The sequence below is a fragment of the Parus major genome, chromosome 17 (assembly GCF_001522545.3).
Source record: "Parus major isolate Abel chromosome 17, Parus_major1.1, whole genome shotgun sequence".
NCBI classification, from domain to species: Eukaryota; Metazoa; Chordata; class Aves; order Passeriformes; family Paridae; genus Parus; species Parus major.
This window is the reverse complement of record NC_031785.1, coordinates 1,013,265-1,081,980: the sequence shown is the minus strand read 5'-3', so window position 1 is coordinate 1,081,980 and position 68,716 is coordinate 1,013,265. Positions and strand designations below refer to the sequence as shown.

The following is a 68,716-nucleotide window of genomic DNA, read 5'->3' as shown; positions in this document are numbered from 1 at the left end:
GCGGCGCTGAGGGGCGCGGCGCTGAGGGGCGCGGCGCTGAGGGGCGCGGCGCTGAGGGGCGCGGCGCTGAGGGGCGCGGCGCGGGCCTTGGAGACTGAGTGAGGCTGCAGCGGGGGTCGGGAGACCACCCGAAACCGATCTCAAACCGATCCAAAACCCACTGAAAACAGACCCCAAACCGGCCTCTGTATGTCACTAAAATTCATTTAGTGCTTTCTGAGTGAACTACGTCCAGCCTCCAGTTTAACTTTTCCTCCAGCGTCCCGACCCATTAAAGGAATGCTCAAATGTATCCACAGAGAGCAGAACTTCTGGTCACATCTGCAGAAAGGATGTGCTTTAAAGAGAGGCAGAGAGTGAGATTTTTCCAAAGTTCACACATAGTTTCTTTCTAGATATTACAAGTACTTGATATTAAAAGTCTTATTGATTAAAAAAAAATAAAGTGCCATTTGTTCCAAACATTAAATATTAATTACTTAACACCCTTTCTCTTGCAGGAAAATGAACCTTGTGTCCCCTGTGTCCAACCAGATCTGCATGTCTGCACTGTCCCTCCTAATTATTGAAAAATTGCTGTTCTCCATAAGGGTGTTCTTTGGATGAACAACAAAAATGGGGTTGGCAAATCTCTACTTTTTCCTCCAATGCTCAAAAATACTTGCCAATGGGAGAGAACAAAAACAGCCATGGGGAAGAAATCCAAACCCCAGCCTCTCTCCTGATTGTGCTAGTCTTGCAGAAAAAAGCCACCAGACCAGACAAGACCATCCTTAAAGTAAACACACAAAGAACTTGCGCTCTGCACACTCTTCTCCCCATCCTTCAGCCCTTGGGTAACTGAAATCCCATGTTCTTGTACACCAGTAAAGCTGGGAAGCTGTCTGACAGACAGAATATCCTGCTGCCAGCTGCGCTTTTTTCATTCTAACACAGTTGTTTTTCTCTTCACTTGATAAAGTTAAAATAAATAGTCTCTGGGGTGAATACCAGGCATCAAAATTGGATTGGCATATAAACTGTGGAGCAGTTGGTGGTGGGGAGTCTGGGGAAAAGGAAACAGCAGGTTTTAGCTAGAGGGGACAACAGCTTTATTTCCCTTTTGGTCCTTGACAACTAAGCAGATGTCCTACAATTATTGTTTTACCTTCTAGAAATATAGTGCCTTTTCCCATCCTCCCAGGTACGCACACGACTGACCCTTCTACAGATGTGCAGGTACATCTCCCTGCTTCAAAGCCATCTTGGTGCATCACTAGCTCCATCTATTGCTGGGTAATGGCTGGCTGAGAGTCAAACAAATCCTTGTTTCTCCCTCAGCTTTCTGGGATACCTATTTCCAGTCCCATTAATGAAGATACAACTGATGGTCTAAAGAATAAGATCCTCTCTGATCATCTGACATGGGCTTTTTCACACCTGTTCTATTCTAAACTTTGCATATGGGTTGATGTCCACTGTAGACACAGGTGTCTGTTGATGTCCTTGAGAGCCCTTTGGAGCAGATGTCCTTAAACCTTGACAGCAGTGATGGGTAATTGGAGGTGTCCCTGGGCACCCCCTCAGTCACTGGGCACTCACTGTGCAGGGCTGGAGGATGGCACCATTCTGAAGAGCTTGGGCAGTCCAAAAGTATGCAGGAGAATAAACGCTGGGGAAGAGAGTGCCAGGTTCAATTAATTATTAAGGTTCTGGTCCCATCTATAAAGAAGTGCTTGTTATACGTTTGGGAACACCTAGGGCTGCACACCTCAGAGCTCACCTTAACTTACAATAAACTGCTCTCAAGCCTGAAAAACATGAACTTTTGTATTTTTTTTAAAGAAGTCCTGAAATCTGTTTCTAGACTTAACAAAGCTGCAATCCAGGTTTATCATCCTACAAGACATCTGACAGGGAAATTAAATAGCATTCCAGACACATTTTTTAAAACTTACTTGGGATAGGACAAATGTTTAGTGTTATCTCAGCAGGTGGGCATTGGAGCTGAGGTCTGTCTTCACTGTGTGTGTGTAATGTATAAACTCCCAGGTATTTTGGTGTCTGCACTGACACCTGCCTGGTTTCCCAGTTTTGTGTTCAGTGCTTTCTCAAAGTGTGAATGACAAATGACATCTTAAATTCTTGGACCTTTTGAAGAGACATTGGGTAACTTGGAATGTTCAACAAAATCTTTAGTATGGTTTTCCTCTATGAAGCTTGCACCTGCTCTTGCAGTATGAGAGGCAAACACGCTGTTTCCGGGTAATGAGGAAATCACCAGGTAATTTTTTGCTCTCTAGAATAAGGGAGTTAGAAAAAGTCAAGTCTTACCAGGTGAGGCTGGACTCTGTACCACCCACCCAGCCCTGCACAGGACAGGTTTTTCATTCCAGCTGGTCAGAGGCAATGCAAACTATCCAGGAGCTGAAAGCACTGACCGCTCATCACGGCTGTGTCTGGTGCATATTCCAACATATTCCTGGCTGGTGTGTGTTCCTAACTCCCAAACTAGCCAGCAGCTCCCATAACGTCCCAAGGCGAACTTGTGTTAGGAGTGGAGCCAGGCAGGGAGATAATCGCTGAACTGGAGAATAAACGCACCATGTGTCTCTCCTGTTCCAAACCACTCTCATTTCAAACATCTCGCCTCAACAACGATCTGTTAACGAGCTGCAAGCCAAGAATCTGTCAGAAGAATTTAAATACAATTCTGACAAGATCCGAACTAGATAGACTCAAACTTTACTAACCTATGGTTAAACTAAAGCTAATTGAGTAAGTGTTTACTCAGGTTGGGACAGAAGGTGAGCTTACTGGGATCTTCTTCATTGTAACTGAAACTTCCAAAAGCAGTTTTAAATTCATTAGAGTTTAAATAAATATTTAAATTCATTAGAGGAAATAGAGTGTTGTCTTGAGTCCAAGAGGATGCCTTCATTACTTTGAAAACTGGAAGAAGAGGCTGAAGCTGGAGCAGAGTGGTGCAGGCAAGGGGATGATGTAGTGAAATGTGGAGGAAGTTCCAAGGAGCTTCTGAAAGAGCCATTTTCTGAATGGGAATGGCTTCTGGCAGAGGTGTGTGAGAACAGACTGTCTCTCTCCATGGGACAGGATGTCAGTAAAAGGGGTGTGAGGAGGGGGATTCCCAGTCCGGGTTGGGAATATACACTGGAGTTGACTGAACTCCAAAACTGTGGAGACACCCAGGGCTCAGCTGGACACAATGTGCTTCCTCTTTCTTGACATCTGTGTTCCTGTAAATTGAGAGGGAACTGCTAATGCCAGTTGTTTGTAGACCCTCCTGCCTTGTGACTGACGTGATTAAACCCAGTAAAGAGATGGTTTCTCTACTGCCAGGCTCCTGCAGAGAAGACTTGGGCCATCTGCTTAATGGTCTGTTGCGTTTCTGGCCGCTGGTGCTGTCGCAGTGGCTGGAGCGCTGCTGTTGTGCAACAGCCACGTATGGAAAGCTTTATCCTTTAATGTGAAAAATGGGAAAGACAGATGCAATCTGGGTCTAATATTGTTCTTGTATGTTTTCCTCTCATCTCTCAGGAGCTCTCTTATTGCTGCCTTTCCTCACTCTGAGTGCCAGAGCTCCTCTTTCTACTTGATAAAGTAGGCAGAGTCACTGTCCCCCAAATCCAGATCCCTGGCTGAGGGTGCTCCTCAGGACCTCCAGAGGATATAAACCATCTCCCCATGATGGTTGTGACCTCAGCCTGTGCATATTGACACCTCACAGTTTGCAGAGTTTTTGCTAGCTGTGGTTGCAGGTTCAAGTAGATGCACAGTGGATGTCTGGTTAAACCAGCAAAACCCCTTGATTAGAAAACTATGGAAAAAAGGTATGAGAAAGATTTTGTGTTTCAAAGAGGATCAGAACCAAATGTCCTGTCTTGCTGGTAGGAGGATGGGAGATTTAGAAGTAGTTAGTAGCTTAAAGAAAAAAAAACCACCAAAAAGATGAGTAATACAGGCAGCTCCTGTTTTTTCTATTAAGTTTCTGGGCTACACAGATTTGTTATAAATGATGGCACTAAATATCCAGCCATGCCCAAGCCCCTTGAAAGGCTCTGTAATATCAGCAGCTGATGTCCCACTGCGCAGGGACACAATTGGGTCTGTTCCTCCAGACAATACACCTGTCACTGGGAAACAGAAAGCTGGCAATTAGCAGGGAGGCTCTGCGTTGGGCTTTCATCCCAGACAATGAGAAGGGCCTGGAAGAGTGAGATTAAGGCTGGCGTGTCCACATGAGATTGCTGAAACAAACCTCCCTGAGATTTGGGGGCATTTAAGAAGCAAAAACAAAAAAATAAAACCCAGGTTAAATCTAACTCTACAAACAAGTTAGAAAGCAAAATAGCACTGAAACAGGATCCTTTGCATTAGAAATGTAAGTCTGGGGTTGCAGAGGAAACTTCCTTCTCAGCTGAGATGTCTTGTCAGTGTATCATAGAAAATTAAACCAAGTGGGGGTCTGCACTCAAGAGCTGCAGAGTTCTGGCAGCTCTGCATTGCTGTGCCAGGACCAGGACTAAGCAGCAGCCTCTACAGACAAGATTTCTTACCTAACTAATGCAAGTTCCATGCCTGGGGGCACCATACCTTGCACTCTGAATGTTTAAAGGTCTCCCAAATTACTGGCCCTACAAAGGCCCTGAAAGCAGCACAGCAGCAATGCACTGACACCAGTAGTGTCAGTGACTGCTTGTGGCCAGTTCAGAACCTGGAAGGGAGCAGCTGTTAGAAAGGAACTCACTTGGTCAGGAAGTCTCAAGCATTTTTTTCTCCTGGTGCAGGTGTTCTTCCAACACACAGGAATCAGGAAAGCTGGAGGAAAATTGGGATAATCTTTTCCTTGCTATCAGCTCCGTCTCCCCAGTGATGTAATTTAGGATTTCCACATGCCATAAAGCAGTGTCCAGTGATTAGGCCCATGCTGGGCTTTGAGCAGGGCTCAAAGCAGGGCCACAGCTCCCACTGCAGAGCCCTGCACATCCCTGCTCACCAGCAGCTGAGGTGTGATTGCTTTGCTGAGGGCAGGTCACCTGCTGCTGACAGGGGCACCGGGGATTGAGGGCTGCAGGGAGAACTGCAGGTGTTGGTACAGGCAGGCTCCTGAGACCTCTATGGGTCACTTGGGGAGGTATTGCTCTGCCTGTGACCTTGTGCCCTCTCCTCTCAGCTTCCTGGGGGACATATCCATCACCTATCAGGCTCTAGATGGGAAGCCTGTAGCATCAGGAAGTTTGTTCAACCCTGATGTGACAGACTTGAAAGGAGGAGGGGGAGAAGAAACTAAGAGAACTAGACAAATAATGGCATTGCCAAACATGCGGGTGTCCAGCCATAAAATCACATCAGTGCAGACCTCCAGCGTGCAGGGTGAGGAACTTGTTTGGATACCTGAAGAAATAGCTTGAGCACATGCCCCTGCTGAGCTGTGAATGGGAAATGGCACCTGCCATCCCAAGTCCAAACTGTGCTCTTGACAACTCCTGCATGGCCAGTCAGCGGTTGCTGTGCAGGTACAGACCAGTTTTCCTGGTATGGTGAGTGTGGAGGTCAGGTGGTGACACTGTGCCTTTGTCCAGAGGGGCTGGGACACTTGTCTTGATTTTTCCAGGCACTGCTGCTTCTGATAACTTGATCCATGTGAGAATGGTATCATGTGTTAAGAGCCTGCTTGGAGTGCCAGAGATGGGATGTCCTGTGCTGACGGCTCCCTGGGAGCAGGAACAGTGGGAAGCTGTGCCATGACCGGAGCACTGCAGTGCAGGGTTAATTGCTTCCTGAATGCTGATGAATCTTCTTTTGGGAGTGCTGGCATGGCGAACCCACAGCAGCACAAGCCAGCAGCAGCTTGTGAAACATTCAGATGTGTGAAAGGGTGAAATAATTGCGATATGGCAGTTGTGTGACACACTTTAACAGCGCCAGTACTGGGGAGGGAGGTAAGTCTGCATCTCTTCTACTGGTGGCTCCTGAGTCAGCCCTGGGGAAACCCTGCCTTCGGTCAAAACTGATTCTGATGAGAGTTTGGCTGACACTAAACTCAGTGAGGAGGAGTTAGGTTAGAGAGAGTGTCAGTTCTGAGCAGTAAACAGAGGGACAAAAAAAGACTGGAGGAGAATAACATGTCCAACTGGGCTAGGGGAATGCTGTTTTGAAGGATAGCTCTGCAAGGGACAGGCATGCACATGACTGAGTGATCTCTGACACGCTCCATGCTTTGTTCCATTTCTCAGTGCATCTTGCTCAGACACATGGCTTCTACTCCATTTGGCAAATATTTGATTTATAAAGATTAACATGTTGCTCGCCCATGTGCTGGGAAGCTCTTCCAAGGGTTGTGTGAAAGATGTGCCTTGAGGGTGGCAGCTCAGGGTTTACTCACTGCGAAGGAAACATTTCTTAAAATGCACCTGAGCTGATTTTTTAAATTGACTGAGTATAAACAGAACTGCAACCTATTCCAAACCAAGCTAACCCAGAGTGACAGCATCACCCAAATGGCACAACACAACTTGCCCTTTGCTCAGTTGCTTGTTAGAGAGATTTACCAGCATTAAAAGTGCTTTGGGATTTTGCCATCCAACCATCCCGAGGTCGTATGTCTGCTTGCCAAGGTCTTCATCTGCTGGATAGACACCTCTTAACTCTAAGAACTCTGTCATTTCCAGTTTATGTTAAAACGTATGAATGAAGGTGATTCCAGAAACTGCAGTTGGCCTAAGGAGACAGCTGACTGCCTTTGTGGGAATTAGTGCTGATACAATGAGGAGCTGCCAGCACTGATGGCAATGAATCTGCTCCATGGCAAGGAGCAAACAGTTGGCAGTGCCCATGTATGCATAGAAATCGTCTGGAGAGCCGGGAGGTCCAAAGGAACCACAGTTCCTGGGCTCTGCTCTTTGGGGTCTTTTCAGTGTGATTTTAGGTGAAAACACAGTGAGATGCCAACTGTTGGTTTCCACTTGCTGGCTGTGACCTTTCCTCTGAAAAGCCAGAGTGAGGCTCTCTTGCCAGGGTCTCTAGAGCCATCCTTGATGCCAGCCAAAGCATCAAGTTTTATTTGAAAGTTCAGTGTATACTTATGGAAATTATTTCATGTTTAAATCCAGGTAACTGGTGTAGGTGAGGTTGGAAACTTGGGTGGCATTCAGTGATCACAGGGAACTTCTCTTTACCTCTCTACATGTGCACAGGGGAAGGTTTATTTGTATATACAAAGAAGAATGAGGCTGAGGACTTGATCCCTTTTCTAATGCTACCAGAAAACTGTATTTTATGCTTTTACAAAAGGTGATTCATTCTGTCTAAGACACAGGAACAAAGACCACAGTTTTGCTGTCTGCCCAGAAACTCTAACTCTCATTAAACCTAAATCCAGCCCTAAATTTGAAATAATTTTGCAGTTTCCCTCTGAAGATCTTTGGCATAAAGTTGAGCTCTGCCCTGTGCCCTTTGCTCCCTCCATTACCGAGGGAAGCAGGATCCAGGTTTGGCAAAACCACGGTGAGCAGCAGAGCCTTGTGCAGCGCTGCCTTGTTGTTGGCAGGCCTTTGGCGCTCTGTGCCATGCTGCCCGGGACTGCCAGGCCATTTCCCAACTGGCAGCACTGACTAAACAGCCCAGAGCAGCTGCCTCCAAGCTCCATTCTTCTGTGGGAGATTTATTGTCGAGAGTAGAGGCGTTGGGATGGGAAAATTGCCTTCATTCCCAGGCAAAGATCCTGAAGAACAAAAGCCAGTTGCTGGTGAATCCATGGTGTGATTCAAGCATTTACTGTGATGGGAGGAGTGGGAACTGTGTGCCTGTTGCTGTAGCAAAAGTGAGTGGGCATCAACCAAAGGAGCAGCTCTGGCTGGCAAGGTGGGGAGTGCCACAGCCATGGGGGTGACCTGGACCCCCCAGCCTTGGCATTCTCCCCAGGGCAGCTTCAGACCCTGGTGTGAGGAAACACCAGAATGCTGAAGCTGCTGGGTGAGGACATTGAACCAGGAACCCACTGGACATCTCTAGACCTGTCCTTCTTCACCTGCACTCCTGGCATTTTTGGGCTCTTGCTACTGTGAGGATCCCTAGTCACTCCCCCAATCCCTGATTTCTTTGCCGTGATTATGTGGCAGATTTTCTGGGAAGTTTTATTGGACATTTCTATGGAGCAGTGACTGCCAGGGAAGAAGATCCCGGTGCTGCTCGCACAGCGGAGCAGGGAGGGTTGTGAGTGCTTTGATGTCAGGGCGGGAGTGTCAGCGATGGGCTGGGCTGGAGGGGCGTCCCGGGGTGCGATGTGGGGTGAGAACGTGAGCAGTGGGGTGTGGGGGCCCAGCAGCGCCCCGGGGACTCGGAGTCGCCGTCCCGCTGTGCACGGGGAACGCTCCCCGGTGCGGGGAACAGCGGGGATCGGCGGCACCCTCTGTGTGCGCCGGTGGCGGGGCTGCCGCGGAGCCCTGAGAGGATGCGAGTGCCAGCGGCGGAGTGAGGAGCGAGGCTGGGGTGCGAGGGGCGTGGGAGCTGTGCGGAGCCGGGTGCGGTGCCGGGGTCCCTCGGTGCGGGTCCGCAGCCGGGGTCCCTCGGGGCGGACCGGCCGCGGTTCCGCTCTCCGCCGCTCCGGACGCCGCAGCTGCGCTCCGGGCCCCGCCGGGCTGCCGCGCTTGTCCCGCCGTGGCCGTGCCGGAGCTCGGCCCTGCCCGGGCTCCTCAGGGCGGCCCCAGACCCGGGGTGCCCCGAGTCACTGGGCTCTCCCCACAGGGACACAGCTCTCCCAGCTGGGTCACCCGGCACTCCCCACTGGGTCACCGGGCTCTCCCCACTGCCCTGTGTTTTCTGCCCAAACCGCAGATTCGTCTGCACCATCTCCAGGGCTCTCTTTGGAGAAGTGAACACCTGAAGCTACAGATGCAGGCTGAGGAGAGGGAGATTAGCGGTGCTGCGGCTCCCTTCTCACCCATCAGATTTATACTTTTCCCTGGAGGGCCAAGAGCTGTGCTCGGTGTTTCCAAAGTCACTGCTGAACTTTGGAATACTGTGAACACAAAGCCCGGGCTGCAGAGCGGATCTCCGAAGTCCCTTAACAGCAAAGTGCTTAAATGTGCTTTTACAGCGCTCACGGGAGAGCACGCTGAGAGCACAGATCACTCTCAGCTGGGGATGCCAGCGCCCAGAGCTTTAGGGCTTGTTTGCATTGGCGTTGCCAGTTTCCATCTTGTGTCTTTATGTATCCTCATCTATGATTTTACTAGGTTTTTTAGTGCCTTGCACTCAGGATTTCCTCCCGCAGGGGCAGAGGTGGGGATATGGGAGATCACTGCCAAGCCCTGAAGCTGGCAGCTCCCCGGGATGGCTCCGTGATGCTGAGCTCTGTGTTTGGGCTCATGGAGGCTGGATTTAATGCTCTGCAGGGTCTCTTCTGGTGCTCTGCTCCTGCAGGTTTTAAAGGCAAGGAGAAAAGCTGCCAGTGATGCAACACTGTTTAATGATGCCATTTATGGTGGCTTTTTTATTTAGTTAGTGCAGACGAGGAGGCTCTGCGACCTTGCCTGTTCGTTAATATTGCACATCTTTATGTTTTATGCTTAATTATTTTGTATCCTGCAAACAAATGTTAAACTGAGACCTTAAGTTCTTCAAGAAGATCTGGGAATTCTTTGGGTAAGATACTATTCAGGACAGGTATTTCAGAGGGAGAAATTTTCTCCTTTTTGTTTCAAGACTCTGAGGAAAGCAGCATTGTCAGGGAGCTGGCTTTCTGCAGAATGCTCTGTCTCCGTGATGCATCTCCAGTAATATTTTATTTATTCTAGCAAAGGGTGAAAACCTCCTGGGTGGTCAGCATGTTTAGGAGAGACTTGAGACCTGATTCTTGGTTCTTCAGCTTTCTGGTGAGTATTACTGTTTGGGGTTTTTTTATCCTGGGTATTTGAGATAATATTAATATTTCTCTGAATGTTAGAAAACATCCTCTCCACCAGGTTGGTCTGTCCAGGAGTCTCCTTGCCTTTGCAGTCCTTGCCAAGAACCAGACTTCTAAAGGTTAGTGTTTTTATCATCATTCTCTGTGTTTTACAAGCAATATCCAGCACAGAGAAGCAAAGGGTGTCTGGTGGTGCAAACAAAGGTAAAGAAACTTTTTCTGTTATCCTGTTTTGTGCCTAAAATGCTGTTTGCAGAGCTGGTATTTGCCAGGCTGTTTGCTCAGCTGCTGCTTTGTGCCCCACTGCAACTGCAAACCAAACAAATTATTTTGTGCCTGCAAATTGCATCTGCAACCAGAAGCTGTGAGGAGCTGGGAAGTGGGGATAAAGCAAGAAAAGTTGTTTTTGCAAACTGCTTTGAACAAACTTTTCTGAGGGCCTTCCCTAGGCATAGCCGAGTGATCTTTTCCTTCGTGCTGAGCTTAGCATGGTTTGTGTGTCCCACAGGAGTGTCCCAGCTCCAGCCCTGGGCCAGGGACAGAGTCACAGGCATCCTTCAGCTCAGGGCCAATTTAGTCTGAGCTTGTCTGTCACACTGTGCCCATGACCAGCCCAAGGGCTGCATGGGGAGATGAGCTCCTGCCAGCGGCTCCTCCAAGATGCACAAGGCAGTGTTTTTAACAGTAGGCTGGAGAAGCTTTCTGTTTCCCCATTGCAATGTGTGTCTTTCTCCAGGTTTTGCTCCTGTCATAATTGAGACCCCAAGACACACGTATGAATATGTGGCCACTGCTCTGGACTGGTGGCAAGCTGACAGGTACTGTGAGCAGCGCTTTGCTCAGCTTCTCTTTGAACCCCAGGACACTGAGCAAGGCTCCTTCAGCAAACTGCTGCAGTCCCACCACATCACAGGTTCTGTCTGGCTGAAGGAAAAGGACAGTGTCCTGCACAAAACAAAGAGGAGACGTGAGTATAAATCTCCTCTTATGGGCTATTTAGAAATGTTTTCATTCTGAAAAATATGACTGGAGAAGTTGTCCCTTGTTTTTTTATTGTCACTTTATTATTGCCTACGCTTCTTCTTTTCTGCTGACTGAAATTTCTCCTTCTAGGTGGCCACACTGTACCAGTCTTGGTATTCAGAGACAAAACAGACACAAAATACGTGAAAGTGCTCTCTGATTTCCCAGCACTGCCTGCTGTCACGGCCTGTGCCCACCTCCAGTGGGACACCAGGACCCAGGAAATCGCTACCATCTTCTCCTATGCTGTGCCTGCTTTCATTAATGAGTTCCAGCTCCGTGGCTTTGTGGATGAGGAAGGCTTTGTTCGGTTTGCTCTCATAGTCCACGGGCACCATTCCCCTTACCTGCCTGTGTTCCGTGCTGATGGACAGTGGCATCACTTCTGCGTCACCTGGCAGCAGGAAAATGGGACCTGGGCCATCTATGCCGATGGGAAAAGGAGAGCATCTGCCAGTGGTTTGTGTTCTGCAGGGCCATCTGCCCCCCAGGCAATCTTTGGCCAGGGGACATTCATAATTGGGCAGGATCAAGATTCTCTGGGGGGCACCTTCAGTGCGAAGGAGTCCTTCAGTGGGAACATCACTGACTTGCACATCTGGCAGAAAGTCCTCAGCAGTGAGCAGGTTGAGAAAGTTCGCTCATGCTGGGTGACTGAGCAAGACCTTGTTTTTGGGTGGAGCTCAAATGCCCTGGAAGTGGAGAGCACCATTCAGGCAGTGACCACGCAGCTTCTTTGCCCAGGTAAGTCTCAGTGTCCTCGTGGCTGCTATCCTGGCTCTGAAGGCACAGCCCACAGCATTTGCTGTACCAGGGCTTGTGGATTGCTGCAGAAAAGGTGACTCCTGCTGGGGATGGTGTGTCCCTGGGAGACCCTTCTGTCTGTGTGTGTTTCCACAGGGCCTGTTGAGGAATGCAGAGTTTTGGAAGTTGGCAGCAGTGGATTCAGTTATGCATCTTGTTTGCAGACTTTGCCTTTCATCTGTCTCTACAGCAAGGGTACAGCATCTGTTAGTTATTTATGCATTGCTTCCACCACATACACTCCTGCAGGTCCCAGCTGGGGTGGTGGCCAGGGATGGGGAGGTCCCTGCTCTGAAGGGGTTGTATGCAAAACCCAGCAGGGCTGGCACTTTGCTCCAGCTGCCTGCACTCTGCCTGCACCCAGCTGGGCAGTGGTGGTAACACCTTCCATGGCTTCTGGGTACCCAGTACTCACAGTGCTGTGAGTGACTCCCACTCCAGGCATTTCTGGATTTGTTGGCCAGGGGAGCATGGGGAGAGGCAGAAAAGGAGTATGAAGCTGTCTCTCCAGATGGGATCTTGTGCTAAAAATAAAATACAGCTGTGAGGTCTCCTTGTTCTGCCTGTCCTGCAGACTTAGACACCTTCCGAGGACAGTTGCCCAGGCTTTGAACATGGCATGTGTTAACCATGCTGTTGGACACCACAGCAGTGGTTCTGGTTCTGGTTTGTCCCCAGATGCATACTGGCAACTGAAAAGAGCTCAGCTGGAGTCCAGTCACTCGCTCGCCAGCTGTGTGAACACACTTGCAGTGAGGACTGTGGTGAGTCCTGCAGCCCCAGCAACTGGCACCTGGATCAGGCAGGAGCTGCTGGGTGGATGTGCTGGCACCTGGTGCTGTTTGAAGTCACTTTGCCAGCAGTTGTGCCTGGGACCTTTCCTCAGCTGCTGTTGGAGATTGTGACCAACACAGCTGTAACTTCTGCTGTGATCAAACAGCAGTGTTTGATCAAAAGCAGTGTTGCTTCAAATTGACTCATGTCACTTAGGATGGGAGTCTGGACAAGAGATCCCTTCCCCCAGGACATTCCTGGTTGGCCAGACAGGTGTCCTGATGTGTGCAGGGCATTGCCAAGGCACAGCTGATGATCAGGGAGAGTCAGGGCTCTGCACTGAATTAAACCATCTTTTCCATGACAGATTCCTGACAGTGTCTTCACGAGTGATGTGCAAGACATGAACCTCTCTGTGGCTCTTGATGCTCTTGATATCTTGGCAACTGTTCTGAGAGAAGGAGAAGTGCCTGTTCTTGACCCATCTGACCTCCTTGCAGTGCTTCAATTACTAAAGCAAGTTTCACATGTGGAAATCCAGGAGGGAGATGAGCTGGAGATGTTGGAGCAGTTGGGCCAGTATTACATGGAAGTAACTGAGTTAATTTTGGAAGAGCAGAATACTGGGACATGGTCCTCAGTCAGCCAGGTAATGGTGTCACCAGTCTGACTAGTGTGTGCCTCATCTGTTCATCCTTGGCTGCTGTATGACCACAGCTGGTCACGCTGTCCTTGCATGGTAGCAAGGACATCACCTGTAGCCTTTGTGGACATACTCGAGCATGTGAAAATGCTGCAATCACAGGCATGGAGCCTCTCACCAGCTCAGATCAGGGCCAGCTGCTTTCCTGGTGCCTCATTTGTTGGAGGTGCAACCAGGTTCTTGTGCAAACAAGTGCAGTGCTAGCGGTGCCTCCCTTGCAACCCCCTCCGGTGGCTGACTCAGCTCTCTTCAAGTTCCCGACGTTGTCAGTCTGGATCGACAGTTTGCAGATTCCTGGTGCTGTGCAGTTTCCCTGCTCCCACATCCTGCTGTCTGGCAGGGCAATGCCCTTCCCTTTGTAGTGTGTTGTGCTTTCTGTGGATGGGCTGCCAAGGAGCTGTTTGTCATCAGCCCCCTCACTGCTCAAAATACCATCAGGCTTTGCATAAGGGATTTCCATCATTCCACCCTGTGAGGTTTTCTCCATGCTCACGTATCTTCTTTGTGCCTGCTGCAGGTCTGCACTCTCCACCTGTCTCTGGAAAATATGCAACAGTGTCTGGCCTGACTGGTGCCCCAGGAACCAAGCCAGGGATATCCAGAGATTAAAAGATGCTGAGCAGTTCAGAGTTTGCCTCATTGTTCCCAGTTGCTCAGGTCTCAGTGGCCACAGTCACTCACAGCTTCTCAACAGTGGCACAAACCCAGTGCTGGCCCAGTGAAACTGGTGCAGCTGATAATCTTCTGAGGGAGAAGGGTGGGAGCTGTGCTCTACAGGGGTGGCACTTGTGCATCCAGCACAGCAGGACCTACAGCAGTGGGGCCACTCTTCTGCTGCCCTTCAGCTGCAGAGTCTATTTCTGGGTGAAACCTTTTCCAGAAAGAGCAGATGGTTGTTCTACAGCTCTGTGAAAACCAGGAGTCAAGTCTAAAGGTCTTTCTTTCCAGAAGCTCATTTAGTTATTTATTTCCATGCTGTTTTAATGGCTTTTTATGCAGAACAGCAAGTTTCCCTCACTGCCAGACTCGTCTCCTTGCTGAAGGAGCTGGGAACATGCTTCAGTAAAGAAATCACTGAATCACTGACTTCTCCTTTTTTTCTGCCAAGGACCAAACGTTTAAGGAAACTCTTGTGAGCTGTGGGGAGGGAGGGCTGATGGTGCAGGTGCTGATTTCCATTGCTCTCTCTGTGTTTGCAGGTTATCAGGGGGCCCATGGCTGTCGTTGAGCTCTGTGACAGAATGGTGTCACTCTTGGTCCCACTGCTGACCCCAGAGAGGACAAAGATCACGATCCAACATGGGAATATTGGTGAGTGGCACTGAGGGGTATCTCACCAATACCCAGATCAGTCACCCTGTCTGGTTCCCAGTCCAAATCTGCTCCTGGCTCCTCTCCTCCTCTGGCTCACTTCTTGCCAGCCCTGCAGACTGCTCTCCATTTCTTCTGTGCACAGTGTCACAGTGTGAGGGCTCCTCTCACGCTGTGGATTGCAAGAGGATTGTAAGAAACCTTTGGGCATGGGGGAAACTGAGCCCAGAGGCCCACGGTTTGCACAGAAAGGGACCTGTCTGCTGCTGCTGTGGGTCTTGGCTGGTCTTGGCTGGGATTATAGTGTCCTTGTGGTACTTAGCTGTAGCAGTGGCTCTGGAGAAAGGCTAAACCCTGGTTCAGCACCTGATTTTACCCGTGCACAGGGGTGGAGGTGAGGGAACTGGAGCTGAGTGAACAGGAGCTGAGTGGTGAGGCATACGTGGTCCAGAGCCCTGAGAAAGACAGGCACGACTTCATCGAAGTTCCTGTGGAAGAAATGCAAAGGCTGAAATCCAGAGGTTTGTTGTGACACCTGAGCTTCACCTGGTACTTCTGCATCACCTTCCTTAGTGGCACAAACTGTTTGCCTTGCCCGTGTGAGGTCTGGAGAAGTGAGGGGAGGGGATGCCCTTGCCGAAAGGGAGATGGGCCATGGGGGACAGGTTCTGTACAGCCCCTCTGGAGACACAGCTTGGAGCTGAGGGTGTTCTGGACCCCCAGTATCACCCCCCAGATGAGGGCAGTGGTGTCCAGCACTGCCCTGCGTTCTGTACCCATCCCTCCAGGTCTCCACAGAGTCACAGTGAAGAACATGTGGTTTGGCTACGGCTCCCTGCAGCGCTGCCTGTCCAGCAGCGGCACCGGTGCTGTGTCCCAGGACAAGGCTGCCTCTGATGGGGGACAGAAGTGAGTGAAACAGAACCCCCCGCACCCCAGGGCCGCCCTCAGCGCCACAGAAGAGCTCGCTTTCAAATCTGCATTGATTTTGGTGCCTCGATTTTGGGGTCACCTTCATCCCGATCCATCCCAGCCCTGGCACGGGGGCTGCCTGTGCCTCGTGGGGTGTCCTGCGTTCCTCTGCTTCCCGGGGGTTACCAGCTCGGCTGCGGTGCCAGAGCAGAGCCGCAGGGGCTGCTGCAGGCTCCCCTGTGGCTGGGCAGAGGGTGTCTCTGGAGAGAGAACACTAGGTGGGGATGGCCGCCCGCACATCCCGCACACGCTGCGCCCGCCTTGGGCTGCGCATCTGGAGCCCTTGGGATGCTCCGGTGCCCGGCCCCAGTGACGGGGCAGCGGTGAGGGTTTGCCAGGTGTCCCGAGGTCCGTCCTGCCCCGTGCCCAGGCCTTTGCTGCAGCTGCAGCAGCCACCCGGATCTCTCCGGCTGTCCCTGCACCGGGAGGTCCCGTTTTCTGAGCATGTCCTGCGCTTCCTGCGCCTGTGAGCAGCGTCCTTTCCCTGGCAGGTACCTGAGCACCACAGTGGGCACAGCTGTGATCTCATCCACTCTGCTCGGTGACTACCAGGAGATCAGCACATCCGTGCGCTACCGCCTGCAGCACCGCGTCCAGGTACCCTGCAGAGGGGCTGTGTCCCCAGCCACCTCCTGCCAGCCGCACCACACTGCCTGGCCCGGCTGGCACAGCCACGGCTCAGCGCCCCAGAGCTCTGGGATGAGGGTTTTCCCCTGCCCAGGGCTCCTGCCTTGGCTCCTGTGGCCCTGGGGAGGTGTTTGTCCTGTGCTGACAGGCCCCGGTATAGCCGAGTGACCTGCACCTCCCGTGTCCAGCGTGTGCGTGGCTGTGTGACCTCTGCTCTCCCCTCTCTGCCTCCAGGACCTGCCCAATACTCTGGTGGGGCCCATCTGTGCCTTCTGGAACTTCAGCCTCAGGTGCCTTGTTTCAGTTCGGGTCCCCAGATTTATGAGCTTTTTATTTCCACTGGAAAACCAAACATCTCAATATAAATGTAATGGTAAGAGTAGAGATCTGGAAATTTTTGCCTCCTTTGCATGCTGACATCCCCTGTCTCCTGGAGCAGAATGCTTTCCTGGAAAGATTTTCCTTTGGAGAAGTCACTCACAAGCAAGTGACCTTTATTGAGGTATATACAAATCAAATGGAAAGCCCTAGTTAATTATGATTGTTGCCTGGGGCAGAGTTAGTCCAAGATACATGCCCCAGAGACATGCAGGACCCCCAGCCTCATAAATCCTGCCTGGCACTGGGAGGTGTTTTTGCTGAATGTCACTGTGGTGAGAACACTGAGGCTGTGATATATTATGGATTGGTAATTAAGTCATTCAAGTGAAAAAAAATCTCTTTAGCGTCCCAGACTTGTAGCAGGCATGGATCAGGTTGGGGAAGATGGGAAGGGTGAGATTTTGGAAAGAGCTGGTTGTTGTCCAAAGGGTCCCAGCAGCCCTGTTCTGATCCTGACCTTCCTGTGGTACTGGGGAGGCTCAGGAGCAGTGGGGGCAGAGCTGCAGCCATGGTCCCTGCCCAGGGAATTCGGATGGGAGCACTGCTGGATGGCTGAGACAGGCTTGTCCTGAGGACCCAGAGCCCAGTGGCACCGTGCTGGGTTTGTGGCAGGCTGAGCTGGTGGGCAGAGTCAGACACAGCCAGCCCAGGGCTGCTCCCAGTGAAGGGGCTGTACAGGGAGCTCTTCCCAGAGCCCTGCAATAACTGGGTTCTGTTTGAAGCTGTGATGGCTGAACTCCACTCTTTAATGCACGCACTGACACCAGATCTATTTCCATTGCATGCCTGCTGGATGAAGCAAAGCTGCTGAGACAAAGGGCAAACCAAAGGGAAGCCCATGTGAAGACCTGTTTCTGATATCCTCATCTTACTCCTTCAAACTCTGCTCTTTCTGGGAGAATGAAATTCCCATCATGCCCTGGCTTTCTGTGGAAGTGAAAGGTAATTTCTGTGTGTTTTCTCTGTTTTTGCTGCATGTTAGCCCAGATGCTGGTGGGATGTGGTCCACAGCTGGCTGCTCTGTGGTGATGTCTCTCCCAGACTCCACTGCCTGTTTTTGCAACCACACCACAAATTTTGCTGTCCTGCTGCAGGTGTACGAGATGGAGGTAGGTGAGGAGCCTGTCTCAGCTGCTCTGGGGGACTGCCAGCTGGTGCAGTTAATTCATGAGGGGTTTGTGTCTTCTGTTGTTTCATGTCTGGAGCAGAGGACCACCAAGGAGGAGCTCACACTGCAGACTTTGACTTTTATTGGATGTGGAATTTCTTTCTTTGCCTTGATAGTCACCTTCATCTTGTTCTTGGTAGTTCGGTAAGAAAAGCCTGGACACTCATAGCCTCCTCTGTATTTTCTACTTGATATTTTACTTCAGAGCCTTTCTCAAAGTGTCCATTGTCAGCGTGGGGTGCTGCAGGTGTGTGGGGAGAGGTGGGAGCTGCCCTGTGGTTGTGGCAGAGGGGAGTGGCTGTTGTTGGCTGGAGAGGGGCTCAGTCCTGGTTGTTTCTGTGGAGATGCTCATTGATCTGTGCACACACCTGGGTGTCTGTGTGCAAGATTTTTATCAATTGCTAACGATGTTTACTATAAAAGCTGCTCTTCTAGAATTAATTTTTATAAAGTAAATGGAGCAAGGACTATTTCTTTGATTGCCAACCCTTCTGTTGGCAAGCACAGAGATCTGCCTTGTGAGCATGGCAGTGGCTCCCTCCTCCTCCCCCTCACTGCCTGCTCCCTGGGGCCATGGCCAGGGGCTGAGAAGCCACATCCAAGAGTGTCCCCAGCACCAAGTGCTTACACAGCAGGGCTGTCCTCTGCCCCTTAGACTCTCATCTTTGCAGTGGGTGGCAGAGAGACCACAAGTTGCCCAGGCAGGCCTGCACAGCCTGAGAGGACAAGGAGAACCCTTTTGCCAAGCACCCTTTTGTCTGTCTGCAGCTCAGGGCTCCCTCTCTCCCTCCCCAGAGTCCCCAAGAGTGAAAGAACAACTGTGCACAAGAACCTGATCTTTGCCCTGGCTGCAGGAGAAGCTCTGCTCATGTTCAGTGAGTTGGCCAAGACCAACCAGGTGAGCTCACCAGGAATGTCCCATTCAGCCCATGTGACCAGGCTCCAGGGTCACTGCCAGAGCAACAGAACAGGAGTATAAACCTTTTTATTAATTACCTGTAACTGGCATCTAGGCTAGAATTGTCTCTCTGTTTGGAGATGCACATGCATACGTTGTGCAGTTGTGGTTTCTGTCTTCTCCAGGTGCTGTGTTTTATGGTCACTGCCTTCCTGCATCTCTTCTTCATGGCAGCCTTCTCATGGATGCTGGTAGAGGGGCTTCTCCTCTGGAGCAAAGTGGTAGCGGTCAACATGAGCGAAGACAGAAGAATGAAGTTCTACTGCGTGACAGGCTGGGGTATCTGCATGCTCCTCTGCCTTGAGTCCTCAGGAAAATAATATTTTTCTTTTCTACTGAAAGTTTTAATAGGAGAGATGCACAATTGTTTGATTTAATTTAATATGAGAACTGGGTGCCAGTGCCCTGCAGAGGTCTCTTGAATTATTTGTCAAATTGTTAGTCTTAGAGTATAAGTTAAGCAGCATTTCTGTTATATTTCTAAATACAGGAGTTCAGTAAAAAAAAGGGGAGGAGGAGAATTACAGTAAGTTCTTGTTCTTGGAGAGCATCACTATTGTCTGATAGTAATTAAATATAAATAAATGTGTTCCTCACTAAGCACCTCTTATTCTGAGAGAGCCCTTTAGGGACATGGAATTATTTGAATAAGGTGAGTTTTGTGTCAGAGAGGAGCCTCTTTAAGGATATGCTGCTCAAAGAGCACACACCTAGTTGGACACCGAGCAACCACTTCAAGTATTTTGAATTGGTTTATGTTTTTGATTGTCCATTTTGTTAAAAAAGCAATCTGAGGAATAAATTGCTTTGGTCAGGACTCAGGACTTGGAATGCTTTATACCTCAGAGAAAGATGCTGACAGCTTGTAAATCTGGCTGTGTTGAGCCAGGACAGATTTCAGCTGCAGAGAATTGATGTTGCTCGTGGGGTTTTGGAGGCTCAAGCTGAAGTCTGTCTGGTCTGGGGGGTTTTGAAGCAATTGTCTGGTACACAGTGCCATCTCTTCTTTTCCTGGGATTGAACCTGTGGGTTTTTCTGCAGGCCTTCCAGTCCTTATCGTGGGGGTGACCCTTGCAACTTCCTTTAACAAGTATGTGGCAGCCAACCATTGCTGGCTGAACGTGCAGACCAATGTCATCTGGGCCTTCGTGGGGCCTGTGCTCTTCATCCTGGCTGTAAGTGCCAAACCCTGCTGGGAAGGTGGGAGTCCTTTGGGTCTGGTCCTAGAAAAGCAATGCTGAGTCAGGGGTGCAGCTCATTGTGCCTGCTGCTTTTATAGGAAAATGTTGTTTTACTTCATATAGACTTCTATGACACAAATAAATCTCTTTAATCAAAAAAGCTTTTTGATAGGAAAAAGTGCTTTTAAGAAAATTTTGCTGGCCAGTTCTTGGTTGGCTGTTCAGTTAGGAATGTGGTGTGTGACATTGCCTTAGCTAAAGGTCTGATGTTAATACAGAAATGTCTCCATCCTCAAAATACTATTATACACAACACAGCAGCAGAAAAAGGTCCAATGTTTTTGGGGTCCAGAACAGACCTTTAACAGGGAAGATGTTCTGTAGGAGAAGTTTTGGGAGAAGTGTCCTAGGTTTCCTACATGTGTAGATGGCCCTGTGGAGTCTTTTGATTTCATTGCTTTCTTGCTGGTGATAATTGTCCCCAAGTTCTGACACTAGTTTCCAGCAGAAAAGTCTCACCCACAGGAGCTGAGACTCCAGAATGTCACTGAGTCCAAGAGCTCTGCCCTGGCAGGTGAACACGTTCGTGCTGCTCCGGGTGGTGATGGTGACTGTGGCCAGTGCTCGCAGGAGGTCGAAGATGCTGACACCCAACAGCAGCCTGGAGAACCAGATTGGAGCACAGATCTGGTGAGCAGGGGAGGGCCTGGCTCTCCCAGCTGTGGCTGCTCTGGCTCTGAAATATTTGAGATAGTATTTGATATGTGGAAGAAATCCTTCCCAGTGGAGCTGGTGAGATACTGGCACAGGTTGACCAGAGAAGCTTGGGCAAGTGAAAGACAGTGAGCTGTGAGAGTCAGAGCAGTAGGGGCAGGCAGGATTCTCTCCCCCAGGGTAATCATGTCTCACCCAAAGACAGTTTCTAATCCCAGCTGAGAAGCCCAGCCAGCACCTTCATCTTAGGGACCCAGTGCTGGTCTCCATCTGCGCTCACACTCCTAAATCTCATCCCTTTGGGATGGGAGACCCTTGGCAGTGCCTGCAGAAACCCAGGCTTGGGACTTGGTGGGTTGAAAGTAAGGCTGGTGGGGGCTACACACACAGGGAAAGAGGGAGTGGGGACTTCTGTAATCAGTCAATACTGAGAGACCTCTAAAAAACTGCTGCCTGAGTCATTACTTTATCATGCTCTTTGAATTTTTATTGTTGTTAGCCGGCGCCGGATACCCCTGCTAGACACGCATTGTTCCCCTGTAGCATAAATAAATTTTCCCAAATTTACAGAAGCACAAAGATAGGGCATTGCTGGAGGGCAGGGTGACATCCATGTGCAAATAAAACAAATAGAGAAACCCTCCTTGTAGCAGAAATTGGGGGGGAAATAGCTGTTTTCTCTTGGCTGATGACGTCAAAGAGCTCCCTTCTTGCTAACTTGCAATGATAAATGAAGAGCAGAGCTGGCACACTGGGGTCTGGGAGGTGAAATATTTGGTTTTTCCTGTCCTAACTTATTTTGTTTGCAGAGGAATTTGTTCCACAGCTACTGCATTGGTAATGTTTCATCTCTGAAATGTGCCTGGGTAACCCTGAGCTCTTCCTCCCACCAGGGCCACGGCCAAACCCGTCCTGGTGCTGCTGCCCGTGCTGGGGCTCACCTGGGTCTGCGGGGTCCTCGTCCACCTCGGCATCGTTTGGGCCTATGTCTTCACTGTGCTGAACTCCCTTCAGGTGAGTCCTGCACCACGAGGGCCCCCAGGTCACAGCCAGGCAGGCACCTGCAGTGCTTCAGGGCACTCTGCCTGTCCTTGTAGCCAGGGACACTTCAGCTCTGAAGCCAACCCAGCTTTCCCAAGCCACTGGGCTGTTTTGTCTGAGGAAACTCATTTCATCCTTACAAGATACAAAATATAACTCCGGGGACCTTGTAGATCTAATGGCCCTCAGCACCAGTTTCTGGCAGTGTCCTAGTGGTGCTACAGGTTTCCAGTTCAAATCTTGTTTCTTGTGTTAGTTTTTCTCACATCAGTGTGGTTTCAAAATGGCAGTTACAAACTCATTAGAGTTTTTATTTGCTCATATAACGGGTAATTAAGATGGTACCTGTGCAGTCAAATGGGGCAGACATCCCTCCTGCTGTTTGCATCTGGGAAATGAGCCTCTTTCCTGCAGGACAGGGCTGGCCCAGGGTGCCACTGTCCCTGTTAGAGCAGGGCTGCTGGTGGAGAGCGTGTCAAAGGTCACATCCAGCCACAGCATGCTTGACTGCTGCTTGGATGGTGTGTTCCAGGATGGGTGTTTTCCATCTGGCTCCTGTTCAGCCATTCTGAGAGGCTGTGACCTCTCAGAATCTCTGTGATCAGTACAGGCAGAGCCACCTTCCCCTTGTCTGGAGTTCAGCTTTACGGAGGGAGGCTGGGGAAGAACCAAGAATCAAGAACTGAAAACCTTTACCTCTGAAATCTGTGTCGTCTGCAGCCGTGCAGCTGCTCCCCAGGGATGCTCCCAGTGCCCAGTACCAGCTGTTCTGGGATCTGGTGAGATGCAGGAGTGTTTGGTGTGCCAGCTTTGCTGGGCTGGTGATCAGAGCCTTGCTTGGGACAACTGGAAATTTGGGGGCTGTTTCTAGCTCTGACTTGCAAGACCTTGTGTGGATCGTATCATCTCCTTCAGACTCTTCATTCCTCTTCATTGCCTGGCTACATTTTTAAGGCTTTTTTCTTGTCTTGGTGTCTTCCAGGGCCATGGCTGTGACTGCAGTTATTGCAGTCCTGTTGTCAATAAGTTAGAGTTAACAGGGAATTCTGGAGGGCAGAAAGTAACGTCAGTACCTGGTGCATAAAGCAACACCTAATGTTTGCTTCTGAGCTTACTGTTTTCATCAAAAGACTTTGAAGCTTTAACCAGCCTGTATATGGTCAAGAGAGCAAAGCAAATTGTGTAAGTGCCAGCAGCCAGGAGTGCTCAGTTCTGCACCAAGCTGGGACTGTTCCCAGGACCTCGGGATATCTGGAACTCAGGGACACATGGTGACAAAAACTCCTGGAACATGTGCTTGCCACCTGCGATTCAAAGCATCAACAGAGGCCTTGCAAACCTTGAGAGCAGGCAGCTGTAGATGGAGCTAGAGAAGCACTGAACACCCCTGAACACCCCTGAACACCACGGCTCCCAGCGCTGCCCCAGGGGGAGCGTGGAGCTCTCAGCAGACAGGTGGGAGCTGGCTGAGGGACACGGCGTGGGTCACACCAGCCCTGGGGCTGAGGCTGTGCCTGCCCACAGGTGCCCAAGGGGACTCCTTGGACAGTCACAGCTCTTGGCACTGCCTATTCAGGGTCCCTTGCCCAGTGCTTGAGGACAAATCCTACTCCAGGGGATCCAATTGGATCAAGGGAGCAATTGGGCACTGCCCTCCAAACCACTGGGTTAGGGAGTTTTCCACCCCCATCTCCCATTTTCTTTTGTTTCAGTAGAAGTTGGCTCCTGCTGTAGCTCGTGCTTACGGAGCAGCTGGGTTTGTGGTGCTTCCCTCTGGCACACTTGGCTGTTTGCAGCTCTCCAAGGGTGAATCCAGGCATTATCACCACGTGCACAAGATGGGTGGCTGCTCAGGGATGGTCTGTGGCTGGCGCTGCTCCAGCAGCCGGGTGCTGCTCACGCACATCCGCCGGCGCTCCGAGGGGAGGTTCCAAGGCCAGACAAGGGCTGCCTCTCCACATCTCCGCTCTTAAGGATAGCAGGAGCATGGCAGGAGGCCTGTCTTAATGATAATTAAGCAGCACCAGTTCTCTATGTCTCCTCATGTCACGCTCAGGCTGTGCTCGGGCACAGAGCTGTGTGGACAGACATGACTGTGTTGTACTCATTTGCCTCTGTCCCTTCATTACCAAGTTCAGGACAATCTGCTGATTGCCCCAGAGGAGAAATAAATGCTGGTGAGAAGCTGCAGAGTTGAGAGAAAGCCATCCTGTTTCAGCCCCTTTGCTGACTGTCCTGTGGATCACTTGGAATTTCCTTCGAGGCCAGAATATTTCTTCCTGTGTGGGTCCTGTGCAGTTGTTCTGTCGCTGGGGTTGTTTTTGATTTGGCTGCTTTCTGTTTGCCTGCAGAAGCCCAAGCCTGTCTTCAGGGCTGCTCTGTGTGTTGGTACCAAACACAACTCCCTCTCCAGCCAGGCAGAGCAGGAGCCCAGACAGTGACTGAACAGTGAGGGGGAGCCTGTGGTGCTGTGGGGCAGGAGCAGGGGTGGGAGCAGGGGTGGGAGCACAGGCAGGGGGGCTCCCCCAGAGCTGCATCTCCGCTCCTGCCCACTGCTGCAGCTGGGCCTCCTCTCCTTCCTTGCCCTCCTCCCAGCTGACCTCTCCGCTCTCTCCTCCCCACGCTCATCCAGAATGATTCTTTCAAGGAAGACCTGCCTTGGAAGCCTGGCCAGAAATCTGGTCTGGGGGAGTGACCAGCATTGCTGGCTGAAGGACAGGTCACGGCACGGTGCCAGGGGGCTGCTACCATTGCGCCTGCCAAGAGCTCGCAGATGAGAGCAAGGCTCATTGAAGACAAGATGAATTGCATCTCTTGCTGCAGCTGATTTATCTAGCTGCGATAACAAAACACCCCACAGATATAACATAAATCTGGTGGGCCAGATAGGGCTCCTTTAAGGCCAAAATCGTCGGTTTGGAGCTGTAATTAGCCCCGGGCTGTGGCCCCCAGGCGATGCTCACTCTGGGCACTGTCCCTGGGCACATCCCTCACACAGCTGTGCCCCCGCCCCGTGCCCCCCGAGCTGCCACTGCTCACTGCTCCTGGGTGTGTGAGAGCAGCAGACTCTGAGCAGCCTGGTCTCAAGTGTGGAAGGTCCTTCCTGCCTGGCTGCCCCTGGCTGTGCTGTGCCCACCAGCTGTGCCAGTCTCACCCATTCCGGTGCTCCTCAAGCCCGTTTGCTCCCTGCAAAGGAGCACAGAGCAGCTGTACGTCTCTGACCCGTCCTCTGCTCTCTCCCCTCCAGGGCCTGTACATATTCCTGGTCTACGCAATCTATAACAGTGAGGTAAGAGATGCCCCTGGCTGGATTCAGTCACTCCTCACAGCAGCTGTGTTGGTATCTGGGGGGAGCTGGGTTCTGGCAACAGCCAGGTTCAACAGTCCCCCTGTGCTTCTGAAACCGTGGCTGCTTTTTCTCCATGACTTGCTGAAACATCTCCAGCTGTGCTAGAGCTGCTGTGGCCCTCTCTCATGTCCTTGCTCTGCTTCAGGTGAGGAATGCCATCCAGAGGATGAAGGACAAGAAGAAAGCCCTCTCGTTCACAGTAAGTTGGAAGGAATTCCTGCTGCCCCTTCATCCATCAGCCACCCACCAGCGGAGGGTCCCAGCTGCACTGTGGGTCTGCTTTGAGGAATGATGAAGGAAAGAAATCTTATTTTTTACTTTTGTGTCCCTTCTCTGCAGTCTTGCTGGACAACACAAACCCAAAAATTGCCTGCCCTTATGAGGCAGCAGCCTGCTCTGCCAGGGTGGGGAGGGAGCCAAAGCAGTGCCGATAAAATCGGTCTTTGAAGTTGGATCTGGACGTAGCAAAGACTCGTTGTAATTTTCACTGTGCTGTATCTCCTGCCTGTCATTACAGAACTGCTCTCATCCCATCAACTACCTATCCAGTCCGAGAAACACGACCTCCTGGGAGACAGGGAAGCCGAGTCCTGCAGCTGAGAGTGCCCTGCCAAGCCCTGTGCAGAAGGAACCTCCAGTGAAGAACATCACCAACAAAGGTAAGAGGATTGTTGCCGCTGCTAGCCCAGGCTGGGTGCTGACACCACAGCAAAATGTTATTCCCAAGACTTGAGTTTTAGTGCACCTGGCCCTCCATTAATTCCTTTGCACGCTGCCTGTGTGAGCACAGGGTCTGGTGCCTGTGAGTGTCAGAGGGGTCAGGTCCATGGCTGCAGCCTGGCTGGGTTTGGGCAGGGGGGGTCTCATCAACACATTGGGCAGCATTGCATTCTCCTGAGGAAAAAATCCATATTCATTTCTTAAACTTAATTTTCTGGTGGAAAGGCAAAAGTAACAGTAGAAAATAGGGATTTTGGCTTAGAAGAAACAAAGGTTTTGCATTCTCCAACCTGTGGTTGCAGTGATGCAGAAAACCTGGTTGGTCCCTTTGCTTCAGTGGGGGACACAAAGCACCAAGTTCTTAGAAAAGCATGAATGTAAGAACTCATGGTGCTGCTTCACCCTTTAGGAAACTTTGGAGCCAGAATTCCCATAGGAATTTCATCAATTATGTCACCTGAGAGACCGGTATGTAACATCTTCTGTTTCTCTTGCACCTTCACCTCAGGCAGAGCACAGCAGTTATGTAGAGACACCACCTGAGCCTGGGCAGGGGGGCAGCAGGGCAGGGCACCTTTCCAAGGGCAGGAGAGGAGCTGGTCCCGGTTGAATTCTGAGGCAAAGGCTCACCCTGAGCCCGTGGGGACCCAGCCCTGCGCCCATGCCAGGAGGGTGCTTGGAGCAGGGCCCTAAAGGAGCACGAGGTGCTGCTGAATTTGAGCCAGAAAACCCCAGACTGAGGTTGGTGTGGATCAAGCAGGAGACTTCCCCAAGGACAGCAAATTAAATCAGACAGTGGGGCAGGTGCTATGGGCAAGTCTCATCTCTCCCAGGAGGGCTGTGCTGCCTGCATCAGGATGGAGAGCTCAGCAAGGCACAGCCTAAAGCAGGAACAATTTAAATTTGACTACTTTGCTCCCACTTCCATCTCCTGCTATTGAAATGATCATCAGTCTTTGTGCACTTGACATACAAGTGCTGTAATTCCCTCAGATTAAAATCCAACACTACTTTCATGAGTCTCTCACTGAAGGATCTCTCTTTCCCTCTCTAATATTTATCCTTTGAAAACCTATGTCATGTAGACAGCTCTTATTTATCCAATAGATAATACTTCTATAGCTGGCATATGGTTCTGAAGCCACTTGGTAAAATCCATATTTCCATCTCTCATGATTTATGTTATGGTTAATGCTGCAGCACCAGGACTCACTCACAGGTGATGCTTTTCTCAACCAGCCAGGTGCTGGCTGTGTGAACCAGGGTCAGGGCTAAGCTCCTGGCACCAGATATGAGATGTGGGCCACAGAGATTAGCCCAAGGACCTGAGTTCCCCAAGGTAGGGGCATTAGGAGGCAGCAGATCCCCTAAATGCCAAGGCCGTGGCATTTCTGAGCAGGCAAAGACAGAAAGTGCTTCCCTCTGTGTGAGGGTCACTGAGGGCTTTGCTGTATCTTTGCTGCATAAACACTTAAAATGACAAAACACTGAGCGAATGAAGATACAAACACAGACAAGATGTTCTTTGTGTTTCAGCTTTTTTAAATGTTGTTTGGTGATCTTTGTTGTTGTTGGACTGGGAGTAGGAATTTCACATCTCTCAGAGCATTAACCACGCTTTAAGCACAGAGTGCAGACTGTGTGGGCTCTTCCCACCCCAGCACAGGGCTGCTCTCATCCTTTTCCTGTGATTTTCCTGTGGTCTTCAGCATGGTATCCAGCCTGGTGGGTCACCATGGGGCTGGAGGGGTCCCCAGAGTGGGCATTTGGAGCGGGGTGTCCCCTCCCCTCTGCTGAGAGCTGCAGCTGTGTCGGGGGATGCTCTGCAGGTGCCCGTCCCTCGGGGCTGGCACAAAGGATCTGCTTCCCAGGCTGTGCAGCAGCTCAGTGCTGGGACACTGGGTGCCTGGGGTCTGGGAAGCCCTGCCTGGCCCCAGGGAGTGTGTTGGGGGTGACCAGCAGCAAAGCCAGCAGACCCATACTCTCTGCTAACACCTTCTCCCCTCTTTCAGGCCATAGAGCTGACAGCCTTCAAATGCTCAGGTAACACCTGCCTACATCATGTTCTGTAGTTTTTGTTGCTGTTGGTGCTGGTTCCTGTGGCTGTGTGTTGGATGGATGCCCAGAGGGCAGCTACTTTCTGTTGGGGCTTCAGGAATTGTATTATTTCCAAACTGCCCTGATGGGTCCTGTCCTGGCCAGGCTGTGGGAAATCCATGTCTCCCTGAACAGATGAGAGAGAGGTGGGTGCTTTGGAACCCCAGCAGCTCTCAGGGCACCTGCCTGGTTTCTCCCCATGTCTCTTCACCTCTCTTGCTGCCTGTCCTTGTCAGCTGCAGCTCCTGGGGCCCCGCTGTGCCAGCAGAGCTGGGGCTCTCAGGCGTGGGCAGTGGCAGAGGGACCCTGCAGGTTCCTGGTGCTGAGCTCTCTGTCTGCCCCCAGCCCACTGAGGGGTGCAGCAGGGGTGCATCCCTTGCTGCTGGACAGGGATCCAGGGGGGCAGCAGCTCTTTCTGCCTCAGGCTATTTTAAACCAGCAGCTGTGGCAGTAAGCCCTGGTGGGTGCTGGGAGCGCCATGATCCCAAAGAAGGTGGGGAAGGTGGGGTGTTCAGACAGGGCTGGATTTATGAGCGTTAAAGCAGCCATTTAGCTGCTTCTGTTTCAGGTTGTAGAAAGGCCAATGTCACCATGGAGGTGGGTAGAATTAAAACCAGAAATCCCTCCTAAGCCCCAGATCTCTGCTGGATGGCAGCTCCCTGCTACCTCCTCAGCTTCCCAGCCTGGCTTTGGGCAGGTCCCCAGCTCCTCAGAACACAAAATTTCACTTTTTTCTCATTAACAACCACTGCTGGGTACTCCCAGTGCAGCTCCTGGATGGGCACCCTCAGTGCAGTGAGGACACACCTGGGGTGGAGTGATCATATTTTTTCTGCATTGTGACATTTTCTTTTTTCAAGGAAAGCAGTGCATTAGCAGGTTTCTGATTTTGCTCCACATGAAGTGTCTAAGCAGGGCATCCTCAGACTATTTTCGAGACGATGCCACCCAGAAGCAGTGCAGCTTTCCTCCCCACACTGGACACATGAGAAAGGCAGAAACGGTGGCATCCAGGAGTAGCAGCAGCATTTCGGGCGTAGGAGTGGGGTCTCAGAGGCAGCGAGACCTGCACCCAACACTGCCATTTGTTCTCTGTCCACCCACCCTCACCTTCTTCTGCATCTCTGATAACCCACGTGTGTTATTAAACTCCAGCTGTGCAAAGAAGTGGGTTGTTTAGTTTGGTTTCATTTTCTCAGGTGAGCCCTCAGTGTGTTTTTAAAAGCCCAGGTCTGCACAGAGGGTGATGGAATGCCAGGCTGGGCTCAGTGCCATGGGAGTGGCCAGGGGTGGAAGGAGTGCTGTGCACGGCCACCCTCCCTGAGAGCCCCCCAGGCTGCCCTGGTGGCTGTGCAATCCTTGAGCCTGAGGTGAACGAGAAGATCTTGAACCAGAAGAGCTCTCCTCTCACACTTGTGTTCGTGCAGCAGCACAGCGCTGGTGCCGGCCCCGCCGCTGCTCCGGGCGCCTCCACAAGTGCCTCCAGCCATTAAACCAGATAATAAAAGGCTGCAATGCCCAGCTGCAGGGTGCTGGGGGACTCCAGGGCAGCTCAGCCTCACGCAGGCGTGTGCCTTCGCATTCTGTTCACAGAGCAAAGCGCTGCGGAGCTCTTGGGTGCCAGAACGGGGACAGATCATTCCAGCACAGACACTGTCTCCTCTTCTATTTGTTGTCTCCCACACAGTTTATTGAAAAGAGACATGTTTAGCCCCAGATATCTTTATTTGAAAGCTGCCAGCCAGCTGATGAAAATGGTGCTGCTGCCAGCAGGAGCTGTGGCAGAGACCTAGGAGAAGCCCACCTGTCTCTCCCAGGAAAGCTGTGCTGGATCTGGGATGGGGTCCAGCACTTCTCTGCTGCAGGGCCTCAGCCACGCTCCTGTGAGACCTCTGGGTGTTGCACTGGCTCCAAGTGCAAGAGACAGACAGTGGGTCCATGGGAGGTGGGAAGGGTGAGGATGAGGGCGAATAAAATCCAGGGGAATGCCAGTCCAGAACCAGAGAAATGGGGAGTTTTGCAGCATGGCTGTGGCAAGAGGCAGACAAGGCCTCCCCCCAGAAGGGCTCAGTCCATGGAGCAGTTAAGGAGCCCCAGCCCAGCTGCAGGGAGCTGCACTGTGCAGAGAGCTGCCTGCCTTCATTACACATTTTTTGTGAGCGGGGCATGGCTGGGGCCGTTCACATTTTTGCACAAACAATAGGTCCCATCTTCCTTGTCTTGGCAAACAAGGGCTCCAAGAGGCCTCCACATCCTCCATCTCCTCAAGTGATGGCTGCTTTGTTTCCCCACGATAATTTCATTATTCTGTTTGAATACATTTATATGTTGCTAAGCCACACATAGCAACATGGATCTTGTCTCCACAGCCCAGCCTTCCTCTGATCGATACCGAGTAATTCTGCAATTCTCACCGTATTGTGTTACATAAGCTTGGTTTGAAATAATAAGGAATTTATGAGTCTTTGGAATTCAAAGCCAGAAAAGCACCTGAGTGTCGTGGGGGGAAATGCAGACCCCATCCATGCTAACCCTGCTGGGCTGACTGGTGTGATCCCCACGGCCCTTCCTGAGGAGTCTCTTGTGTACCTGTGGAGGAGATGCAGCTGTGGGGCACCGGTGCTTCCTGCTGGTGTGTTCCTTAAATCCCATTTACAGCTCTCTGTTCCATGCTCTCAGCACTGGGTGCTGTGCTCAGGCCGATGACTGACCAGGGAAGAAGAGGTTTCCCTACAGCCATGGCCCTGTGCATGGAGGCTGCTTTGGCTCCTGTCACAAGGATCGTGTTTCAGGGACCCCCAAAGGGACAGGGGCATGTCTGGGGTGGCAGAGCCCCACTGACAGGCAGGGCTGGCTATGCCAGCCTGGTGCCACCTGCACCCAGCTCTGTCCTGCAGCAGGTTTGCACTGGGGGATCCCACCAGCTCTCCCACTGCCCTGGGAGGGACCCCAGCCTTCTCTCTTTTGCTTTAGGTTTCTGAGAAGTTCCTGGGTGACGAGCCTGCAATGCAGAGGGTCCTCCAGCAGGAAGCATGGCAGGTCAGAAGAGCTGGCTTCCCTTGGAGAGCTTCCAGCCTGGGCAGAGCCATCACCCCGCACTCCTTCCCAGCACCACGTGCTGCCAAAACAAGGCAGGGGCAGTGTGGGGTCCCATGGGGCTTCGTCTGCTGCTGACGACTGCCCACAGGCACTCCACAGGCAGGTATTGTGTTCTGGGGTCCCGGGGCAGCCAAGGCTGGCCTGGGGCAGCACTGCCACATGTCCCTGCAGTGGCCAGCTCTCGTTGGTGCTGTCTGAGGGAGCTGGAGCAGTGGGATGGAACAAGCCCAGCTCTGCCTGGGACAGCCGTGCCCAGGCAGTGCCCACAGTGCTGTGCTGGTGAGGATGGAAGCAGCCCTGAGCTGGGGCAGCGCTGGGGATGGGCTGTGTACAAAGCACATGCACAGGGAAGCCAGCAGCTGGCTTTGAGCCTTTTCTAAACCAGCTGACATCAATAGCATCTTCTGCTGTTTAGGACAAAACTCCTCTCCCTGCTCCTGCTTGGGTTCCCGCAGGCTGGCCTGGCCCCTCGCCAGCTGGGCACTGCTTTCCTTCCCTCTTCTCCTATTACCTCTGTAGTGTTTAGAACATAGAAAATGTGGTGGGTTTTTCCTGATTATGACAACAGTAAATGCTGATTTTAAAGACAGCCTCCTGTCCTTGTTGCACTGTGTCCAAGAGAAGGGGCTCAAGTCTGGCTCTGGGTGCCTGAGCCCAGGGAAGGGGCTTTGGCCATGGTGAAAGGACCAGGGCACTGCCCACTAATTGCCCATAAATGTTGCTGTTCCTGTGCTCACTTGCAAAACACTTTAAGAATCACTATGGCAATTCCCAGCAGCACTTTGAACCAATCTGGGTCCCCAGTGCACAGAAGCAAAGGCAGCAGCAGCCCCCCCACCACAGCCACGCTGTCCCACAAAGGCAGGTGACAGCCCAGGAGTGCCTCCACAAACACCCAGCCCTCCCCATGCCGAGCACCAACCACAAGGGTTAGAAAGACAGCCAAAAGAGACAAAGTTTGCCGTTTTAAATGAACTGCAAAATTTATTACAGTGGTTTGCTCCTGACAAAGAAGTTGGTAACCTTCTGCCTGGGAAGGAAGGGGGAGGAGTGGGGAAGGGCAGGGATGAGAAGGAGGAAAGGATGTAAGAGACAGAGAGAGACACTTAAGGGCACTTTTCATTTTCTGAAAATAAAACGTCTTTTACCTCCCAAAACATTTTCTCCAGTTCTTTAAGTTCACAAAAAGAAGGTGAAACCAAACCACTGACTTCAGGAGGAAAATGCACAAATGTGTTAAAGCAGAGACAAACATGCTCTTTCTTCTGTGTCTAACAAGCTTCACAAACCGCGGCTCTGGGTGCAGCCTCTGTGGCTCCTCAAGGCACCGGCAGAGCTGCAGCAGCCCCTGGGCACCAGGACATCCCTGCCCTGGGGGACAAACCTCAACGTCCCCGGCCATGCTGCAGGACCCCCAGAGCTGGGGGTCTGTGAGGCAGAGGCTGTGCCAGCCCCAGTGATGGGGCAGAGGAGAGGAGAACACGGCTGAGACCGAGAGAAAACTGCAGTGAGAGTCCAGCATGGCCCAGTTTGGGGGCTGCGACCCCCAGTGCTCCCAGTCCTGTCTGTGAGCCTGATTCCATGATGGGACAGGAACAGAGAGCTCTTTGCCCGTGGCTTCAGCACAGCATTTGCTGTCTACTGGGGCCATGGCAGAGCAAAGGAGGGGGCCAGGAGGCCCAGCATGAAGTGCAGGACAATCCTTATTCCTCCTTACCCGCTCAGCAGGTGGGCACTGCTGAGCTCCCCAGGTTTGCCCAAGATCCTAGGCACATGCTGGAGCTTGCACCTCGCTCCTGCCCGGCTGCTCTGCCACCATACCTGTGGGGAGGACTGAGCTGTGCTGCCCCTGGGCAGCTCTGGGCACTGTGGCTGCCACAGAACTGCTGCTTCCAGCACCAGCAGGCATTAGGAAGATGCACCTCAGCTGAGGATTCAGCACTGCCCATCCCTGCCTGCCCTCTCTTGGCCAGGGTAGCTGCAGGACACAGAGCTGGCAGCAACTGGGACCCAGCCTCTGCACCCTGGGGTCCTGGCACAGCTGCATGGGGCCGACATCTCCAGCCCAGCCCCAGCATTCTGTGTGGATTTCCTGCAGAGATCCCGCACCTCTGTGTGTTCCCTGGTGCCTGGAGACACCTCAACTGCCATAAAACCACAACCTGGAGGGGTTTCACCTCCCCTCTCTCCCGCCCTGTGCACGAGGGGCCCTGAGACATGGGCAGGATTGGGAGGGATGGCAGCAGTAAAGAAACAGCTGGTGGGGGCAGCAGGAGAGGAGCAGAAACAGGAGAAAAACTGGGACAGGCTTTACCCTTCCTTGGTGCTGCTGGGCCGGGTAGGCAGGTGACAGGTCTGGGCACCAGGCGTGCAGCGGAGCCGGGGGTCAGCACTGCCGGCAGCCAAGCCACGGCCCTGCAGCCTCAACTGTCCTTGCTGTGAACGAAACCTGCTGGGGCCTTTCCAATAGCAGAGGTTAAATAGCATCGCTGAGGAAGGCAGGGTGGGAGGCGGCGCCTGCCAGCCCCGGGCACCGGTCCTGCCCCTGCTGGAGGCACCGCGGCGCTGCCGGCTCCTGCTGGGGGCCGCTCAAGTCCGCTTGGCGTGCAGCATCTCGATGAGGAGGTTGTTGCAGGGCACCTCCCCGCTCAGGTGTTTGTGGTACAGGTACTCCTCAGCCTGCAGGCTCAGCGCCCGGACCTCCGCCAGCCACAGCAGCAGCTGGCGAAACTTGTCCGTGGAGTGGGGGTAGTGGCAGACCGTGTACTCCAGCAGTGCTGCGTTGGCCTTCTCCTGAGCATCCTTGGCCAGAGTGTGGTTCTCCAGGTATTTCACGTCTGCAAGAGGCAGAGTGGGGATGAAATGGTGCCAAACTCATGTGTCTGCCCCATCTGTGCCACACCGTGCTGGGTGAGCCAGGAGGGACCCACACTCCTGGCCAGCGTCTCTTGTGCATGAGCACACAGTGCAGGAGGGGTCCCACACCCCATCCCTACCCAGCCACGGGGTCCCATCCCTACCCTATTCCCCAGGCCTTCCCTGATGCTGAAGACAGATTCCAAACCCCCTGGCTGTAGGACTGGTGTCTCCCTGCCCTCACTGCCCAGGAAGCTGCAAAGCCAGAAGGTGTTGCCAGTTGTGGCAACACATTGGGAGTCGCTGCCATGGGCCCTCTTTAATTCCCGAAGGTCGAGGAAGCGGCTGAATTAATTCCCTGATAAACCTGGTCTTTCCAATGTGGCAACCAGGCTCACCAGCCTGGAAACCCTAATCCTCCATGCCTCTCCAGGGCCACAGCAGCTTCCCATAATCCTGCTGCCAGCAGGGTAGGGAGCAGCTCAGCAGCTCTGAGGTGCTGGCAGGGTCAATTGTCCCTGCATGCAAATATCAGTGGCTTTAGGGCACCAGCGCTGAGCATTGCCTCATCACCACCTACAGCTGCACACAGCCATGGTCCCACAGCCCTGCCCAGCAGAGACCTTGCTGCCAGCCCTGGCACAGTCTGTCCAGAGCAGGTGGATTTGGTGGATTTACTGTGCAGGACGGTGGGAGCACTGCCTTGGTCACAGCCTCACTGGCTCTGCTGCACACAGACCCTGATGCGTGGCCAAACTCCCACTCACGGGCTGGAAATGGGGAAATCTGGGCACAGGGTCTGGCCAAGGCAGCTGGGGCTCCCTGGAAGGGATTGTGGCACCCAAGGCTGCTGCAGGCCAGCAAAGCTGGGAGTCCCGGGGTCAGAGCCGGGAGCAGAGGTGGGGTCGGGGGGACTGCGGAGCCCCGGGGAGGGGAGGCACAGCACGGCCGGGGGGCCGGGAGCCCCCAGGGAGCCCTAACCTCGGGCCGTGCCTATGGCCAGGGCACTGCGGGGGCAGGCACAAAGGGCACAGGTTGTGCCAAGATGCAGCGGATCACATCACCCTTCCCTTTTCACTCTGACGGCACATTTGCTCCTATTGTCTCCTGCTACCCGGGTTGTTGTTATGAAATCTCTTTATCTGCATAAGGTTATTGTGCATGTCATTAAAAAAGAGAAGTTATATTGATAAATGTCAAATCTATCCCCTGAGTTGGCTCAACAATAGCTAGTTCTACTCGATGAACTCACCTGGTTCTCTGAAAGACCCTATTCACTGTTTAATTGAATATTTGAATAATCTTTTCATTCCTGCAAGGAATAAAGAATGTTGTCCAAATAACATTGACTCACTTCATTTAGAGACACTGCAGCAGTTGCAAAGACTGTCCTGTGACAAAGCCTCCCATCACACATACAGATATGCCTGGGATTATTTCTATGCCCTCAAGTGTTCTTCCTATTCACAGCTCCTTTTGTTTGGGAGAAGCTGCTGATAAATTGCAAACGCTTAAGGGAATGTGGGCTATAAAAGCCTCTCTTCCTCCCCTCCCCAAGAGTAGCTGCTTCATGAATGTAAGTCATGAAATCGAATGATAGGTCAATCCATTAAGGCTCTATTAAGCCCTTCTGTAGAACAAAGCTAACCTGTGCCGTCCTCATAAATATTGCTATTTTGAGAAGCCCTAATTTTAATTAAATCTCTTTACCTGCTCAGGAGAGAAATCTATTTAGAACTCAAATGGCAGCTCTTGTGAGCAGGGCTTGGCTTTGACTGTGCTGTGGCAGAGTGGTAAATGTGGAAATTCTCTTGTTAAAGGCAATTACATCCTGCACATAATACACAATCCCGTCCTCTACAGCTGAGCCTACGAAGGGCAAATTACTCCAAGTGAGCTCTGCAATATGGAGAGAAAAAGTTGCATTTGGGGCAAAATGATGTATGGGAAAACACAGCTATTGGATTCCACGCCCTCCCTGCGAGCCGCTGCTCTGGGGAAGCCTGGGGGGACCCCGCTCCTGCTCGCTGTGCTGTGCCATGCCAGGGGACACAGGGGGACAGCACCTCCCCTCCTGGCCTGAGAGCTCGGGGCAGCCCCCGGGGAAGGTCCCGGCTCGGGGTAGGAGCCCCCCCGGCTCCTGCATTTCCCAGCCTGGGCACTGTTTGTGCCACACCTTATCACTGCCTGAGCAGCGAATTATCGCGTCGCGCTTCTCCCGGTTCCTAAACAGCCCCGGAGGAAAGGAAAGCAGAGGGAGGAGAAACTGCAGGTGCAGGACGAGACAGCAGCTCAGCTCCCACCGCCGGTCCCTGGACGCGACCCCGCAGGTGCAGAAGTGCGAACACAGAGCCAAGGCACTGGAGCAGGGACAGGGCTGGATGGGGACGAGGACGGGGATGGGGACAGGTCTGCCACAGCCGGCGGTGGGCTCACCGTGCCAGCAGCAGCACTCTGCTGACGGGGATGCCAGGGGCAGGAGCGGGCTCTGCCACCCAGGCTCGTTTCATGCTCCGGCAGCAGCGCCCGCGGCTCGGGTTTATTTTGTCTGGGTGAGGTGGGAGCGTGTGAACGCGGCGGCCGTGCCCGACCGCAGGCTCCGGGCTGAGCCTAATCGGGAGCGCAGGAGCCCCTGCCCAGGCGGGCTCTGACGCAAATCCCGGGAGATAGGGCCGGCCCGGCCGCGGCCGCCTCTGTCAACACTCCTGTTTTCCCGGCCGTATCAGCGCTTGTTTCCCTGCCCGGCGTGATGGGCGAGTGACCAAAACAGGCTCCGCTTGGCCAAGGCGGTGACAACGTCCCCTGCAGCTGGAGCAGAGCCCGGCCCCGCAGCGGGAGACGCTTTGGGTCCCGGGTGAGAGGGGACAGGCAGGTGCCAGCTCTCGCTCCTGGCTCCTCGTTAAGTCCCCTCTGTGTCACAGCCGGAGCCCGGGCTGCGTGTGCCCCCTCCAGCCGCGCTCCCGGCCCTGAGCCCCAGTGCCCCCCCAGCCGCACTCACCCAGGCTGAAGAGGATGAGGAACTTGAGGCAGACGAATTCGTGCCGATCCACCTGGAGCGAGTGCAAGTGCAGGACGAGCTCCTGTGCCCGCAGCACCAGCGTGTTGAGGATGGAGCCGGCCTGGGCTGCGATGGCTGACATGTCCACCTGCGGGGACACGGTGGCATCAGCTCTGGCAGCCCCAGCCCCAGCACAACCTGCTGTAGGGCACCTCACACGGGCAGGAGCCAGGTCCAGCCCCTGAGAATTAGGGGTGTCAAAAAAAGAGTGATGGGAGACACTATTTAAAACGGGGAGCCCTTCACATGGTGCTGGAATTGAAGGCACCACATCTCCAAAAGCCCCCTCCAGGGAGGGAAGGGGCTCCTCCTCCCATCCCACCGCTGACAGTACAGGTGGGGCTGTTGATCTCCCACAGGAACCATTCTCCAGAACCAGGAGCTGCGTGGCAGGATGGGACAGGACGGGACCTCCTGCACAAGCAGACCCAGAGTGTAACACCACCTGCCTGCCCTAGGCTGAGTTAGCAACACTGGGACAAAGGAAAGAAGTCACTCCGTTCCCCCATGCAGCCCCTGCCCGTCCCCACTGCCCCTCCACAGTCCCAGAGGCCGTTTCTCACCTCCTGGCCAGTGACCAGCAGCACGCTGTGCTCCTTGCCATGCTGCAGCTGCCGGTAGATGTGGTCAAACACCAGCAGCTCACTCCAGCAGTTCTGCAGCAGCTTCATCTGGTCACCCACCTGAAACAGAGCAGGAGCAGCAGGGCTGACACCCACCATGCTGCAGTGCACAGCACACACCCTGTGCCTGGCAGGCATCCCATGGGAGGGGGGTCCCCTGGGGTGAGCATGGAGAGCTGGAGCTGGACCCCAGAAAGGGGAGCCCTGGGCTGGAGGAGATGGGCAGGTGGTTTTGCAGAGCTGGCTTCAAAGCAGCTCAGCATGTTTCAGTGGCACTTGCTGGCCCTTATCAGCACGTGTCTTCCAACCCCCCAGGCACAACCTCCCCAAATCGCACACAAATTTTAACAAAATGACTGCAGAAGGGACACGGGGTGGCTGCACAAAGAGCCTGTGTGTCCAGACAGCCCCTCTGGATACTTTAAAATGAAAGAAGACAGTGCCCATCCTCGACTCCCTGCTCAGGGTGGCAGGTCTGGGGGGGCAGCAGGGCCGTGGGGGAGCTGCTGGGCGCAGGACATGGCTGTGCCCTGCAGCTGCCAGCCCGGCCCTGCCCACGCACCAACACGCACACTCGTGCCCATGTGCTGCGAGTCTGTGCCCAGAGAAACACCTGGCACTGTCCCTGTCAGGAGCTCGAGCTGGAAGGGTCCCCAAAGGTCTCGCAGGGCACTGGGCACTGCAGGCAACACCAGTGACTGGCAGGGTGAGCTTCCAGAGCCAGCAGCTGCACTTGGAAGAACAAAAAGCCCCCGGAGCTGTGGCAGGATGTAGGGCACGCTGCCTTCCCCACCCTCCTGCCAAGACGTCCCATGGCTCATGGGCTTCATCCCCTTGGCACTGCTCTCCACTGAAGCCCAACTCCTTTCCACAAAGAACTGAACTCCTGCCCTGCCTGGGCTCCCCTTTCCTGCAGGGCCAGTGTAGAGACAGGGCTGGGATTACAGTCCTGCCTCCACTACCGCCCTGAGGAGCAAATCCAGTGCCAGCAGCCGAGCTCAAGCTCTGCAGGGCCATTGTGCTCCCCTGTTAATAGAGGGAAGACAGATGCAGCATCACAGGGCTGGATAATGCCCTCGTTTTGCTGAAGAGGCTGCAATAAACCCGCGCTGGGAGATTGCAAAAGGAATAGAAGCCAGATGAGAAAGAGCTTTATGGTCTCAGAGCCGGCACCCCCACGAGCTGCCGAGGGCAGTGGGCGGCCAGAGCAGGCACGAGATGAGGAAGGCAGTGATGGTGGCTGGGCTGTGGCACCACTGCTGCCCACCTGCGCTCACCCCTCAGCCCCAGCGCAGCAGCTGCCGGTCGTGGCTCAGCACCACAGAGAGTGAGGCTCCCGGTCAGCTGCTTGACAAAACCCTGGGGAAAAGCTCATTCTGCACTAAACCAAAGTGGAGACTCTCTGCAGCCGTGGCCACCCCTGCCCAAGGTGAGTGGCCATCTGTGACGGTGGCCAGCCCGAGCAGGGAGCTGGGGCCAGCCCAGCTGCACGATCCCGGCCGGTGCCGAGCGCCTCCGCTCTGGCTCAGTCAGGGCGTTGTTTTGGAAGTTCTTTCCTGTGCCTCATTCCTGAGCGGGATGAGCTCCAGAAGAGACAGAGAGAAGGTTTTGCCTTGAAAACCATTTAGAAAAATCAGCTTTTCCAAAGAAAGCACTTCAACAATGTCGAAATCTTATTTTCTTCCTTTAAAAATTGCTAATCAGCCTCTCCCAAACTCTGAGGGGTTTTTGGCTCCCTCCCTGAAGCCCCTCAGCAGCACATTTCACCCTCGATGGCTGCTGTGGGGCTGCTCCTTTGCCAGCACGTTCCACCAGGCCGCGGTGCTTCCCGGGAACGTCGCAGTGCACCAGAGCCACACGGCCCTGCCATGGGGACAATGTGCTTGGGAGCACAGTGGGGTGGGCTGGGGGCTCCGTGGACCAGCCAGAGCTGGCTGGGGTGTGTGGAGCTGTCCCCAGCAGCAAGCCGGGTGTCCCCATGGCCAGGCTGGGTGGCAGCGGGCAGCCCCACGGCCCCGCTCCGGCTGCAGGGGGGCTCAGGCTGGGGTCACCGGGCTGCCCCCCACCCTGGCCAGCCAGGAGCAGGGGGCTGCTAATGGAGGGGCACTCAGAGGCAATCAATCCTCCCAGCCAGGCGGCAGCACGCTCACTGTTAAAAGTTAAGCAAAGGATCTTCCTCTTTTAATGTCAAGGCTTTTCCTCGGAGTGCTTTATCAAAGGCCTGATGTAAGCTGTCTTTGAGAGGCAATCCTTATCTTTTCTTTAAAGCGAGCATTTAACCCATTCACAAAACACGCGGTGAAACCCTTCCCGCGCTGGAAGAGCAATCCTTGATGGGCTGCAACCCACAGAAAAGGCAGTTCTCTGTGGGAAAGGGTCTGGGATGGTGCTGGAGGGGAGGCAGGGCATGCAAAGGCAGGGATGGTGCTGCCCAGGGCTGTAGGACCTGCATGTGTTTTAAATCTTCTGCATAGTTTTAAATCTTCTGCAACCTTCCCTGTGGGTTCATAGGTACAAGGTGAAGAAGCCCCTGCAAGTGTCAGGGCTCCCCAAAATGTGCCCAGGCCATGCAGGGATGACGCAGCCCCACAGTGAACACAGTGAGCACAGTGAGCACAGTGAGCCCCCACCCCAGGGACCGCTGCTTTAGGAAGGAGAGTGACCCACCACCAGCCCTTCTTTGGCAGGAAGCCCTGAGCTGGTTCCAGGATATCCATCCCCAGCCGTGGGCACAAGCAGCACTCGGATGCCCCTGGCCTGTCCCCACCACACAGACGCCCTCCAGGCCTCCTCCCAGATCTCGGGTGCAGCATTTGCCCCACAGCCCTCTGGCAGATGCGTAGCACATCAGCACCCTGAGCAGCCCCAGCAATTACTGAGTGCAAGCAGGACCCATCACCTTGGCCACTGAGAAGCGCGAGAGCGAATTGGTGTCCAGCAGCCACCCACAATGGACATATGTCCAAGGTGTTAATGGCCAGCACAGGTCCCCACTGCCCTGCCCAGATACCACCAAGGTGTGCATCCCAAAATAAATAACCATCAACACCAGTGTGGCTAGCCCAGGATCCTGTCCCTGCTGGCTCCCATGCTGCTGCAGCCCCGACTGCACGGGCAGGGCTGCGCTGGCCGGGACACCACAGGCAGGGAAGCGTCACATTTCCCCCAGTGCATGGGATGCTGAACATTGCTGCAGCATCCACGACCAGAAGGAGATTTTAAATCTGCCAAAAAACGCTCTGGCCACTGGCCAGGAGATGGGGTCAAGATGACCCACATGTTAAAGGCAGAGAAGCAACTGACTGCAAATAGGCTTTGTCGTGGCTCTGGGATCTCTAAGCACAACTGAGGGAGAGCAGCCCAGCAGACAGAGCCAGTGACCACAGGGACCTCTGGGTCTGTGGGAATGGTTCTGCTCTCAGCATCTCCCCCCATCACTGGAGCTTGCCTGTGGATGGGAGGACAGTTTGCCCCATGCCCTTGGCACAAAAGGGCTGAGGAAGGGATCGGCATCATCCCCTGCAGCTGCACTGTGCCCCTCCACTGGCGCAGGGACCCGGTGCACACCCAGCCTGGCCTGGCCTTCGGGCTGAAACCGTGGCAATTTGTTTAACATTCCTGGCTGCTCATCCCAATCTAAAGGTCACTGCAACCCTGTGTACACGATATTGATATGTAGGTATGGCAGTGACACCTATATAAACCAGGCTGTGGGAGATGTGTGTACAAACCACACCAAAACCAGACACAACGTGAGCATGCAAGCACGCGGCCATGTGTGCACATCCCTCTGTCTGTCTCTCTCCATATACATATAAAAAAATTACATCTGAAAGGACAAAGTTGCCTGAGACTCACAACCCAACAAAATATATTTCACCCCTGGCCCATATTTTTCTTCCTGAAAAGATGCTGCAAATCTTCCCTCAGTCCTGACACATCTCATCTAGACTCAGTTAAAGTTCGTATTTATGGGCGGCAGCGCTGACCTCTTCCACCTCCGCCCGCGCGGCCTCGCGCCGCGGCTGCCTGGCCGGCCCTCGATAAACAAGCGGGCCCCCAAATCCCCCTCTGCCGTGCAGTGTTATTAGTCTTGCCTCCGAAGGCCAGCGCAGTCCGTAATTCTCCTCCTGGTGACACGAGATGAGCGCTGCGACATCAGTCTCCCGGAGGATTGGCATGGGGACCCTCGTTTGTCAGTGGCAGACTGACAGAATTACTGGCCCTTAAATGAAACGATATATCTGGGAAGTTAAATCTGTTTTCAATCTGACTGCCCCGCGCCTGCGGGCGGACGTGGCGTGTGAGCCGATGTCAAGAGGCCATTAGCCCGTGGCCCCCCTCCTTCCCCAGGCGCAGTGGTGGAGCCAGGGGGGCTCTCCCCAGTGTCCCCCAGCCCAGCCACCACGCCAGGAGTGTGGAGACAGCAAAGCACCCATTCTGGCCCTCAGCAGAATGGGAATGGGAACAAGACTGGCCAGCTTCAGGGGAAATTGCTCCCACTCTCCCTGGGCAGGACTAAACCCTGAAAATCTGAAACCCTTGTCCCTAAGGATTTGCTCCTTCCTCTCCAGGCTCCCTGTGAGGCTCCGGGGAGAAGCCAGATCTCTGCTAACAGCCCTGTGGAAGGAGCATGGTGGAGCTGGGTGGCCTCAGGCAGGGCAATCCATGATGGGGCAATCTGCCCACACCTGCCCTTCTCACCTGGCTGCAGCTCCTCCCCGTGTAGTGCCAGCCTGGCACGATGCCCTGGAGAAGTGTCCCAGTGGTGCCTTTCCAGCCTGGCTCCCTGCACTGGCATCAGCCAACAGCCCTTCCCTGCTGGGGCTGGGGACCTTCACACAGACCTTCCCAGGGCATGGAGAGGGCTGCTGGCATCCCTGCCCTGAGGAGCCCCGAGATGACTGCCGCTGCCATCGATCTCGGAGATTGTGATGTTCCTCCGTGCCGGCTTTAGGGCAGAGCCATAAACCCCGTGCTAGCAGGAGTTCATTTACCGCCCCAGCAGCCGTTTCCTTTTATGTGCCAGGCAGGAACAGGAATGGGGATTCAAGATCTCAGACCTACTCCTGCTTCCCACTGGCTGCGCTCCCATGCCTGAGGAAAAGCCTCCCCCCTGGCCAGGGAGGATGAGCCATGTGGGGCGGGCAGGGGTAGAGACAGAGGACATCAGGCACCTCCACTCCGTGCTGGGCTCATCACTGCCGGCGCTCTGTGCACAGGAGGGAGCCAAGGATGGAGATGCTGCATTCTGCCTCTCCCACTGGAGCCAGGGTGGGCTGAGGGGTGCTGCAGTCCCCAGCCCTGGGAGATGCTGGGAATGCACCCCGCAGTCACCGTGTGGATAAGACAAAGAGCTGGAGCCCCCAGGATGGAAGCGATGGATGTGGGCACCCGCTGAGCACTGAACCCCACACCCTGAGCACAGCAGGGCACGTGCCCTGCTCCCTACAGGACACTGGTAGCTCTGCCCAGGTGAGGCCTGTGGCACTGCCATCCCCCCCAGAGTCCCACAGCAGGAGGAGCACCCACCAACACCGATTCACACAGGAACAGCCTATTTTGGTGGCACAATCATGCTGACAATGGAGTTACAAGGCTACACAACTATATAGCTGGGAACTGAATTTACACTGTTTACAATATCTCCTGCAAAAACAACAACCACCCTGTTCCCAAAATCCAGGCTGGACACTGATATGATTGAAACAAGCCCAGCCCATCCTTACAATGCCATTTCCTGACACTGTTCTGACAGACAGGGGCTATTTTGAGCCACAAGGCTTGAGCACACTCAGCCCCATGGCACCTATGGCACGGGAAGAGCCTGGTCCTGTCCTACAGCACAGTCTCACTGGAAGAAGGTGATTTTGGCTAGAGCCAGGCAGCACAATCTCATGCTGGAAACACAAGAAAGAACCTGAGTCTCATCATGGCTGCCCCAGGATGTTGCTCTCTGGGTTTTGGCAATGTTGCAAAATTTTCTCTCCCATTTTTGCACCAGTTTGGGATCTTAGGTCAGCCCAGAACATGGATGGAAGATTTCTGAAACCTTGGCAAGGTGTGTAGGATGGCAGAAGCTGCTCCAGCCCTGCAAACCCTCTCTGGGCCCCAGTAAATGTTCAGAGACATTTGCCAGAGGGGATGTTTTGGCAGGATGGAGGTCAGCTCCGTGTCCCCCAGCCGGGCACACTCATGGCTGCTGGCAGCAGACAGGGCTCTGGATCAGGCTGGGGCTGCCCTGGCTGCCTGGTGCTAATAGCACCCACCTGACCACATCGATTTTCCTCCTGAAGGCAGAGGAGAGAATTGTCTCAACTATAATTCCTCAACGTTACATTTTTCAATTATATCTTGAGCTTGACACCACAGTCACTCTGCCGGCGATTGCCGCAACACCTGTCCCCTCTGTGATGAATCTGAAACCATTAGCCCCACACAACAGTGGGAATCGCTCCGGCATCGCAGCCGTGCCCCGGCACCTCCAGCCCTGCTGTGCAGGGAGCTGGGAGCAGGACTGAGATGTGTCAACACATCCGCAGTGATGGCCCCAGGCCCCAGGTGCTGCCCTGTCCTCACAACATTTCACCTGCAATCCTGCCCTCAGCCACATCCCGGCCTCACATCATGGCAGCCTCAGTCCTGCCCGCCTCCCACTGTCCCCCAGAGCAGCATCCATCCCACTGACAAGTCCTACCTCCAGCTCCTTGAAGAAGATGCAGCTCCGTGCCCACTCCACGATGGAGAAGAGGGTCTGGTCTGCCATCTTGCACATGAGGCCGAAGGTGGTGAGCTTCTCGTGGCGGCCTTTGCCCTGCTCTTGCTGCAGGCAGGACAGTATCCGTGCCTTCACCTGGGCCTCCTCGGGCTCCAGCTGCAGCAGCTTCAGGATGACCTCAGGGATGTCAGGGGGGGAGCTGCTGGGGTAGGTCTCTGGGTACACGTAAGCAGGCACAGCCTCGTGGGCATTTGTGTAGTGGTCGGGGTACTCGGACTTGATGGTGCGGTTGGGGAAGGAGGGGTAGTGGTAGCCGGGCAGCGGCGCATGGCCGGGCACAGTCATTCCCAGGGAGGGCGTCCCGTAGGGGCTGCGCTCGTAATCCGCGGGCGTCAGGGCGGCCGGGTTGGGCGGCAGGGTCTTGGACATGGCGTGGATGCTGTGGATGGTGGAGGACAGGCTGTAGTCACTCTGCACAGGGGACATGATCTGAGGCACCGTCTCCAGCTTGAAGCCGTTGGCACGGATCAGAGCTTTCTTCTGCTGCTTTAAGGCACGGTCCCGCTTGTACATGGGTCCAAACTTGTTCCTCCCTCCACGCATCCGGTCTGCACGGACAGCTGGAGACAGAGAGGCCAGAGACTGCAGTGAACCCACACAGAGATAGACCAAGGGCTTATGCAGGGCACAGAGAAAATTCTGGGGGACACAACTTAGTGGCAAAAAGGGTTTGGAGGGCACTGGGGAGACTGTCCCAGAGAGACGAAGGCAGATTGTGACACTCCCAGCTCAGCCAATGTCACCCTCAGAGCCTCTGGGGGTTGCAGGAAAGGAAGAGACATTTGGCTTCCACTACAAAATGAGCTGGGGTAATAAAGCAGCTTTCATTCCCTGTGGGTTGAGGGGAGAGCCCTTAAAGCCTGAGCAGAGGAGGGGATTTGATGCTCACTTTAGTTTAGCCTGGGGAGCGGCTTGGCCAGGCCTCGGCAGCATCAGGGATCCCCCCAGGGGCAGGGAAGGGGCACCGCTTTGCGGGGAGGGTGAGACCCTCCTTGCTCCCCCACACCAACCTGTGTCACTGGAGCAGCCCTGGGATTTCCTTGTTTCTGCAGAGACTGGGACCCCACAGCCCCCCTGGACCCCGGTTCCTCCTGCCCAGGCTGCACATCTCTGCCCCTTTGTGGAGCAGCACGGCTGGCAGGTCCCAGTGAATGCACTTCACCCCACCGGCCCCAGGCAGGAGGCTGCCAGCCCTGGGGATACCAGCCCTGGCGAGGGCTCTGCCAGTCCTCCGAGAGCTGCAGCAAAGGTGATGTTCCCACCAAACCGAAAACCCCCAAGGATCTGCCAACACGCAGGGGAGCAGGTGCTTCTCTGCAGAAGGAACCTGTCCTGCAAGGCCTTGCTGTGCTCCGGGGGCTGCTGCCCTGGCACCCCCTTGGAAGAGGCTCCCATGGCTGGAGGCAGGAGCTGGGGCTGGACGGCAGCGCAGGGGCAGGAGGAGCGCGCCGGCGAGAGCAGCCTGCAGTGAGCATCAAAGGCAAACCCCTCTGCTCGCTCGTGTTCCTGCTGACAGCCAGCGGGTCCTGCTTTGCCTCTCAGCTGTTACCTCTGCCTTTCTTTCGCCTACTTATCCTGGGGCTCACAGCCAGCCCCCCCGGAGAGCTGGAGCACCTCCCCAGCGCTCCCAAGGCAGGCTGGAAAGGCGGGAGCGTGGCCGGGAGCAGCAGCATTTCCAGGACGAGCAGGAATGTGCTCCCAGGAGAGCCGCCCTGGCTTCCTCCCTCATTCTTTATTCATGAAAACAGCATCTCACTGGGAGCGGGCTGCCAGCGGCAGCTTCTGAAGAGAGGGGTGCAGCGGCCCCTGCTCCCCAGAGCCGGCCCAGCCCCTCTGGGCAGCAGAGAGCTGTCCCGGGGCAGCTCCTCTCTCGGGTACAGGGGCGGTGCCCACACTCAGCACGTGTGCACAGCCCAGCCGGGGTCCCACACAGGCAGGCAGGCTGGCAGCCCGGAGCCAGAGCACACTAAAATCCAAATCCCGCAGCCACTGGAGTGACATTATCCCAGCACGGCTCGAGGTCGGGCACAGTGACGCCCAGGGATCGCATCCCAGAAAAAACCCCCGTGACCCTGAGCAAGGGTGCGCAGGCAGAGACCCTGCTAGGGCTGCCTGCACTCCCACACACGGCGAGAGGTGCTCGCAGTCCGGTCTCACAAGCCCTCCAGAGGCAACCGCATACACCTCCTCCCCTCTCCCAGTAAGAACACAAAGGGAGAAAAGGCCTTTTAATTCCCTCCTGCTCTGCTTTTCCTGCCATTTGTGCTACACTTGGGATTGGGAACGACTTGCCATTTGCTGTGTTCCAGCTGACAGCAGAGAAGAAAATGATGCATCCTGACCTCCAGGGCAAGGGGGCCCAAGTGGAGCCGCCCAGGAAGCGCCTGCACCCCCAGCAACGTCCCCAAAACCATCAGCAGGTGACCTCCGAGCCATGCACCCACACAGTGGCAGGAGGGGTCTCCAGCCCCCTGCATCCCCCCTTCCCACTTGCACTGCTCTCATCCCAGTGCAGAGCCCTGCCTGGGGCAGGCTGCTGGCCAGGCTCTGCCTCCTTTTGGCCACCTTTCTTTGCCTGGGCAGGAACGTGGAAGGTGCCATGGGTAGCGCCTGCAGGGTGCCCAGGGCTGTGGGCAGCCTTCAGCCAGGGCTGTGCTTCTCCTCCCGGGCAAGTTTCGCTGCCACCTCCCCGCAGGCACTTTGAGGGTGCCTGTGTCAACACTGTGCTCCCAAAATCAATCACCTCGGGGTTGCTCTTGTCGTGTGGACCTGCAGACTAGCCTCCAGAGCATCACCTCTGATGCCTTGCCCAAAAAGACTAGAAGCTGAAAAAGGTGATCTCTTTTTCACCACAAAAGAGACGGTTCCATGGGAATATCGCCCTTGTCTGGGTGATTGCCTCGTCCGCCAGCTCTGCTAAGGAGCCAACAGCAAGAAAACACACAAGAAAAGGCTGTTGGGACAGCTCTGGGACCAAAGCGCCTCCACGGTGTACACGACAAAAACTGCTGGAAAGGAACAAATTGAGACCATGCCTTTTCCCCCCGGGTCCCCCAGGCACTGTCCCTGCCCGTCTGTCCGAGGATCTCCAGCCCCTGCCCAGCGCCCAAATCCCCCTGCCACATCGTTCAAAACGGCCAGAGCATGCACCGAGGGAATTAGGGCACCAGTAACTCCAGCCCAGGGAGAAGAGTGGAACTGGGATCTGTTTTGGAAGCTAGCCTACGCCGGGAGTTTGCAGGGGTTGAATTTGCAGCTCGATGTTGTGTCTTACTCCTGCGCTTCTGCTCGCAGGCTCCCACCCCGCTCCCGGAGCGAGCGGCCAGAACACGAAGGACTTTCCGATTAACAGCGCTGTGTCCCGAGCAGCGAGCCCGGCGGGCGAGGGGCTCAGCCCTGCCAGGGTCAGGCGGGACAGCTCAGCCCACTTCCACCCGCTGCAAAACGCAAACAATTTCGAGGGCGAAGTGGGGAGGGGGCGGCTGACTCTGGGTTGGGGGGCTCCTTCTGCCTCTGCTTTTGCTCTGCCGTCCCGTGCCAAAGACCTAACACCTCCAATACATTTCGTTGCCGGATGCTGAGAATTGCAGAACCCGCAACAATCCCCGGGCTGTCGGGGCCCGACTCCGATGTCGGGATCCTCTGAGCCGACAGGAGAGAGGCGGCGGCTGTGGGGCTGGAGTCGCCGCCCCGGGGATCACAAATCCGTTATACTAAATGCCACCGAGAGGGAAAATATAATTCGTGGTGGGTCTACGGCAGTTTTATTGCGGTCCCCATAATTTTTAACGTTTTTCCTTAAGTCTCGGCTTCTGGAATTATGTGCTTAAGGAAAACAGTAATTTATTTGCTATTTCCCAACCTTCCTGCCAGCAAAAAAAATTCCTGGAAAGTTGAAATCGTAGCGGCAGGAATCCCAGGGAAACAAACAAAATGAAACAAGGAAAATAACGAGACGACGCGAAAAAACGATTTTTTTTCTTAACTTAAGAGGGGAAAACGGAATCGAAGCGGCGGCGCGACTGACCGGCCCGGGAAGGTGGCGGCGGCGGGGACGGCGCGACCGGTCCCGGCAACTGCACGGTCCCCGCACGGTCCCCGCACATTCTCCGGCCCCCGCCGCCCACCGCCCCGCCGTGCCGTACCCGGGCCGTCCCTACCTTCCAGGCGCATCCCCACGGTGAGGCACTTCTGGAAGCGGCAGTAGGGGCAGCGCTTGCGCTGGGTCTTGTCGATCTTGCAGCTCTGGCTCTCGGTGCAGGTGTAGTGCTTGTTGTTCTGCACCGTGCGCTTGAAGAAGCCCTGCGGCGGCGGGCGGAGGCGATGCAGTGGGTACCGACACCGGCATCCCGGCACCAGAACCCCGTCCCCGCCACCCGCCTTGGGCAGAGGCTCCCGCCGCGCTCGGGGCTCCCGTCGCGGCCGCGCTCCCCTCCCGCCACCGGCCGCGAATCCGCCGCTAACGAAAACGTGCGAGAGAAGCCCCGCGACCGGTCCCGTTACCCCGGCCCCTGCAGAGCCCCCTCCCCGCTCCCCACAGAGCCCCGAACCCCTCTTCCCCGTGCAGCGCTCCCCTCACAGCCCCGGCCACACAAGGCGCCGGTGGCGCTGAGCCCCGGCCCCGCTTCCCCGGCCCCGCACGGCCCCAGCTGCGTTTGCCCAGCCCCGCACAGCCACGGCCGGTCCTACCTTGCAGCTCTCGCAGGTGAGCAGCCCGTAGTGGTACCCGGAGACCTTGTCCCCGCAGACCGGACACAGCTCGTCCAGGTCCTCATCATAGGAATAGTCCATCCCCTCCAGCGGCCCTGCTGCGGCACGAGCAGCGGTCAGCGGGACGGGATGGGACGGGAAGGGGACGGACGGCGGCCCCGGCCCCGGCGCTGGGTGCGGACCGGGAGTGGGCGCGGTGGAGACCGAGCGGCAGGTGCGGGAGCCGGAGCTCTTTATAGCGCCTGGAAGAGCATCTCCATGTTGGTGCGGGCTCACGGCCAGCCCCCCGGGGCTGGGGAACCTCCTCTGGGAGAGCGGGCGGCTCGAGGCGGCAGGGACGGGGCGGGGGCGGAGGGACCCGGCGGCCCGGGGACACGGCGGCCGGGCTGGGGAGCGGCTCGGCCAGGCCTCGGCAGCATCAGGGATCCCCCCAGGGGCAGGGAAGGGGCACCGCTTTGCGGGGAGGGCGAGACCCTCCTTGCTCCCCCACACCATCTGTAGGGAACAAGTTCCCCAGCCTCTCTGGAGTGGCCGGCCTGAGAGGCAGGACCTGCTGGGAACCAGGAGTCTCCAGGCTGGAGCAAAATTGATCATTTCTGGGTTGCTCTGCTCAGTGCACAGCCCTGGACCACCAGCTTTGTCAAAACATACCATTACTCCCCACCAGCTGCCCCTGCCAGCCCGGGAGAGCTTTGTGGGGAACACTGGGGTGTTCAGTGGCTCCTAAAATCTCCTCTGGGGACACCACTAAGGGGATGAGTTTGGACCTAGCACTGGCCACCCCAGCAGGAGCACTCACTCCTAATGGTGTCCCGGTCTGCCTGTCAGACAGCAGGTATTGAATCAATGCTTCACAGTTAGGTTTTCTTGGTGGAATGTTCCATGACGGCAGCAGACCAGCACAGGAGCACCCTGGCTCCTGGCACGTCCTGTTTATCAGGATGATCCCAGGCCACACGCCGCGGCCCAGGACTTAGTTATGGGGAGCTCGAGGCTCCAGCTCTGAGCCAGGCACTGGAGCTGAGCCCATTCTGCAGAGCCAACCCACTGAGTCAGGGACCCTTTGTGGCTGGTGCAGAGTCTGTCCCAGCATGGTGGGAGCCTGTTGCCAGCACAGCAGCTCTGGGGCCCAAGGCTCTGGGTGCCCGGAGCCTGGCACAGCTGGGGACTGCTGCTGGCAGTGCCCCACAAAGGAAAGGCATGGCTGATGGCCCCATCCTGCCAGGCTGATCCTGCATGGTTTTTCTTGAAGGGCTCATCCCACAGATCTCATCCCACCCAGCTCATCCCACTCTCTCACACCACAGACCAGCTGCCCACGGGTGCAGTGGGTAGGAAGTGGCGCTGGCAGGGAGAGCGGCAAACAGGAAACGGGCTCAGCAGAGCATCACTCCAGAGCCACCAGGAATGGAACCCAGGCTAAGAATAACAGCAGAGCAGACTGCAGTGTGGGTCAGCCACTGCTCGGCTGGGAAGGAGTGCTCCCACCATCAGCAGAGCCCCTTGGCCATGGCCCCCACAGTCACCACGAGCTCCTGGGGGAGCTGCCAGGCAGCCATGGAGTGGGACCTGCCATCCAGGAAAAGGATGGGCTCTGAGTTGGGTAAACTGAGCAAACACTGCAAGGAACAAAAGCAACTGAGAGCCAAAGGCTGTGATCCCTGCCAACACGGGATGGGGACAGGACACAGACTCAGCCAACCCCAGGAGTCAAGAAGGTCCCAGATGCCTCCCATGCCCGTGCTCCTATGGGCAACTCCAAACCCTTGGATGACCAGGGACCCCCAGGCACCACCAGCTGTGCTCCCAGAGCCCCTCTGTAGCCAGATCTGTCATTTCTGAGCAGCAGTTTGGCCACGGGGCCAAGGCTATGGCGAGGCCTTGCTCTGCTGCCCGTGATCTGCAGAGCCGCCATCCCCACGCCCGCTGACGGGAAGCGGAGGCCCACACACAACTCCTGCTTCCTCGTCAAGCCCTGCCGCGTCCCCAGCTCTGGCCTTGGCTGCCACCATGCCGGGGAATGGCGGCAGTGGCTGGGAGATGGGTGGGATGGGGGACCGCGGTTCCCCCCTCAGACACGTACTCACCGCGAGGCGGCTGCACGGCTGCTGCGCGTGGGGCCGGCGAGTGGGAGAGCCTCGCTCGGCCACCGGCCAGGAGCTGCGACCCGAGGAGCCTCCGTGGAGTGTGGGTACCGCTGCCCTGTCCACGGTAGGCTGGGGGATTTATGGGGACCCGTGTCTCTTGGGAAGGTGTTGGGGCTCTGGCTGCGCACACGCCGCCCCGGGCAGGACACCAGCCAATCTCCTCCCCATGGGGGCCAGGCTCAGCCAGGATGGACCCACTTCGGTGCCTTATTGGCTTCTGTGGCCACGTGACCATGCTGAAAAACATCATAATTAAGCTACAAAACACTGCCCATAAACTAGCATTAGAAAGTGACAGCGAAGATAAGTGGAACCTCTGCAGCAGATAAGGTGCCCCAGAAGGGAGACCCTGCAGGGAGGTGGGGGGCACCAGAGTGTCCCAGCACCCATGGCTACCCTGATTTATGGCCCAGGGCAAGAGGGAGGGAGCCGAGGGCACGGGGCAGGACACCTCTGGGAGGAACGTGAGCTCACCTCACCCGCCCAGTACTGGGATGCAGCCACAGCCTCCTCAGCCCTGAGTGGTCTCCTCTGCAGGGGAGGGCCAGAGGAGGCTCCTCCACACACAGGGCCCCACTCCCAGGTCCCAGGGGCTCACAGCGTCAGTGGCCAGCAGCTCTTCATTTGCCACTGTCAGAAAGCCAGCGCCTCTGGGCCTGGGCAGCCACGCCTCGGCTGCGTTTTAGCCGTGTGTGATTCCCCGTGTTTTGCTGCCATGCTCGGTCCTGCCCACGGGCACTGTGCCGGCAGATCACGGCTTCCAATTGCCCTGTGCAACACAGGAACAGCAAAGCCAAGAGCGGGGATCTGCTCTCAGTGCCGGCCCCGTGCTCTGTCCATCCATCACCATGGTGTCTCCCCACATGTTTGCAGTGTCCTGCTCTCTGCTTTATCCCACAGTGACGACAGCCTTGAGAAGGGGTGGCTGCCTCAAGCCCCACACCCAAAGCCAAGGCTGTGTTCTGCTCTGGCCAGGCAGCTGCTGGTAACCCGGGTGGGACAGCAGAACCCCCAGTCCTGGGCTCAGGGAAAGGTTCGAACTCTCTCGGTATCGGCAGAGCCCTGACATGGTGTGACAGAGGCGTGCCCTGCAGTATTCCCATGCAGAGTGAGCAAAGCAGTGAGCCTCGGGTGCCGAGGGGAGAGGAGTGGGAGTGCGGGCTGCACAGCCCTGCTTGTTTTTTCCTTGCTTTGCAGCTGAAGAGAGGAGAAAAACTAATGAAAACAGAACTCGGGAAGAAGCGCCAGGCCTGGAGTGGCTTCCGCCCCAATCCCCAGCAATTATCAGCCACATGCCAGATGTTCCGATGCGATGCCAATGTCAGAGAAAATAAATCTGTGTCGGGTTCAAGGTCCCTGCCGGGCCGGCACGCAGCGGCTCGAGGCTCAGTGCCGCACAAGGCGGGACAGAGCTGCGGGCCGGCCGCGGCCGCTTCCTCCTGCCAGGCATTGTTCCCCTGGGAAGCCCCGGCCTCACACCGGCCACTTGCTATTTTTGCAGCAAGGTGCTTTCAGGGGTAAATACGTCCCTGCTGGCCTTGGGCACTTTCCTCTGCGCGGGCCCTGGCCAAGGCTGTGGCCTGGCTCCTGCGGTGGGCGCGCGGCCGCGGTCAGGGCCAGTCATGGGCCGCGGTGCAGTCCGGCGGGGCCTGGTGGTGGCGTGAGGGTGGATGTGGGAGGGTGGATTTGGGAAGGCCACGCTGGAGTGGCTGCACAGCCACCAGGTCGAGCCAGCTCCTGGCAGCCTTAGGGGTTCCCGGGGACAGCAAGAGGTACAGACAGGTGACATTTTGAAAGCCACAGCACCTAGGAGGGAAGGATGAGGTGGGTCTCTGGCTTTTGGCACCACAGGATGTGCTGGGGAGTGGATGTTCAGGGCTGGGGATAGGCCCCAAAGCTGCTGCCGTGAGCAGCACTGTCCTGGCCAAGGGAACAGCACGGCTCTGTGCCCTTGATGGGCCCAAGCACGGGCACATGTCACCAAAGCTCCAGCTGTGAATTTGGAGACTGACCTGCCCCATCTTCTTCCTTCGTGGCCACGACACAGCCAGAGCCTGCGGATCCACACCACCCACGGCGGGCAGCAGTATGCTTTGGCTCCTTGCTGGTGCTTAGCCTTGATGCTCAGCAAAGCATATCTCCTGCTCGGATTTTATCTCCATCCACTCAGCTTATCGGCACGGGGCAGCCCTCCTGCCTGCGCCACGTTCCCGGAGCGTGCCTGCAGCAGGTGTGGCCAGCACTACTGTTTGCCAAACGCCGCTGCCTGCCCGCAGTCCCTGACTCCAGGGCCCGCGCTGATAGTGCGCGCGCGGCGAGGACTTGGGCGATAGCGTTCCCAATGACATTACCTTGTCCCCCGCATTCTTCCGATGCCACACACGCCTTCGCTCGGGGTGCGGGCGGCCCGGCCGTGGCGGTGGGTGCAGATGCTGTGCAGGCAGCACTGGGAAGTGCTGGTGGTCTCCTCCCGGGGGGACTCATTGACATATCAGTCACATAGTTCTGCATAATTGGGACTTGGATGCAGCCTCTCTTTATGTTTCCTCTTGGCAGTTGCCAACAACATGAAGCACTCCTGGGTCAAAATGACAGCCTTTTGTTTACTATTCCTGCTTATGTGCCTCATTTTCTTCAAGGATAAGAGCTCTTTATAGGAATCTTTATTGTGATGAGGTTAGCCTAGAGAAAGATTTCTCTCCAGCTTTCTCTCTCTCTTTCACAGCTGATTAGCAGGGTCGGCCCACTAGGACAGTGATGTGGAGCACAGACCCAGCATTTGCCTCAGGGTCCCCCCAGCCATGAGTCATCTTCTCCACCATAGCCCCAACCTGCTGGCCTCCCAGCACCCAGCCCATGGCACTGCTGCCCTCCTACTCATGGCAGGATGCAGGGAGGTTTCCACCACCCCAATAAAAGTACTGAAAAACCCAACTGACCTCAGAAGCTTGGACAGGAGCTTACCCAGAGCATACACCTTCTCTCCACGGTCTTACCAGCCCACCCATGGTGACCCACCCTTCATCTGACCTCTGCAGCAGTGACCAACCCCATCAGAAGGGTCTGCACTTGGCAAACTGAGATAGGAGAGACTTGTGATGGACCAATGGAGAACCACCAGTCTGCTGCACTCAGAACTCTGGTTTTCAGGTGTGAACTCCAAACAGATGGTGACTGGGGAAGGGATGAGGAGAGATGTGGGAGCAGCTAGTGACAAGATGGGGAGAGCTCATGGAATAGACACGGGCAGGTGCACATGAATGGAGAACCTTCCCCAACTGTGGAAGAGGCCCCACAGGGCCATCCCAGCAGATCTTTCACCCACTGCGGGACTGACTGTGTCGCTGCAGGGGGGTGACCCAGCTGACCCCACAGCCCTGTCCCAGCCCATGCCCATGGATGACACTCCTGGGAACAGCCACTCCTGTCAAGAGGAAAGCAGCTTACCCTTGAAAGTTACTTTGCGAAGGTCAAGAGTGGGACTGTGACAGAGCAGCCTGACAAACACATCTCCCTAAGTCCTTGGGCCCGATAATGTATGTCCCATGCAATGTTGACACTAGTGATCCACCAAAGATCAGGTTAACAAGTTTGACGTTAGTGACAGCGTGATTTGTTCCGTGCTGGCTCTGAATTCATAGAGCCGCTGGCCTTCGGTGATAAACTATTGCGCCGTGCACACGAGGCTGTGGCAGTTGTCACCCGCCGGAGCACCGAGATGAAAAGGAAGCAGAGCTCTAATCAAAATACAGTGGTCAGTAGGGGTTGAGCTGAAAATTAAAAGGTGCTGGTACTTTTCCCACTCCAGCCTTGCTTTCCAGGCAGCGCCTCATGGCAGCGCAGGGTGAGGGGAGAGGCTGCCTCGTTACCTTGGTGCAGCTCAGCTTTGCTTGAAGGTGAGGACAAACCCATCACCCCACGTGCACAGAGCATCCTCTGCAACCTCCAGCAAGACCCACCACCACTGATCTTCAGGCCCTCCTCATGGGGAATACATCCCATGTGGCACAGTACCCTCATCCCAGTTCCCAGCCACAGCAGCAGTCCCAAGGCCTTCCCCACACCCACAGGCCATTCCAGCAGTACAGCAGCAGGCAGGGCAGGGCAGGGCCACAGCCACCACCCACAGCAGCACTGGGCTCCCCCACCCTGGTGGTGCTCCCCACCCTGAGAGAGTACCGCCACCAAAACGGGAAGGCACAAACAGCCAGGAGACATCAGCGGTGCAGAACATTTCACATTTATTAGTTCATACAGCTAAACACTCACTAAACATGCATTCAACACTTATTGGTCACATTTCCACAGGTAGTCAAGTCCCAGAGCAGCGGAGCAGGGGCAGGTCGGGCTGACACGGACCCGCCGGCAGAAACATTCATTTGGTCGTAGCGCGGTGCGGGGCAGCTCGCGGTGCCCGTTCCCCCACGGTGACACGGGGCCAGACACGCTCCTGCCCCAGCCCGGCTCTGAGTGTGCCAATGTTCACCGTGTGTCATGCCGAGGCAACATCCTGCTTCCCTGATTTACACAAGGGATTGTGAGAAAAATGAACGGCAGAAACCATCAGGAACACCGCCAAGAAGGACCCAACAACCAGGACTGACCCTCTTGGAAACATCCCTCAGACCAGCAAGGGGCTCACACAAGCAGCAAACCTGACCCGCTGCCTGCCCAGGACAGACACACGAGAAGCTGCGAGGTCCTGTGGGGTCCCAGGTTACAAATGCAGCCTCTGCACCCAGGACTGAGCTGGAACCAGGCCTGTGGCTTGATGGGCACTGACAAAACCCAAACTGCCATGAGCCACATCCTCCCTGGGGAGGAACATAGATCCCAGCCTCAGGCAGCAGTGACATGGAAGGGAAACACAACTCCAGCAATCACAGCCCCAGCTCCTTGCTGGCAACAGACACTGGCAGTGTTTAGTTTTTCACACAATCCCTTTGAGATGATAAACAGGATGTCACACGAGGTAGTTTAGTTATGGAAACTGAGTCAATAATGTTATCAACTATTACAAGACATTTTATAAATTGAAAGAAAACAATGAATCACAAAAGGCTTTGTTAAGGTTGATCGTCATCTGGTCTCAATTTCTGTTTCTTTTTGCCCTTGGGGGCATTCCTTCCACTGAACCATGTTGCTTCTTTCACAGACTTGTCAGAGGGCAGCTCACAGGAGCTATTTTTAAATTTATTTTTTTTCCAAGGGAAAGACACTGCCTGGATTGGCCCCAGCTTTTTGCGAGGCTGGTTTAAACTCAGATTTGCAGATCCTGGCTGGGTTTCAGCCCTTCAAACTTCAGCTCTCGTTCAGTGCTGGCCCTGTCTGTGGCTGGATGGGGCCGTTTGGACACTCATAGCAGCTGTAACCCAACCAGAGTCACACACCAGTGTCCTTCTCAAACTGACTGTGCCTACCACCACAGTGAGAAAGTTGTACTGATGAAAATTAAGAATTCATAAGCAACAGAGTACAGAGCCCTGTGACTAGCTGCCAGGGACACAATGAGAAATTCCAACTTCCCCTTTTCTGTGAGCAGTCAAACATTTCACACCAAAGGCAGAGGGATGAGGTAATGCAGAAACAGAGCTGGTCCCCAGCTGCTGGGTGGTGCAAGGGCACAGCCTCAGACAGCCCCTGCACCTTCAGGATGCTCTGCCACAGGACCACGTCTGAGCCTTCTGCAAGCAAACTTCCCACAGCCAAACCCAAAGTTTTTCCCCCAAAATCCCCATATGGGGCGTTGGTCAGCTCTCAGTGGGTCCTCCAGACAAGTTGGGAAAGAAGCAACTGTTGCAACATCAAAACTAGGGTTTCTCTGGGTCACATTTTAAATACTTATCCCTGAGCTTCTGTGCATTGAAACAACACACTGTGAACCCAGAGAAACGCCACAGCTTGATACTGATAGCTATGCACTCCCCTCCATTTACACATCATCTACAACCTAAAAATTAGTTTCATACTTTAACTAGTTCCCCAAGTTTCCCCCTTTCTCCTGCCTTTCATGTGGCAGGGATGATTGCCGCTTATTATCCTGAGAAATAACAACATTTTCACAGACACCGAGCTTCATAGCTTCAAATCAAAACCAAGAAGTAAGAAAGAATGAATGGGAAATAGCACATTCACAGGAGAATCTTTTTTTTTTTCCTTTTTTCCTTTTAAAAAATGTAGTAAAGGTAAAAGAAATTCAAGTGGTTTTTTTTTTTAAAAAAAAAAAGTTGGTTTGAAGGACAAGTCTTAAACTCCTTTACCTGAAGTGGCTGTGGGTCTGTGCAGAAGCCTGAGGAGCAAGGGCAGATCCTGCTGGCACAGGGAGGGATGGCAGCAGAAGCACTTGAGCCTTTGCAGGGGTGGGGATGGGGCCACCAAGGCCCCCACCAGCGAGAGCAGTCCAGGAGCCCTGCTGCCACCTCTGGCACCCCTCACTCTCATGGGCTCCCTCAAAGCAACACCCCAGCACTGGGAAAACAGATGGCACTAGAGTGGCAGCTCCCCTGTGCAGGTGCCCTGCAGCTGGCAACGCCACTGACCACAGATCACTGAAAATGCCATGTTCCCCCTTCGGCCTCTGTGCGACGGGAGATGGCAAAAGGCTTAAGAATTAAATCTCTGAATTTAAGAATTACAGAAGAATCCAGATGCTCCCTGATGGCCCAAAGCATGCAGTGCCTCTGCAGAGGTGAGAACACCAAGGGCACTGGCACAGCTCCCAGCTGAGCAGCATCCAGTGCACATGGGGAGCGTGAGGTCCAGCTGCTCATCCCCCGGCCCTCTTGCAGGGCTGGACGTGCCCAGAACAGGGACTGGCAACTGACCCACACTGAGGGGTCAAGGCTCAGCCCACTTGGCAGGAGTCAGAGATGAACGGGAAGAAAACTCACTCACTTTCCAGAAGGTTTTGTTGAGGGGTCTGGGACTGAGCCATGTGAGCAGGGACCCCTTCCAGCCGCTCCTCGGCAGCCTCCCTTGAGCACGTGAGCCTGAGCACTTCAAATTTATGTCCCAAATCTCTGTTCGGATTAAAAGTAACTCTTCAGCTTTCTATCTGCACAGACGCTTTGAAGGAGAAGAGGGGGTCAGTCAGCCAATCTATCTTTCAAATCGGGGATAAAAATTGACTTGTCATGGCAGAAGATTCTACCAAAGACTATTATTGTTGATTGATTTCTCTATGACAGAAGGTCAGATAAGCAAGAGCAGATAGATACCAAAGATAATGAACTTCCCCCTAGTAGCATTAAGCACAAATAAAATATGAGTGCCTGTAAACTGAATGTTACGTGAAGAATGGAACAAAAATTCCAACCTTTCCAGGGTGTCCTTCAAACCAAATTCACAAATACATCTACCTAACGTCTCTAAATCTCTAGCTACATTCCTACTTTCTCATAATACCTGAGTTTGCAATGCAACACATTCACATTACCCTGTTTAAAAAATACGAGTCATTAGAGGACTTGGTGCAGAAGGTATCAGGAATGACTGTCTGGTGATTCTGTCTGGTTTGTTTGCTGCTTCCTGAACCTGTCAGTTCAGGAAGGATTTTCTACTCCCTATGGCAAACGTGGATTTGGGAACAGATACTGCTGCCAATCAACCTTTGTAAAATTTGCTTTCTTCAACAGAAAGTGAACATTCATGTCTATTTGTCATCATAACTGAATTTAGGTTTTTGGTTGTTGTTGGTACAGCATTAGTTTTGGGAGGCTATTTTGGAAAACCATAGATTACCCAATAGATTACTTTTGTTAGATAGCTGGCAACAAGATGACTGCTTTTATGTACACTAATTAAAACACTTATTCATCAACAGATTATAATAATTCAGTAACTGTAGAATAAAATTACTCCTATGCAATTTAAACAATTCCTTGAGTGTATAAAACAGCAAGCCAGAAATAACCCGTAGTAAAAAGATCATATGAAGCTATTTGAAAATTAAATTTAAAAGCTGACAAATACATTCTAACTTACAAACAGATACACTAAAATCTTCCCCTGAACACATGAGGTATTGGCTGCATGCAGAAGGCTTTCCTGAGAATACACACATCTCTCATTGTACTGCCAAAAAGTAAATGAGATTTATGGAACCACCTTTGGGTGTGAAGCTCCATGGAGCTGAGCCACTGCTGTGCCCAGCAGCTGTTACCCGTAACATCCTGCTTAAATAATGAAAAATTAACAGCTATGGAATTTTAGAAGAGGGAAACCATTGAGCTGGGAGATGCCCCAGCGGGATGCCTGTGGTGAGGCAGCAGCAGGGCCCTGGCATGGGGTGACCACGGCCACTGGCACCGACCAGGACGTGCCACACCAGCAGGTCACAGCCCCCCTCGGGCTGCGATCCAGGGAGCACCTGCTGGGCATGGGGAGGGAGGGAAAGACGACTTTGGTGAATGGGATTTTTCTCCTGCTCACCATCACATTTGTGCACAGCAGCTGCAGCCCCACTGAGCTGTGCTCGCTCTGTGCCACGCAGCTGTCACCAGGGAAAGACAAGAAGGTAGTGACTCGTCCCTCCTATCCTGAAGGAACAAAAGTCGTTTCCACACATATTTTTAAATCAGCATTGAAACACTTTTCGAGGAGCCACCTTGCTAAGTGAATGCCAGATTTACATGTAAGGAGGCAGGGAAGGAAATCCAGCCACGGTTGTTTAGGAGAGTGATGGAGTCTTTGAGTATTAATTCCTAATGAAACAGATGAGATCAAGAGCATCTCATCCAACATCCCTATCACGAGCAGGAAATCATGAGGTCACTCCTGAGGATGCCCAGGTTTAGCTAAACACGAGCACTTAGCAATCACTAATCAGCTCATCAGCTGTCATTAAACCAATTCTCCATCTGGAGTTGTGGAGAGCCTGCGAGATGGAAAATCCAAGCCTTGCAACACCTAGAACATGGCAGGTAACCAAGTACAGCAGTAATGTCGTTCCTCCTGGGATGCCACAAGGAACAGTTATGCAGTCCTGGCAGGACATAACCATGGAACACCCATTCCCTGAGTCCAGCACAGAAAGCCATGCCAGAGGACACTGGAGTCCCCCACCCCACTACACAGGCCCCATTTAACATAGGATACATCAACTGCTCCCATAATTGCTGCAATGCAGAAGCCTCAGGAGTCAGGTACCATGTTGGAGGAACACATTAACAGGGGCAATCCTGGCTCTTTTCTAAGTAGGTTTTTCCTGCTTTTGTAAACCAAAAATGGATTTTAAGGAAGTGATGGTAAAGTCCTTGCCATTCTCTAGCAACAGGAGCACCTTTGTGTAATGCCAGGAGCCTGTTATGAACTGCAGGAACACAATTTCAGAGGAATTGGCAGGTGTTGTGGCAATAGTAAGAGGGCAGCAGTGGGGGCTGGGGCAGACCCCCCACCTGCAGCTCTCCAGACAGGACAAGGCTGGGGAGCCCCTCAGAGAACTGCCATCCCACTGGAAACCTGTATCTGGAAACTGCCAGGGGAAGAAACTAACTGCCTAGACAGACTTCTCCTTCTCCACTCCCTGCCTTTTTAAAATTAAGGAAAAAGCTTGGCACTTCTCTAGCACCCACTTCTCCAAAGTCGTCCCTTTGGGATACTAACAGCTCTGTCGACATTTGCTCTCTATGACAAATGCTTTGGATGCAAATCATGGAAAGAGCAGTGCGTGAACAGCATCTTCTCCTTGAGGTAGTCTTAGTCATCTCAGTCCCCAGCCCCAAATACAAAAGAACTAACCCTAACAAACACTGTAACATTAAACATCTTCACATTCTGTAAACCGCTGGAGAATGCATCTGCTGCATTCTTACAGAACCATGTGCATCGTGTTGAAGATCATACATTCAACTCTGTCGTGAAATAAATATATAGGAAAAAGAGTAAAAAAAAACAAAAACAAACAAAAATATTCTTGCTACAAGGGCAGGGAGGCCCACTGCCCTCTCTCCTGCCTGGATGGCGTTTGCCCCTCTCCCATGGTGAGCCGGTTCCCAGCCCGAGGCTCAGCGTAAGGCAGCGGCCGGGGCCGGCTGCCCTCACTCTTTGCTCACACTCGTCTTGCAGGAATGTAGAACGGCCTTAAAAAGGAGAGGCAGCTGCTCCAGGGGGACATTCACCATTTTTCCTGGTAAGAAAGAAACCAGAATTAGCAGCCACTCCTGAATCAGATTTCAGAGACACCTAAGCCAGCAGCACTGGAGACAGTTTTACCTTGAACCTCTCACAGAAACAGTTAATCATCCCACAGATACATTAGACATTTGATATGCATTTGGACACAATATGATTTATTATTTACTGAATAGAAAGCAAAATAAATGGGCAAAGGCAGATCAAAATGATTGCTCCACAATGGAGAAGTATTTATAGAAAGTGGGAAAGGCTAAATCCCATCTCACCTCAAACCCCTTTGTTGATCTCTGAGTAAATTACGAGAGCTACTCTGAGATTATTATCTTGTTCATTATGAAGGAGTAGGATGAAGCATACAGAGCCTTGACACAGGGAGGCAAGCATCTCCCTTTGCCATAACATTCAGGAACAAACAGTTTTAGTAACATCAGACCTTGGAGATCTAATTAGCAACACAACTGCAGTTGAGAATTCACCTGCGGATTTCCGAGGTCCAGACGAGGAAACCTGGGGGTCACACTGGTCTGCCTGAACTCTGCTGATCACTTTCTGCTCAGTTCAGGGATCTCCCTAATTTAGATGAGATAGCTACTCAAACCAGGATTACATCCTTTTGAGACAAAATGCCCCCCAGCTGGGAGTGAAAGAAGAATAAGGGGAGACTGAGTAATGTACTTAAAGAGTTGGAGCAAGGCACCTCTTCCCAGAGTGGGACTAACCCTGTGCCCACCAGCATCACCAGGACACCTTGCCAAGAGCCCCTCAGACTGGATAAGCACAGGGCAATGGGATGGGAATAAAAAGATGGGCAGAAGCTCTGATAGGAAATGGTCCCACACAAACATCCTTGACCAAAGTCCACAAGAATTTCACTGCAGTAAGTTAATTATCTTTTAGAAGCAAATTTCATTCCTTGCTCCCAGCGGGAGAAGTGCTCAGGAGTTACCTGCAATATACCGTATCTCTGGCAAACACATCATTAAATCCGGGAAGCGGTTTGGCTGGTGGGGGTATTTGTACTCCGTGAAATCCTGGCAAACGTACCAGTACCGCTTATTCAGCTGCTCCAGCTGGGAGGCGTTGGTCAGACCCCTGATATCTGGTGAGGAATACAATCAGAGCAATGAAAACATGACAAAAACATCTCAGAAGAGCAGCAGCCTTGCACTTACTGCCACTTCATGACAGATTGACTTCTGTCCCTCTGATCTGGGTCCCTGCTTTGGAGACTGCCTTCCAGCACCCAGCTAGACCAATACTAAAACTCCCATCTCCCCTCCTGCTGTGCCTGCATCATGGATGTGTCTTTATAAGTGTGTCTGGATCCAGGATTTCTCTCCACAAAAGGCTGGGAAGAGAACAGCTAATGTCTCATTAGAGGCTCATCTGCAGCTCAATTAATCCTCTTAGAGGGAAAAGCCCCTGCAACCTGAAATCCATGCCTGGCACAACACAGCCAGGTGTCAGGGTTTGGTCCTCACAGGACATCAGTCCTCTTCAGACAGGAACACATTGGTTTTAGCTGTATCATCTTGGCTGAGGACAGCGCTCAGCTCTATAATTCAAGATATCATCGCATTTCTCCCCATCTGCTTACGAATTATGTCACGGGAGCTTTATAAACTTGTCAAGTTCTTGTTTTAAAATTTAGCTTTGCCAGTGTTAGACAACACGCACAAAGGACAAATGGACAGGCAGGAAGTCCCACTGGCAGCGTGACCAGCGGCATCGGCACTGGCGGCTCCTGGGGAGGATCCAGCACAGGAGCAAGGAAGCTGCCGAGCCTCGGAGCAGGCTCAGAGCTGGGAGACCATCTGACGGAAGAGGCATTGATCCACTGCCCAAAAGCTGACTTTCAAAAATAAGTCTCAGGTATTTCACATAAAAAATTGCAAACTTCAACTAAAAATAAAAGAAGACAGGAAGTTAATGAAAATACATTTTGGAAAACAATGGAGACAGCTCGAGAAGTGCATTATCCAGTGTCAGGAAACTGCCCAGGGAAGCAAACCGGAACCTCAGCCCGGCACAGATTGAAGTGTCAGCATTATCTCCCTCTGGAAATGAGTGGGGGAGGAGGGAGCCCGCAGCACATTTTTACAGACTGCAACTATCTTTCACAGTACAAAAGACTTTGGGGACATTTATTTCCAAAATTACAGCTGAACACTATTCACTGAGCAATTGTCTCTGCATGGATTTTGAAATGCCCAGGGTCTTGAAGGAGCATGAACTGCCAGCTTTAATATGCTGCTTAATCAACAGGAAGATACAGCCCTTTCCTAGGCTGAATTCATGGCCTGCACATATATTCGTAAATACTTCATTCATGATTACCTTTCACTGTGAAGAGTCAGACTTAGGTAGAGAACATAAAAAGTAGGAACCCAGCTAAGAGACCTAAGGATATATGCTGAAGATAAACATTTTAATGAGTCTGAAAAGCTCTAAAAAGAGGGCAACCAGACTTACAAATTCACCCTTTGAAGCAGAAAAATGAACAAGTGGGGCTGGTAGCTCCTGTTTGCTGCCTCACCTTGGTTTAGGAAGTTGATGGCTTTCATGCATGCGTACTCCTCGTTGCTGACCTTCAGCTGGTTGAATTTGCGAAAGAGGTAGATCAACCGCTCCATCACCTCCATCCCCTCTTCACTGAATCTGGAGAGCAGAAATCACACATCAGCACACACAGCACACAGACTGGACAGTGAAGGTATGAAGCTTATTAAAGTCAGTTCAGAGATTTTAACACCTTGCAAGAAATTTAAAAAAAAAGTCATCCAAAATGCCTGAAGTCTGCTGGTACCAAAAATAAGGACAAAAATGTCTCAGTTAAAAATGCAGAATCATAGAACCATGGAATGGTTTGGTGGAAATTAACTCAAAGCTCATCCAGTCCCATTCCCCTGACAAGGGCAGGGACACTTTCCACTAGACCATGTTACTCAGAGCCTCATCCTGCCTGGCCCAGGGATGGGGAGTCCACGGCCTACAGATATTTGTAGGAAAAAACCTCTCTAGGTGATTCAGCTCACCACCAGCCTGTTCTGACAGCAGAGGTTTCACAGAGCCAGGAACCTGCAGGGAAGCCAGTGACAGACGGGTAGCACAGGGCACACTGATGTAACACCCCAAAACCTCCTGGAAACTGCCTGATGGAGATTTTGTGGGTGCAGAATGAGGTCCTCCTGCTAAAAAGGCTGCCACATTTCATCAAGAGTAATACCCCACGTGTGCACCATGAAAAAGCCATGGGGAAGGACCAGGCAGGAGCAGAGCGGGAGGGTGTGGAAGGCTGTGGGTATCTGCAGGCACCTGCAGAGCATCCCACGCCTGCCCAGGGCCAGAACAGCCTCTTGGGAACACATCTCACAGCAATACCTGGCTTCAAAGCAACTACATATTGCAGAAGCGCTCAGAAGTGGGACAGAAGTGTTTCGGGAAGCTTCAGCGTGCTCTAGCATTGTGCAGCACAAAGAATAAGAGCATAGCCAGCAAGCCATCTCTGAATAGAACAGAAATAGAACCTTTTTCACTGAATAATACCTTATTTTGGCATGTGTGTTTGTTTACTTCAAAGTTATTTGTAAAATGCACGGTGGGGTTTGACCTCTGCAAAGTGAAAACAAGCTGTCTGAACTCCAGGTCAGTTCTTCAAGAAAGTAATATTCTAAGTGATGAAAGCCTCGTCGGCTAATCTAAAGTTGTGCAAGTTTTCTTGCTCTCCAGTTGACATTAAAAATCTTGCAGGTGCAAGATTGCAAAGCTCAAGAAGTTAATGAGCACAAAGACCACTCAGTCATCTGTTGGGTTTCCTTTTAGAGCATGCACATTTTTACCAGCCACTCATCACTTCATAAATCCAGGAGAGCTCTTCTCTCATTCCTGCAGTTGAACTGTCTTACTTTTCTGCACATACTTTCCTCCCCCTTTCAAACAAAGCTGTTCTGTTTTTCACAGCCCTATTTCTTTTCGAGGACTGACTCCTCCACACACTTTTCCTCACAGTTTACACCAGGCAAGTTTCTGACTGGGAGTTATCGGGATCAGCTGGGGAGGAGGGGGAAGGGAAGCACAATCAGGAGTGCTGGGGGAGGTCAGGAGTCTATTCATTTCATATTCATCTTCAGAAAAACAGCACAATAAAAGAAAACATTTGATCTAGCAGGCAAACAGAACATTTAGCCAGTTGTTAGAAGCAATTAAAACACAGGGGCTGTGGAGCTCATTCTATGCCTTTGTTTGTCACCTATGCTTTAGCACTGCTCTTGTCATTTTGTTAAGAGCAGAAATTAACCCTGAAGTGCCAGACCATCCCTACTCAGTGAGATTTCTCCAACCATGTGTGAGCTCTGATGAAGCTCCCTTTGCAATCATTCCTGATCAATGCCAGAGGAGCAGGGGGCTCTTTGAGAACACCCACAAATGGGACACCTCTCCAAAAGGGCCCCTCTCAAATCCAAAGGGACCAGCTTTGGACAGGGAAACTGATACCATGAGCTATCCCACTGCTGCTGGACACAGTCAAGCCATGGCTGAAGGACCATGAAGACCAGTGGGAGGGAGCCCTGCAGCTCCAGACCCCTCATCTGTGCAGCTTCCTGCTAAATGGCTTTTTGGGTGTGCATTCTCCCAGGTTACTAACGACAATTAATGACACTTGAAAAGCTAAATCACAAGAAGAGACTGCAGAAGCATTCCTCTCCCAAGAACACCTATTTTCATCCATGTGCACAGATCTTCTCTGAAGGACCTTCAAGGCGACCAGCTCTGAATTGCTGGTTTCTGCAGGGCGAGGATTCCTCCTTTGTCTCGTTGTCTTACCTCTCGCTTGTATTTATCACAAACTCAAAATGAAACAAACACTTCTCCTGTGAGGCTCTGACCAGGACAGCAGGAACAAAAGGACAGCTGAGTGCAAGAACAAGTGTCATTGTGGTTTTCTATGACCCTCAGTGCTCCTCGCAGGAGCAGCACCAGATGCACGATGAATGGCTGTGCAGAGCAGCGCCACAGAGGAACCTGTCCCAGGAAATGGGACACCTGGGGCCAGCTCCCTGCCATGGGCTCAGCCAGCCAGTGCCTCTGCTTATCACAACAGATACACAAAGGAGCCCCCAAGAACCATGAGACACTGCAATGGCCGAGGACCACAGCAGTGTTTTAAATCTCTACTCATGAGACATCCCCTGGTGACTCTGGCAGTATCGTGAGCCTAGGAAGGGCAGAGAGCAAAGGGCAGGTGTTTAAGGGAGGATGGGCAGCAGTTCCTCTAAATCCTACCTATTCTGCCATTGTGTGGTGAGATTAGGACTCTATTACCCAAAGAAGAATCTGTCAGGCACCAAGACTACAAAATAAAAAAAAAAATCCAAACCAAAAACCAACACCCTGACCAACATGATAAATGAAAGGCAAGCTCCCCAGAGCATCAGATAACAAAAAAACAAGTGCTAAGTTGCAACATCTTTAAATTTATCTAATCAAAACAATGAAATAGCAGTTAATAATGAACACTTTGATAATACAGACAACCAGGTTTTGTGAACAACCTTTCCACTGGCCCAAAGGGTTTTTAAATAAGACTTTCTTTCCTGTGTGCCAGGGTTACCCAAAGTGTTGGTTAGTTTTACCTCCCTTCCCCAGGCCCCCATAAAAAGGTGGCTGTGTTGGAGGACAACAGCATTGCTACATGGAATTCAAAGAGCCTCATGCATCACCATGCCCTTCTCCTGCAGAAGGAGGTTGTGATCCAGCACTGACTAACCATTACAGGCTTTCTAAGCCTGGAACAACTGTTCTTTAAAAAGCAGAAAAGGAAAACAGTCACAGGTGAAGTGACCTGTCCCAGAAGGTGGTCAGAGGACACCTGACTGTTTGGCTCCCATGGCTCCTCATCTCCAGATTTTGCTGCCTCACGCCAGGCTCAGCCCATCTCACCTGTGCAGCTCATCATCAGAAGGAGAGTACTTGGAGGTGACATCTGCAAGGTCACCAAAGATCTGCTTGCTGTAAACAGTCAGCGAGGACAGCAGGATCAGCTCCTGCCACGTAGAGCTGAGCAGGCAGGTGTAGTCCTTGATGGAGAGTTCGCAGAAGAACGGCAGCTTCTTGATCCAAGCAATCTGCCTGAAAAGCAATTCATCCGCCAGACGACACAGCAGCGCAAACAGCTCTGCCTGAGTCACTTTATACCTGCAGGCACAGTTAATACAAAGGCAGAAAAAACATTAAAAACATCGAATGACATCATCTGAGGCACTCAGAAAGGAGGCAAATGCCAAAGGAATTTGCCAGTGCCCAGAGTGTCACCTGGTGACAGGAGCCACGATAGTCAGCACCCACCCTGCCCAGGCAGGGGCCGAGGGGAGTCCTCGCAGCCCCTGGGCTCACCCAGCTGCCCAGCACCCAGCCTGGCCAGACCATGCAGCCTGGATCCCCGTGCCAGGCCCAGCAGCCCAGCTGCAGCCCCAGCAGGACGGGATGGGGTCAGGCTCGCCGCCTCGCCCCGGGGATGTCCCCGGGTCACACGCACCCGTCCTCGATGAGCATGGGGGTGCCGAGCGGCTCCAGGTCCTCGGCACACACCAGCTGGCTGATGAGGCTGAGCGACTGCGGGTCCAGGCTGCGCGGCTGCGGCGCCATCAGCGCCGAGTGGGCGGAGTAGCTAAAAAGGTGCGGCAGGTACTGGTAGTGCGTGGACACCGGTGTGCCCAGGTACTGATCCCTGAGTGCAGCGAACCCGTTCAGCTCCACAGACCTACTGGAAAAGGAAAAACTCTTCAATACACCCCCAAAACTCCACCTGGTTCATTACAGTGCTGCATCCGGCTCCACCAGCTAGGGAAAACAAACAGAATGGAAATGCCTCTGTGTTTAGACCCTGCCCTGGAAAGAGCTGGGTGTGCACTGGCCGTCCAGCCTGGCTGGGTGTTGGTTCCACCTGATGGAGATGTGGGAGCTGCTGCTGAGCTGCCAATTCAGGGAGCAAAGCAGAAACCCAAAACCCACCTGTGCCCAGCCTTTCCACCTGGCTTCCTTACAGGGCCAGAACTGAGGATCGTACGGTAAGTGCTCACAGCCAGTGCACACAAACAAGGCCAAGCTTAAGCTGCAACTGAAAGCAGATGGGATCAGGTCTGAGATTCTTGCTGTGTTTGCAATCAAAGGCTGCATCAGGAACTGCATCAGGAGGTTTGTATTCACAGTAGCCAACTTTAATGTAACACCACCAATTATTAACGTAAATGGTTTTATTTTTAAAATCTGAGCATGGTGCAGAGAAAGAGCTTAAGCAGAATGAGCAGTGAAAGGTGATCAAGCTCTCAAGATCTGCAGAAAATACAATCAATATAAATGGAAGTATATTTTAAATATAATTTTAACTCAAGATTGTCTTCCTTTGCTCACAAACATCTCACTTCCCAGTTCAGTTCTTTTTAATCTGGTGCCTGTTTGTCTTAGAACACAATCAGAGAGGTAAGAACCTGCTGTATGACACAAAGATGCACTCACATGTTTTCCCTACACTGACCCCAAGTATCACCCAGGGAAAGAAATCCAAGATTCCTCTAACACCAA

The 68,716-nt window shown here is 53.5% G+C and overlaps 3 protein-coding genes across 5 annotated transcripts in view; 1 reads left to right on the top strand and 2 right to left on the bottom strand.

Annotated features, from left to right (window-relative positions):
- The first annotated feature begins 9,803 nt into the window (after positions 1-9,803).
- ADGRD2 (adhesion G protein-coupled receptor D2) lies at positions 9,804-28,851 on the top strand. Its single transcript, XM_033518477.1, has 25 exons — positions 9,804-9,875; positions 9,966-10,026; positions 10,644-10,874; positions 11,021-11,674; positions 11,831-11,929; positions 12,413-12,498; positions 12,876-13,157; positions 14,411-14,522; positions 14,909-15,043; positions 15,311-15,431; positions 15,986-16,091; positions 16,356-16,411; positions 17,485-17,611; positions 17,711-17,814; positions 18,466-18,568; positions 18,754-18,907; positions 19,670-19,803; positions 20,384-20,499; positions 21,417-21,537; positions 24,812-24,853; positions 25,059-25,112; positions 25,431-25,572; positions 26,043-26,101; positions 27,646-27,676; positions 28,635-28,851. Exons 1-25 carry the CDS (start codon positions 9,828-9,830, stop codon positions 28,748-28,750), a joined length of 3,294 nt encoding a protein of 1,097 aa, XP_033374368.1. The 5' UTR covers positions 9,804-9,827; the 3' UTR covers positions 28,751-28,851.
- Positions 28,852-31,786: 2,935 nt separating this feature from the next.
- On the bottom strand, positions 31,787-51,164 carry NR5A1 (nuclear receptor subfamily 5 group A member 1). The gene is made up of 7 exons (XM_015644570.2): positions 50,942-51,164; positions 48,834-48,949; positions 48,305-48,446; positions 44,064-44,704; positions 37,307-37,426; positions 36,684-36,831; positions 31,787-33,666 (listed from the first exon to the last, which is right to left on the bottom strand). Exons 2-7 carry the CDS (start codon positions 48,933-48,935, stop codon positions 33,419-33,421), a joined length of 1,401 nt encoding a protein of 466 aa, XP_015500056.2. The 5' UTR covers positions 48,936-48,949; positions 50,942-51,164; the 3' UTR covers positions 31,787-33,418.
- A 4,057-nt stretch (positions 51,165-55,221) lies between these two features.
- The window catches only part of NR6A1 (nuclear receptor subfamily 6 group A member 1), a 63,693-nt gene continuing 50,198 nt past the window's right edge, over positions 55,222-68,716 (bottom strand). For 2 of the 3 annotated variants that reach the window (XM_015644904.2, XM_015644906.3), the window contains exons 5-9: positions 67,671-67,898; positions 67,076-67,330; positions 63,672-63,793; positions 62,082-62,234; positions 55,222-61,127 (exon numbers count right to left, since the gene is read on the bottom strand). In XM_015644904.2, the coding sequence (XP_015500390.2) occupies positions 61,039-61,127; positions 62,082-62,234; positions 63,672-63,793; positions 67,076-67,330; positions 67,671-67,898 (847 nt within the window). In that variant the 3' untranslated portion in view covers positions 55,222-61,038. The remainder of the gene's footprint in view (positions 61,128-62,081; positions 62,235-63,671; positions 63,794-67,075; positions 67,331-67,670; positions 67,899-68,716) is intronic. The other variant, XM_015644905.2, reaches the window with a different exon arrangement.

Bases quoted from the DNA above. Each gene is read 5' to 3' on its own strand.
- NR5A1 (XM_015644570.2), bottom strand. From the start codon at position 48,935: ATGGACTATTCCTATGATGAGGACCTGGACGAGCTGTGTCCGGTCTGC. The intron at 48,447-48,833 runs GTAGGACCGGCC...CCGCCGCCGCAG, and splicing joins TCACCTGCGAGAGCTGCAAG to GGCTTCTTCAAGCGCACGGT. The intron at 36,832-37,306 runs GTGAGAAACGGC...GTGTCCCCGCAG, and splicing joins TGCTGGTCACTGGCCAGGAG to GTGGACATGTCAGCCATCGC.
- ADGRD2 (XM_033518477.1), top strand. From the start codon at position 9,828: ATGTTTAGGAGAGACTTGAGACCTGATTCTTGGTTCTTCAGCTTTCTG. The intron at 9,876-9,965 runs GTGAGTATTACT...CCTCTCCACCAG, and splicing joins CTTGGTTCTTCAGCTTTCTG to GTTGGTCTGTCCAGGAGTCT. The intron at 20,500-21,416 runs GTGAGCAGGGGA...TCCTCCCACCAG, and splicing joins CAGATTGGAGCACAGATCTG to GGCCACGGCCAAACCCGTCC.